The 67,093-nt window shown below is 36.4% G+C and overlaps 1 protein-coding gene across 1 annotated transcript; it reads left to right on the top strand.

Annotated features, from left to right (window-relative positions):
* Positions 1-21,554: 21,554 nt before the first annotated feature.
* On the top strand, positions 21,555-39,294 carry LOC107545931 (butyrophilin subfamily 1 member A1-like). The gene is made up of 7 exons (XM_087813703.1): positions 21,555-21,630; positions 24,058-24,078; positions 33,196-33,216; positions 33,973-33,993; positions 35,486-35,506; positions 37,351-37,377; positions 38,520-39,294. The coding sequence occupies exons 3-7, from the start codon at positions 33,204-33,206 to the stop codon at positions 39,050-39,052; spliced, it is 615 nt and encodes a 204-aa protein (XP_087669829.1). The 5' UTR covers positions 21,555-21,630; positions 24,058-24,078; positions 33,196-33,203; the 3' UTR covers positions 39,053-39,294.
* The last annotated feature ends 27,799 nt before the right edge of the window (positions 39,295-67,093 follow it).

Below are 67,093 nucleotides of genomic sequence, written 5' to 3'. Positions count from 1 at the left end.
GTTTAGTAATTGTCTTTTTCATTCAAATTAATATTTTCCTGTTTCTCCCATCTATGAAGAGTGATTTTCTATAGTATGCTGGACATTTTGTGTGTTATGTTATGCGATTATGGATTTTCTTTAAATTATCTGTTTTTTTCAAGCCTCAAATGGTTTGATGAATGGAAGAAATATAGCATCACCTCATTAATGTTAAATGGAGGTGGAAGTATAAGTTACTCACTCTGCATTTATTAACACTCTAGAAGGATGGAGGCACTTTACTACTGCTGGGTAAAGCTGAAGTGAAAGTTTGCAACTACTCGCCTCTGTGATTATACTGAAAAAGCAGCTATAGACCACATGCATGTGAATGAGCGTAGCTGAGTTTGATGGTCAGTAAAATTAGATTTTACACTATTTTGTGTTACAAGTAATATTCTATTTTTTTCATTTTTTCAATGATTAAAATTGCGAAACCCATTTTGAAATCATAGCCTTCTAAGAATACATATCAGAGTTCATTTGGTTTGTGGGCCTTAGTTTACCAATCTCTGCCCTATACCAGATTTGGCTTCGTAAGGAATAGCAAAGCGATGAAGGCAGACCTGGGACTTGGCAGAGATTCCCCCATTTACTGTGAGCTGTCCACACTCAGAAATCCTTCAGAATCATGAAGTACCTCCCTAACCTTTGGCCTATCCTGAGATATTCCCTCCTAGACTATCCTCTGAGGGGCTGCTCCAGTTAGTTCATCCATTGCTCTGGTACTTAGGACTGATGGGATCCTTCAGCTCTGTCTATGAAGAGTGAAAAGTGGTCACAGACTCACAAGATAGATGAAATATAGAATAATAATTATGTTATAAAAACAGCAATAAGGTTGCTCTGGATAGTACTAAGGAAGTTCTCTGGCATTCCTTTTTCAGGTTTCTACCATGAAGTAGATGCTGTACACACCACCACTGAAGCTTCTACTTCTCTACTCTACTGGCTTGTGTTTTGCTTTATTTTTCATATATTCCAGAATAAAGGTCACATAAGTGGTAAGTTAGTAAGTATATAAAGTGATGATATCTTAAGGGAAGTATCCTCTACTCTGGCCGATTTTGACATGGCTCCTGAATGGTGATTATGACCAGGATCTGACTTTCCCAGTGTAAAAGCAAAATTAGAGGCAAGAGATGTGACTGTCTCACTCTATTGTTTACTTTTCATTTTGATTAGAACTCATTTATTTTGTTCTGGGCACCACAGTTTAAGAGAGATTTTGACAAACCACAATTCATAAAGTGTATCATTCCCCAAATTGTAAATGGTCTAGAAATGCGTCTTTAATATTGACAGTATAAATAAGTATATTTAACAGGGAAAAGCACATTTTAAAACACATAAAATTTAACAACAAAATGGAAAAATATCCAGTGCTGGTGAGGATACAAAGAAACTAAATTTCTAACATTGCTGATAGAATGTAAAGTGGTAGAGCCACTCTATTAAAATGTGGGCATTTTCTTAAAAAATAAATATGCAATTAGTATATGCATCAACAATCATACCCTTACACATTTATTCTAAAGAAATAAAAAATTATGTTCACACAAAATATTTTATGCAGATATGTATAACAACTTTACAAATTTTAACAGAAAAACATGGAAACAAAAAAAAAATCCTTCCATGGAAGAATGCTTTAAATTAACTGTGGTATACTCATACAGTTAAATGCTATTCTGTAATGAAATTGAATAGACTAATAATTCATACAACAAACTTGATGGAATTCAATGACATTATGCTTAGAGAAAAAAATCTATCTGTATGATTGTATAACATTTGGAAAATGACAAAACTATAGAGATAGTATATAGATTAGTGGTTGCCAAGGGCAGGAGAAGAACAGGGGTGTGGAGTGGGAATATAAGAGGACTGCGCAAGAGATTTTCTTTGTGATTTTGGAATAGCTCTGTATTTTGATTGTGGTGATAGTTACTTGTATATATATGAGGGGAAATTTCATAAACACACACACACATGCCAATGTGTGGAAAAATGGTGTAGGCTAAATGAGTATGTTGCATAATTAACAATAATGCACCCATGCCAATTACTTGTCTTTGAAATTTTGCTACAATTATAGAAGGTGTTATTATCATTAAGAAAATCTGGGTGAAGGATACACATGGCTTTATATGCAAGTTTTCAAAAAAGAAGAAAACACTATGATTGTTGTGCTACATCAATTAAAGTAAAAGTCACCTGAAATAGAAGGAATAAAAATTCACAGCAGGGATACTCAAAAGAAATAGCTAAATCAAAATGTTAGAACTACAAACTACAATATCTGAAATGTAAATATTACTGTATTGGCTCAAGAGCAGAATTTAGATGTCCAAGTAAAAAAACCAGAAACTGAAAGACAAATCGCAGAATCTTTCTTATTTGAAGAACAGAGAGGACAAAAATATAAGCTACGAACAGAGAGCTCTGGGGGAACTGTGAGATGATATCAAAAGGTTTAACACAAAAATCATGAGATTTCCAGAGGGGAGGAAATGGATTGGGGCACAAAACATATTTGAAAAAGAATGCCATGTTTTTCTCAAACTCGGTGAAAGACCTAAATTTAAAGTTGCAAAATGCTTGGAAAAATACAAGGAGAGTAAACTCAAATAATACCAAATGCGTAGGTATATCACGATCATAATTTTTGAAAACCAAAGATAAAGAAATAACTCTTGAAAGCATATAAAAGAAAACAACAGAGGAGAAATTATGCAAAACCAGGTGATTTCGCACAAAAAATTATGGGAACAAGAACACAGTGAAGGAACATTATTTTTTAAATCCTGTCGGGGGGAAAAAAGAAAGTCTGACCACACAGTAGTGTATGTATCCAGTGAAAACAGCCAACAATAGTGACAAAAATAAAGATACCCATGCATGGAAGAAAGAAAGTCAAGGAATTAGTTGCCAGAACATTTGTTTAATAAAAAATGCAAAAGGAAGTTCTGCCACCTTAAGGGAGTAAATAATAAGAGGACAAAGTGAGTACAAATCAGATGAGGGTTTATCCATTTTTAAAATCAAATTTTTCTTCTTTTTTTAGAAAACGTGGAGGAAAAGTGCTTTATCTTCATCCATATACAAAAGGTGTAATTAATTAATAACCTAATTAATTTGAAGCTCTTTTAATTCATGTGTAAGTTGTATCAGTGTATTTAAAATAAATGAATTTGTCTAGTGTTTATTCAGAGAAAAGAAGGAAGAAAGGGGAAGCAATCTCCTCCAAAACAGAAAACATGAAGGAAGGAAAACCAGTCCTGGCTTACATGAAAGCAACGCTCTCAGTACCTCGGCTATGTAGAAACAGAGTTTTGTCCCTAAAAGAACTACTATTTGATCACCTGCTAATTTATTTACAAATTACTGTAATTATTTTATTTAATCAATATTCTATTTTTTGTTTGCAGAAAGATTAATATAAAATTGTGAGATTCAAATCCTGATCTCTCACAAAGGGTAAAATGTGGTAAACCCAGATTTAGACAGTAACAAGAAAGGGTTTCAGCATCTTCCCATTATGTAGAATAAAACACTTGCCTATTACACTGACCTATTTGAAACACTGAACTATTACTTCATTTGAAATTTGCTTTAATTTAATCTGTAATATTTTTTTTCCTTTTGGTTTTTACAAATTGTCCAAATTTTTGTCTACTCTTTTTCATAAATGATGAAGAAAGAAAATAAGAAAGACCACCGTGGGTCTTTTACTTTTAAATAAATACAAATTATGTAACTAAAGCAATGCCAGCCCTTGACTCCATGAGAGCAACACTATGGGTATCTTGGGATTTTGTTGAACCAAGGGCTTTGCCGATGAGCAAACTAATTGATTTGACCCTCTGTTACTTTATCTATAATTTGTTTCTATTGATTTATTTTTTACTATTATGGAGGTAAAATTCATATGACGTTAAATTAACCATCTTGAAATGTGTAATTCAGTGGCCTTTAGTGCATTCTCAATACTGTGTAACTATCACCTCCATCTATTTCCAAAAGAATTTTACCTGCCCATACCCGTTAGGAAGTCCCTTCTCAATCCCCCATCCCTTAGCCTCTGGCAACCACTAGTCTGCTTTTGTTCTTTGTGAATTTACCTATTTCCTATGATCTCATTTCCATGGAATTATACAATATGCGAGTTTTGTGTCTGCCTTCCTTCACTAACAAAGTTTCCCAGGTTCATTCATATTGCAGCGTGTACCAGCACTTCATTCCTTTCTATGGCTGAGTAAATACTTCCTTGTATGGCTATACCACGTTTTCCTTGTCCATAAATCCACTGATGAACACTTGGGCTTGGGCTACATCATGCTATTGTGAATAGAGCTACTGTGAATTCTCTCGTACAAATATTCAGACCTAGGATTCGAATTGCTGGGTCATAAGTATACTATGCTTAGCTTTTTGAGGATATGCCAAACTGTTTCCTACAGAGATGGCGCCATTGTCCATTACAACTAGCAATATATTAGAGTTCAGGTTTTTCTACTTCCTCACCAACACTTGTTATTTTTTATTTATTTATTTTTTAATTATACCCTTACTAGTGCCTGTAAAGTGGAATTTCCTTGTGGTTTTGATTTGAATCTCCCTTCTCCCTGACAAAAGAAGTTGAACATCTTTTTATTTATTTATTTATTTATTTATTTATTTATTTATTTATTTATTTGTTTAATATATTTTTTAACCCTCACTGGAGGAGTGAGGATATTTTTTTCCATTGATTTTAGAGAGAGTAGAAGGGAGGCAGGAAGGGGAGAGAGAGAAAAGCATCAATAGGACAAAGACTCAATCGATTGGTTGCCTCCCCCACACGCAGGGTAGGGTTAAGACCTGCAACCCAGGTTTGCACCCTTGCCCAGGAATCAAACTGCGACCCTAGAGTGTGCTGGCCGATGCTCTAACCTCTCACACGCCAGCCAGGGCTTGAGCATCTTTTTAAATGTCCTCTTAGTCGTATAGCGTTGGAGAAATGTCTTCAAGTCTTCTGCTCATTTTTTATTTTTATTTTTTAAAAAATATATCTTTATTGATTTCAGAGAAAGGAAAGGAGAGGGAGAGAGAGAGAGAAACATCAATGATGAGAGAGTCATTGATCGGCTGCCTCCTGCACACCACCTGCTGGGGATCGAGCCTGCAACCCGGGCCTGTGCCCTGACCGGGAATCGAACCCCGATCACCTGGATCCTAGGTCGAAGCTCAACCGCTGAGCCACGCCCCGGCCGGGCGCTTCTGCTCATTTTTAAAATCGGTTGTTTTCCTTTTTGTTACTGAGTTGGAAAAGTTTTGTTTCTTTTTATTCTTCATACTAGGTCTTTAAAAATATATAATTTGCAAAGATTTTCTCCCATTCTATATATTGTCTCTTCACATTTTTATCTTTTGATGCACAGAAGTTTTCAATTTTTTGTTTTGTGTATTTTTCCCTTTTGTTGCTTCTGTGTTGTCATTTCTAAGAATCCATTCTCAAACCCATGGTTGTGAAGGTGTTTTCTTCTAACAGTTTTTTAGTTTTAAACTCTAGCATTTATGCCTTTGATACATTTTAAGTAAATGCTATACATGCAGCAGAACTTTAAAAAATGAATGAGAGACTGTCTATATGATTTAATGGTTGGGGGGTTTTGCAGACCCTTTTCAGAGCACTTTAAGTGTCTAACAGAAAACAAACAAACATCATGTTAAATCACTCATTGGATTTTCAAATAAAGTGGTTGAAATGAAAATGTATGTAATACACTATGTTTAACTTTTTGAGGGTCTACCAAAATCTTTCCACACCCTTGGTAAGTGTTACATAGTATTGCATAGCACTGCATTAGGAGAGTGCAACTTTACACTGGTGCTTTGACTTCTACTGAAAATATTTTTCCCTAATAACAAATTACACAGGCTAATTTATGCCATATTTTCTCTCTTTTATCACATAGAAGGTTAAATTAAAAATATATTTTATTATAAATCATTGGAGTAACTTGGTTAAAAATACAACTAACAACTGAAATCTTCTCTACCAGAGAGACCTGCTAATGTGAAAATTATATTATAAAGAAGGTCAAAACAAACACTTGCAAAGGGAATGAGGCTGAGGTCAGAAGCAGACAAAATAGTTCTAAAATTTGTAGGAAACAGGAAATGGATGGGATATTAGTACATATCGGAGTGACCGCACAGAGCCATAGACCAGAAGGGGCAGTCTACTCTCCCATATAAGCCCTTAAGAGGCTGCAGACAGACATATTAGTGCCAAGGCCATGAAGGATTACAGCGCACTGGGGAGTTGAAAATAAGAAGTGAATGGAAATATGAATCTTATCTGAATCTTCCCAGTATGACTTCTATTGCTATGTGCGCTTGGTGATCTAGGAATCCACACATCACACAGAGCAAAAGACAGTTAATGTTTTACCTTTTGAGAACTGAATTTTTCTGAAGAAAAAAATCTTCATAATCTGTCACTTTGATGTTCTCCAGAATAATGGCTGGATCTATATCTTATCAACCTAAAGTGAAGCTCACTTTTTATCAAACCATATCCAGGGACAGAGGGTATCCAAAGTGGCTTTACCTTGGAATATGAATTCATTACTAAGGTTCACCCATCATTTAGCATGTTCAACACAGAAGATGAAAAGCTACTTTTTCAATAATGTTGGAGGGCATAGAGTTAGTAGAGAAAACAGAACAGATTATTTTATTGGATAAAACCATTAAATTTAATGTCATACTTTGGATAAAATTCAAACTCTGAAATAAGGTACTGTGGGGACTCAGTAAGGAATATATTGCTATAATCTCATGTTGCTCTTCTGCATAAGTGTAATAATTTAATTTGGGAGTAATTTGATAATAAAATATGATGCTGCTCACACAAAACATGGATCACAGAGCCTGGTACGGAGAAAGCCCTCAAAGAATGTTAATGGTAATGCTGGCCGTGGTGGTGGGAGTGATGATGATGGTGATGCTGCTGATGATAATGATGATATCATGTCTCAAAAAACACTTCAGGAAATAATTTGGGGGATTTTAAGTTCAGTCATATTAAATTTAAAATTTTTAATCTATTTTACCATTGAACTTAAATCAATGAAGACCCCATTAGATTTTTCAGTAAAACACCTAGAAAATAAGTGTAAGTTTTTCCCCTGAAATGGCTAACCTATTATATGTAGAATAGGTGAAAAGTTTTTTTTTCTGTTTGGTTAGTTTCTGTTTCACAGTGATTCTTATATTACTCTTTTTATTTTTCAGATCAACCTGGCAAACACAATGGTAAAGTTAATGACTCTTTACAAGATATGATCTTCCTATTGTCTGTTTCATAGTGATTCTTATGTTAATATTTTTACTTTTTAGATCAGCTTATGAAAGACAATGCTAACATTTAACGACAAGATATTACCTTCTATAGTGCTTTGGCTGGCTTCCTCCTTTTTCTTCATTCCTGCTACTTTCTCTGTATAATTTTCTCCTTTGTGGTTGTCATTCCTTTTACTGTATTACAACTTCTCTTACCTATTTCTCTCTTTGTTCTTTCCCCTTAGTTAACTCATTTCCCCATTCACCCTTCTCTTTATCTAATATATAATTTTTTAGCTACCTCTATGATGCTAACGAGACCTCCTTCTTGAGGCTCTGAGATGAGTGAAATTCTTATAGAATGTATTTGAAGGAACTGTCATGGTGCTTGCTGTGCCCACAATCTGATTCAAAGAAAAACTCTTCTATGTAACAAGACACTCTTTAAAAAAAAGGAGGGGGCAACAGCTGGTTCCTTGTAGAGGATGTCACCGTCCTCACCCTGTGATTGAAGCCTCAGGTGGCTGGATCAGGAGTGGAGGGTTATGACGTCCTAATTAGGAGTCTTCATTTTGCAGTTTAACATACCTCGGCTCAAATAATTGATCTGCCCATTTACCAATAGCAACCCTGTTGTGATATTGACCTCTTTGATTCTCCGATCATTTTTCCATAAACCAATAAACTGCTTAGTAGTTATTTTCCTAGCATTCAATTGACTAATTACATGAAGACGTTAGCAAATACCTAATTCATTGGAAGCAATGAAGAAGTTGTAGTTTCTAGTGTACAGATGTTGTATCCATGACAACATTGCTGATGATATTCATTAGTATGAATATAAATTAGTTGAAAAAGAATAATTCACTGGGAAATTTATAATTTCCTTCTTGAATTTCAACTGTAAAATTATTTATGTAAACATGTGATATGTTTTCTTTGTTTTTTAATAAGTGTCCCAGAAGGAAAAGGTGAGGGTTTTTTAACCCTTAATAAGCTAGTTTACATCATTGTCTGTAATCCTTCCAAACAAGCTTAATTTTTCTCTTCTCTATGACATTAAAATAGGGTTTTCACTTTTGTTTTCAGAAAAATTGCAAAAGGAAATTGGTAATTGTATTCTAATAGTTAAAATATGTGCAAGATTATATCATCCTGCGGTGATTCTTTGCTTCGCTGCATCCTTTCCCCCACTTTTACATTTCTCTGTCGCCTCTCTGTATTGCAATGATCGTGCAATTTACATGCTTGTCTTGATCAAGTCCTTAAAATTGTGTGATGCAACTTTATTTCATTCATGAGGCACAGTTTCAGAGCAGAGCGCTGGCTTGGCTAATGTGGTAGCAGTGATTATGGAAAATCTCTGAGGTGAATGCTGGCCTTTTGTTCTGCACCTCGATTTCTGTGAGTGCCCTGCCCCAGTTTATGAGTTCATCTCCTTTCAGGTGAGAGGAAAGCTCGATTTAGGAATGATAAGTATCTCAGAAGTTTATTCATGGGTCATATTCCACAAAGAATAAGACACCTAACCCTTCTCTACATCCCATTTCCAGAATGTCCTGCATATGCACCCTTGCCTGTGTACAAATGGAAGAGATCTGTAACAGCTGATTAACTCACCACCCCCCACCACCACCACCAATTTGAAATACCCTTTTACTGAGAAGGGAAAGAAAAAAATATAATTGTCTTAATGAATATTTCCTGAGCTTTTCTTTATTTCTCTTTTCTTATGACTTTCTCCCCTGTTTCACTCTCCCTCTGAATCCTTTATTCCTTCACTCTGTCCTGAATTCCCCTCTTCCTTCCATCTTTCATCTTTTTTTTACTATCTTTATTTCTAAGTTATCTTCCTTTCTGTCCATCATTTCTTTATTTTCTATCTTCTTCATTTTCTTTCTTCTCTTGCTTTTAGCTTGTCTTTTCTTCTGACTTTACATTTTTCCACACATACTCAAACCCAACCATTTTTAAGTTCAGGAAAAGAATGGCCACACGTTTTTTTAGGTAAGGAAGGGACAGAGAGATGTATATGCAATTGAAGACTTAGGGAATGACGGTGATGAGAAGAGAGGAAAAGATAGAGAAGGTCCAGAAAAGGGGAACAATATTTCCTCATTTTTTCCCTTGCAGGCTTGCTGAAGACATCATTGTACCATGGTGAGTACATTTTCTTGAGCATGACAATTCTCCCGGATTCTAAGATACATAATTAAGCTCTTAAAGTAAGTAAACCATCATGCTACTAAGTATCACATGATAGAGAAAAATATATAGTTCATAATTTCTATTTCATAGAAAACTAAGGAAGAATGATAACTTTTGGTTTTTTACTTAGGAAGGCACTCATGTTGGCCGAAGTTTTATTTTTTAAAATTTTTATTAAATTTATTGGAATGATATTGGTTAATAGAATTATATAGGTTTCAAGTGTACATTTCTATAATACAAGATCTGTATATTGAACTGTGTGTCTACCACCCAAAATCAAACCACATTTTATCACCGTATATTTGTCCCCTCACCCCCAATAGCCCCATACGCCATTTCATCTTGTAACGTTAACCGCGGCCTATGTCCATGAGTTTCATTTTATGACCCAAATCTGAGTGAAAGAATATGGTTCTTAGATTTTTCTACCTGACATATTTCACTTAAAATAATATTCTCATGGTCCACTCATGTTATTGCAAATGGCAGGAGCTTGTCTTTCTTATGGCCGAGTAGTATTCCACTGTGTACATGTCCGACTTCTTCTTTATCTGATTCTCCATCGAAGGACACTTTGGATGACTCCGTGACTTGGCCACTGTGAATAGTGCCGCAATGAACATTAAGGGTGTATATATCTTTGTGAATACATGTTTTTGGGTTTTCGAATAGATACCCAGGAGATTGGTTGCTGTTTCATATGATAACTCTATTTTAAATTTTTTGAGGACCAGACAGGCTGTTTTCCATAGTGGTTGTGCCAGTCTACATTCCCACCAGCAGTGAATGAGGGTTCCCTATTCTCCACAACCTCTCCAACACTTGTTATTACTTCTCTTGCTCCTAATAGCCATTCTAACAGGTGTGAGATGGTATCTCATTGTAGTTTGGATTTGTATTTTCCTAATAGCTAGTGAAGTTGAACATATTTTCATTGATCTATTGGCCATTTATATGCATTTTTAGGAGAGGTGTCTGTTCAGGTCCTCTGCCCATTTTTTATTTGGATTGTTTGATGTTGAGTTTTATGAGTTTTTTTTTATACTTTGGGCATTAACCCCTTGTCTGAGTTGTTTTTTGCAAATATCATCTCCAATTCAGTCAGCTCCCTTTTTGGCTTTTTTGTGTGTCTTTTGTAATGTTTGTTGTTGTTGTTTAGTTTTTTGGTTTTTTTAATAGTTGACAGTATTAGAGGTGCCTGCCATTTTCTCACTATCTGCCACACTCCGCCCAACCCTTGCCCCACCCCAGGTCTTCCTCATACCATTGTCTGTATCCATAGGTTATGCATATATGCATATATGTACTTTGGTTAACCTGATTCCTGTTCCCTCCAACCCCAACCATTGAGATCTATTATTCTGTTCTATGCATCCATATCTTTGGACCTATCTTGTTAGTTTATTTGTCAATTAGATTCCACATATAAGTGAGATCATATGATATTTTTCTTTCTCTAATTGGCTTATTCTGACTGGCATAATAATCTCCAGGTCCATCCATATTGTCTGAATAGGTAAGAGCTCCTTCTTTCTTATAACCATATACTATTCCATTGTGTAAATATACCATGGCTTTTTAATCCACTCATCCACTGATATGCCCTTGGACAGTTTAGATCTTAACTGTTGTAAATAGTGCCCCTATGAACAAAACGGTGCATATATTTCCAGAGGTGGGATCACTGGGTCAAAAGACAGTTCCACTTTTAATTTTTTGAGGAACTTTTACACTGTTTTCCGTAGTGGCTATACCAGTCTGCATTCCCACTAGCAGTGTACTAGGGTTCCCTATTCTCCACATCCTTGCTAGGACTTGTTTGTTGAGTTATTGATGGCAGCCATTCAGGCAGGTGTGAGGTGAAACCTCACTTTAGTTGTAATTTGCATCTCTCTGATGATTAGTGATGTTAGCATTTTTTCATATATCTATTTTCCATTTGTATGTCCTCTTTGGAGAAGTGCCTATTCCGATCCTTTGCCCATTTTTAAATTGGATTATTTGTTTCCCTGGTATTGCGTTCTGTGAGTTCTTTGTGTATTTTGGAAATTAACCCCTTACAATTTGCCAGGTGTATCATAGGCAAATATGTTTTCTTATACAGTAGGTTACCATTTCATTTTGCTGATGGTTTCTTTTGCTGTGCAGGAGATTGTAGTTTGACATAGTCCCATTTGTTAATATTTTTCTTTGATACCCTTGTCCTAAGTGCCTTACCCATGAAAATACTGCTACCAGAGATGTCTGAGATTTTTCTTCTAGGATTTTTTTGGTTTTGTGACTTACATTTAAGTCTTTTATCAGTTTTGAGATTATTCTTGTGTATGGAGTAAGTTGGTGATCTTGCTTCACTTTTTTTGTATGTACCTGTCCAATTTTCTCTACACCATTTATTGAAGAGACTATCATTCCTCCATTGTATACTTTTAACTCCTTTGTCAAATATTTCTTGACCATATTTATCTGGGGTCTCTGTTCTATTCTATTGGTCTATATGTCTGCCCTTCTGCCAGTACCAAGCTGTTTTGATTACAATGGCTTTGCAGTATAGTTTGATATCTGGTATTGTGATCTCTCCAACTTTGCTTTTCTTTCTGAAGGTTCCTGTGGCTGTTCGGGGTATTTTTTTTTTCTTCTATACATAATTTTGGAATATTTGTTCCTAATCTGTGAAATATGCCATTGGTATTTCAATAGGGATTCCATTGAATCTGTAGATTGCTTTGGGAAGTGTGGACATTTTAGTTCTGTTAATTCTTCCAATCCCTGAACATGGTATGTACTTTCACTTGTTTCTCTCTCCCTCTCTTTTTTTTTCAATGATCTACTTTTCTGAGTACAGGTCTTTTACCTCCTTGGTTAAGTTTATTCCCTGGTATCTTCTTTTGTTGTTGTTGTTGCAATGGGAAATGAGATTGTTTTTGTTACTTTCTCTTTCTGAGAGTTCATTATTGGTTTATAAAAATGCTATCGCTTTATGGGTGTTAATTTTGCATCCTTCTACACTGCTGAAATTATTTATTAAATCTAGCAGTTACTTGGCAGAGTCTATAGGGTTTTCTATGTACATTATCACGTCCCCTGCAAACAATGCCAATTCTACTTCGTCATTTCCAATTGGATGCCTTTTATTTCTTCTTGTCTGATCACTGTGGCTAGGATTTCCACCCCTATGTTAAATAAGAGTGGTGACACCCTTGTCTTGTTTCTGATCTTAAGAGAAATGGTTTTAGTTTTTGCCCATTGAGTATGATGTTGGCTGTACATTCATCATATATGGCCTTTATTATGTTGAGGTATGATCTTTCTATTCCCATACTGCTGAGAGTTTTTATCATAAATGGTGTTGGATTTTGTCAAATGCTACTTCTGCATCTATTGATATTGTCACATGATTTTTATCCTTCATTTGTTTATGTGGTATATCATGTTTTTTGATTTGAGAATATTGAACCATCCTTGCATCCCCAGAAAAAAATCCCAGTTGGTCATGGTGTCTGATACTTTAAATGTATTGTTGTATACTATTTACTAATATTTTGTTGAGAATCTATGTTCTTCTGGGATACTTAACTATAATTCTCTTCTTTTGTAGGGCCTTTACCTGCTTTTGGAATTAGGATAATGCTGGCCCCTATAAAAGAGTTTGGAAGTGTTCCTTCTTCTGGGACTTTTTGGAAAAGTTTGAGGAGGATAGGTGTTAATTTTTCTTTGAATATTTGGTAAAACTTCCCTGTGAACCATCCAGACCAGAACTTTTGTTTTCTTGGAGTTTTTTGATTACTGCTTAAATTTCATTAGTTGTTTTTGGCCTTTTCAGGTTTTCCAATCCTTCCTGATTCAGTTTTGGAAGATTATATATTTCTAGGGATATGCCTGTTTTGAGCAGTTTGTCCAATTTGTTGTCATATAGATGTTCAATGTGTTTCTTACACTCCTTTGTATTTCTGGGATGTCAGTTATTTTGTCTCTTTCATTTCTGATTTTATTTATTTGGGATGTCTCTCTTTTTTTTTTTTCTTGATAAACTTGGCTAAAGGTTCATCAGTCTTGGTTATCTTTTCAAAGAAACAGCTCTTGGTTTCTCTGAGATTTTGTTGGTTTTATTTTTGTTTTTTTTTGTTTTTTTTTAGTCTCCATATCATTTATTTTCTTTCTGATATTTAGTATTTTCTTCCTTCCACTTACTCTGGGCTTTTTTGTTGTTTTCTTTCTAATTCACTTAGTTGTAGAGTTAGTTGTTTATTTGAGCTTTCTTTTCTTTATTGAGGTAGGCCTGTAATGCTATGAACTTCCCTCTCAAGAGTGCTTTTGCTGTGTTACAGATTTTGGGTTGTTGTGTGTCAATTTTCATTTGTTTCCAGGAAGTGTTTTGTTTTCTCTTTTTGTATGTCTTTGTTGATTTCAGAGAGAGAAAGGGAAAGAGAGGGAGAAAGACATAGAAACATCAATAATGAGTCATTGATGGGTTGCCTTCTGCACGTCCCCTACTGGGGATTGAGCTCATAACCTGAGCATATGCCCCTACCAGGGATTGAACTGTGATCTCCTGATCACAGGTTGACTCTAAAGCACTGAGCCATGCCAGACAGGCTCCAGAAAGTGTTGTATTTCTGCCTTGATTTCATTGGTAATCCATTCATTGTTTAATAAGAAGCTATTTAGTTCTCCATGTGTTTAATGTTTTTGATTTTTTTTATTGGAGCTGATTTCTATTTTCATGCCATTGTAATCTGAGAAGATGCTTGATAGGATTTCCATCTTCTTGAATTTATTAAGGCTTATATTGCATCCTAACATGTGGTCTACCTTTGAGAATGTTCCATGTGCACTTGAGAAGAATGTGTATTTTGTGGCTGTGGGATGAAATGTTATGTCAATGTCAATTAAATCCACCTGATCTGGTGTGTTAAGAATACTGTTTCCTTGTTGTTTTTTGTCTGGAAGATCTATCCAGTAATGTCAGTGGGATGTTAAAATCTCCTACTATGACTGCATTGCTATCAATCTCTCCCTTAAATTCTCCCAAGAATTTTTAAAATATGTTTTTAGGTGCTTCCATATTGGGTGCATATATGTTTACCAGGCTTATATCTTCTTGTTGTATTATGTAGTTGTGTTATATAGTGTCCTTCATTTTCTCTTCCTATAGCCTTTCTTTTGAGGTATGTTTTGGCAGATATGAGTATTGCTACTCCAGGTTTTTTTTCATTTCCATTTGCATGGAATATTTTTTTTCAATTCCTTCACTTTCAGTGTGTGTGAATCTTTTGTTCTGAGGTGGGTCTCTGGTAGACAGCAAATATATGGGTCACATTTTCTTATCCATTTAGCTACCCTATGTCTTTTGGTTTAGCACCTAGTCCATTTATATTTAGATTATTATTGATAAGCATTATTTATTGTGATTTTTATTCCTTATACTTGTGTTCCTATCTCTCTTGATTTCTTCTTCTTCTTAAGCATTTTTGAAATGCTGGCTTGGTGGTACTGTACTCCTTTGCCTTTTACATTTATCTGTGAATCCCTTTATTTTTCCTTCATTTTTAAATGACAGCCTTGCTGAACAGAGTAGTTTTGGACTCAGGTCCTTGCTTTTCATTACTTTGAATACTTTGTGCCAATCTCTCTGGCCTAAAGTATCTCTGTTGTGAAATCAGCTGGCATTCTAATGAGTACGTCCTCATAAGTCACTTTCTGTCTCTCTATTTCTGCCTTTAATATTCTTTCCTTTTCTTGAACATTTGTCATTTTAATTATGATGTGACTTGAAGTGCCTGTCTTTGGGTTCATCTTGATTGGAACTTTCTTTTCTTCCTGAGCTTGTGTGTCTGTTTTCTTCACAAGGTTAGACAAGTTTTCTGTCATTATTTCTTTAAACAGATTCTCTATTCCTTGATCACTTTATTCTTCTTCTGGAACCCCTGTGATGCAGGTGCTGTTACATTTCATGTTTTCCCAATATTCCCTTAAAATATCCTCCCACTTCTTAATTCTTTTTCTTTTTGCTGCTCTAATTGAGTGGGTTTTTTTCCTACCTTGTCTTCCAAATCGCGGATTCCACATACCTCATTCAATCTACTTTTAAATCCTTCCAGTGTAATATTGATGTCAGATATGTTATTCTTCATTTCTGTCTGGATTGTGTTCATGGTTTCTTTTTCCTCTTTTGTTGTGTTTTAGTTCGCACTCAATTTCTTGTAATTCTCACTAAGTTCCTGGAGCATCCTTATAACCATTACTTTGAACTCTCCATCTTATAAATTGCTTGCTTCCATTTTGTTCTGTTCTTTTTCTCAAGTTTCCTCCTTTTCATTCACTTGGGTGTTGTTTCTTTGTCTCCCCATTTTTGCTGCCCCTTTGTGCTTGTTCCTATGTAACTGATCAAACTGCTATGCCTCCCAGTCTTTGTGTGGTGGGCTTATATAGTAAGTTTCTTGGGGACCCAGTGGTGCATTCTTTTGATCTCCTGAGCTGGGTGCTCTAAGAATGTCCCTTGTGTGTGCTATTTGGGCTCTTCTGTGGTAATCGGGATTTGACTATAGTTGTCCAGTTTGTGGGTGTGATCTCTTCTCAGGCTGGTTGACTATGAGGCTCAGTCCTGGCCACGTTGTGTGAGCCGTTGTGCAGGTGCTGACTTACTAAACTAAACTAAACTAAACTAAACTAAACTAAACTAAACTAAACTAAACAAGAAACAAAGCAAAAACAAACAAAAGACCCCTACAACAACAAAAGCAAACACAGAAAGAAAGAGAATTAAGAAAGTGAACAGAGAATAAGAATAATAACAGAAAAGAAAAAATATATCAGAAAGAATAAGAGGGGGAAGAAAAGGGAATATGAAAGGTCACAAGGGAAAAAAGAAAATGAGAATGGAGAATAGGGGCTGGAAAACAGTATAAAAGAAAAGAGGAAGAAAATTATGAAAAGGAAAAAAGAAGAGAAAGAAGAAAGACAAAAAATAAGAAAAGGAAAAAAGAATATAAAGCAAGAGAAAGAAAAATTGGAATAATAAAATGAAGGAAAAATTAGAAATATAAAAGAAAAAAGATTGAAACAATAACTAAGAAGAAACATAAAGAAGATAATGCAAAAAACAAAAAAGCGAAGTTGTGTTCATCTCAGCAGAGTTTTGTGCCTCCTGAGGATTCCCTTTGGATCCTGCTCTTCTGGTGACTGAAGCTGACGGTCTTGTTTGCCATCCTGGGCCTCTCTAGAGGCACTTTGGTGCTAGCCACTGTCAGAAGCTGTCCACGTTTGTTTCTCAGCAACCTGTTAGAAGCTTCAGATGATGCGGTTTTTGTCTGTGTCCACAGGCCTCCGCTGTGAGTGGGAGGTCAGTTGTCCAGTTTGTGGGTGTGATCTCCTCTCAGGCTGGTTGACTCTCAGGCCAGTTAGTTAGCAGCAAGGGGCTCAGGGATGGGTCAGCAAACTTCCCCAGGCTCCCTGGGCTCCAGCTCTACCCACCTTCACCTGCCTGCCAACTGTCATCCTTAATCACTGAAAAGGCTGCTTCTGAAAGGATTTGGCAGAATCTGGAGTATAGACCTCTGGGCTCCTGTGAGATGGAGGTGCCCTTCAGGTTTCAGGGAAAATGATGAATGTGTTTCCTCACATCTGAAAGCCACTCCTCTGAAAGTGCCTCAGAATATTTCCCTGTCCTCAGCTGGGCAGAGATCTTCCCATGCAGCCCAGTGGGATCTGCTGGGAACTGGGAGTTCCTATCAATTCTCCCGTGAAGGTGGGGTGCACCAGTCAAGTTCCCAGGTCAGTGGGGTGGATAGCCCCACTCCCAGGCCAGTCCCTGATGCTTCCTTAGACTGTTCAAACCTGTAGGTCTGTCTTCTGCTTCTGTTTCCTCTGCAGGGCTCAAGATGCAGGCTGTGGAGGGCAGGGTTCTTGAGGGTGGGGCAAGCTGTATCCTCTAGGGGAGGGTATTTGCTTTGTCCGTCAGCTGTGGCTTTAGGGAGGGCCTGTGCCTCTTAGAATAAATGCCCACTTTGGTTTGGGGGCAGGGTATGCAGGTTTCCAACTGCTGCTTTTCCATGGTCTCCCCAATGCTTCCCAGCCCAGCCTCTCCTCAAGCAGCTCCAGTCTGCATTGCCCTCCCTCCACCGAATCCTCGGGTGAGTGGCTGCAAACAAAAATCTTGTGCTCTGGGTTTAAAAAACAAAACGAAGCTGTGGCTTTATCTCCAACCAGCTAGGGTCTCTTGGGTGGCCAGAAGCCCTGCCAACTTTCATGGCTGGATGTTACAGGGGCTGCTGTTCTTGGCTCTGGTGCTCTAGAATGGGGATCCCAGCCTGGAGTCTGGGCCTGAGCCTCTCAGAAAAAGTTCTCCCCCACCCTCACAGCCAAGAGATCCCTGCTCACTCTCAACTGGCCCCTTCGGAAGCTGGGACAGCCCCTTTCATGACCTCATTTTTCCTACCCGTCTCCAGGTGGTTTCTACTCTTCCTCGTTATTAGTCTCTTCCTCAGCTGGACCGCTCATTTGGTAACCACAGGTGAATGTTCCCAATTTAGCCCTATTTCCAGTCTGGCCCTGGGAGGATGTGAAAGAAAGTCTGCCTACACCACCGCCATCTTCTCCTCTTCCAATTTTTGCTTTGTCAGTTTTGATTGCTGTGCAGAAGCTTTTTAGTTTGATATAATCCCATTCATTTATTTTTGCCTTTACTTTCCTTGCCTTTGGGGTCAAGTTCATAAAATGTTCTCTGTGACCAAGGTCAATAAGTTTAATACTTATATTTTCTTCTATGTAATTTATTGTGTCAGATCTTATATTTACATCTTTGACATAATTCAGCTGCTCTTTCAAACAAACAAAAAACCATAGTAGGTTAGCATTTTGATTTAATTTTTGTACTTGGGGAAAAACTGAAATATAGTTTCATTCTTTTGCATGCGACTTTCCAAATTCCCCAGCACATTTGTTGAAGAGGCATTTTTTATTCCATTGCTTTTGGCTTCTTTGTCAAAAATTATGTGCCCATATACACATGGTTGTACTTCTGGGCTCTCAACTCTGTTTCATTGTGTCTGTTTTTGTGCCAGTACCATGCTGTTTTCATTATCATAGCTCTGTAGTATAATTTGAAGTCAGGTTTTGTGATACCTCTTGCTTTGTTCTTTTATCTCAGAATTGCTTTGGCTATTTGGAGTCCTTTGTGGTTTTGTACAAATCTGGTGATGTTTTTGTTCTATTTATATTAAAAAAGGGCATTGGTATTTTGATGGGAATTGCATTGAATTTGTATATTGTTTTGGGTAACATGGCCACTTTACCTGTTGATTCCTCTAATCCATGAAAACAGAATACTTTTCCATTTTCCTTTCCTACATACTAACAAAAAAACTTCATAAGAAACAATTCCTTTTGCAATTGAGATGTAAAGAATTAGATACCTAGGAATAAACTTAACAAAGGATGTGAAAGACCTATATACTGAAACCTACAAAGTATTATTAAAAGAGATTGAAAAAGACACAAGAATGATAACTTTTAAAGTACATTTCTTTTGATCTTTTCCTCACCTGTGTCTCACATGACACAAGTTAATTAAGGTAGATATGAAGAAATGATAATAGAGTATCTTTTCAGTGTAATGAAATTACGTTTTCCTTTTTCATGAATCCAAGGAAGTTTTATATTTATATAATTAATTTTAGCTGCCTTTTCAAACAAACACGAACCATAGTAGGCTTGCAAGCTAGAGTGTTTTGTTTTGTTTTTAAATTATTACAGAGATGGAAATGAAAATTACAATGAGGTATCACACCTGTCAGAATGTCTACCATCAATAATTCAACAAACTATAGGTGCTAGCAAGGGTGTGGAACCCTTGTACACTGTTGGTGGGAATGCAGGATGGTGCAACCATTGTGTAAATAAGTATGGAGTCTCCTAAAAAAATTTAAAAATGGAATTGCTATTTCACCCATTGATCCCACTTCTAAGACTACATCCTGAGAATCTGAAACACCAATGAGAAAGAATATATACATCCCTATGTTTATAGCAGCATTATTTAAATAGCCACGATCTGAAAACAGCCCAAGTGTTCATCAGCAGATGAGTATGTAAAACAGCCATGGTACATCTACACAATGGACTGCTAGGCAGCTGTAAAAAAGAAGAAACACTTTAGCAACAGCATGAATGGACCTGGAGAGTATTATGCCAAATGAAACAAGCCAGTCAGAAAAAGAAAAATACCATAAGATCTCACTAATATGTAGAATCTAAAGAACAAAATAAACTTAGCAACAAAATGGAACTGAAACAGACTGGCCAGTGCCTAAGAGGAGAAGGGTGGTGGTGACTGGGTAAAGAAGGTGAAGGGATTAGCTAAAAAGCATACATGGATAGCCAATGAATATGGACAATATTTTGGTTAAGGCCAAGGCAGGGGCAGACAGGGGTGTGGGGGAGGAAAGGGTGAGGAAAAGGGGGACACCTGCAATTACGTCAATATTAAAAAAAATTTAATTAAAAAAACAAACATGATTTTCAGAAAAAAATAAAGAAAGTGTGTGACTCCAGCAGCCCTCTCTCAGCTGGACTGTGTCTCTCCTGCTTTTCACAGCCAGATGTTGTAGAAACTCCTCTGCCCTACATTCCTGCCCTGGGCTTGGAGGCCAGTGTGGGCCTGGGCCTCCTACCTCTTCAGTGGGACCTCTGTAGCCAAAATATCCTCCCAATTCTTAACCACCACACACGGGTGCAGCACCAGTGCATTTAGTAATCCACCCCTACTACCAGTCTCACTGTGGCTTTTTTGGGATCATTACTTATAGAAGTTCTGTTTAGCTAGTCTTCAGATGGTTCTCAAGGGTAGTTGTTATATCATTTAGTGCAATTAAGATGTAGTTGTGGTTGGAGGTACACACAGCGTCTACCTACTCTGTTATCTTGACTGGAATTCTACAAAAGTTTTTAAATTGATAAAGTACAAATTGTCAGTTTTTTTCTTTTATCACTTGAACTTTGGTGTCATGTCTCAGAACTCCTTGCATAAGGTTACAGAGATTTTCTGAACTTTTTCCGAATGAACGACATACACTTGTAGCTCACCCTTAGGTCAATGACACATATTAATTATTTTCTGTGGAGTTTGGGAAAGATCTAAGCATCTTTTTGCATGTGGGTATTAATTGGGCCAACACCAACTCATGAAAAGACTATAATTTTTCCCACTGAATTGCCTGTGAACCTTTTGAAAAAAATGAATTGGTCATATGCTTATTCCTGTTCTACTCATCTAGTTGCATACCCTTATGTCAACAACACATGTTCTTCATTACTACAGCTTCATAGTATCTTTTGAAGTTAAAAACTCTAAGTATTCTTATTTTAACAAATAAATTTTAGTACAGACAGGGGCAAATGTAGGTTAAATGCATGAGTATACAAACCACAGGATAAATACAATAATTTATTCTTGCATTATTTATTTATTATATTATTTAATGAACTACGGTAAATTTACTTTTGTTCCACCCTACATTATATTTAGTACTAAAAAATTTGCCCAGCCGGGTGTTGCTCAGTGGTTAAAGCATCGACCTAGGATCCAGGCGATCAGGGTTCGATTCCTGGTCAGGGCACATGCCCGGGTTGCGGGCTGCAGTCGATCAATGACTCTCTCATCATTGATGTTTCTGTCTCTCTCTCTCCCTCTCCTTTCCTCTCTCTGAAATCAATAAAGATATATTAAAAAAAAATTGTTAAAGCTAACAACCCCCAAAAATATTATAAAAATGTCAAAATAAATTAAGAATATTTTTATAAGGTAACTAAGAGAACACTATCCCTAATTTTTCTTTCTTAAATCGCTATATTCCCACCTTTTCTCCCTTTTCATTTTGGAACAATCGTCTCTCAGCACATGAGAGCTTTCAGCCACTGTTCCTGAGGGTCTGTTGCGTGTTCAGCTGCATCTTGATAGGTTTAACTTTGCATGAGTATTTTACAATAAATTTGAGTTTTATTAATATTTTTCCCATGATATTTACAATTACTTTCCATTTTATTTTTCAGAAAATCATCAGGAAAAATACGGTAAATTAATTCTTACAATCCTTTATTTCCTTACCTTAAAATTAGCTTTTTACTTGATGTCTTTACATTGTCTGTCTTTCCCCATACACCACATTCATCGGCTCACTTTTCTTTTGGATGGCTGATCCTCTGTCCTCAATTATTTTGTTTATATAATTCTTACGTATTAAGTTCCATCTTTTACTTTTTCCAACTTCCATCCTTCCCAGGGTACTCCTTTTTGCACTTCGTACATGTCCTTCCCTATGTGTTCTCTCCTTTTCTGCTTTCCAGGGACTTGACTTATTTTCACTATGAATCTTGGGAGGTGAAGAGAATTCAGTTAATAGGCACATGATTCCACTCTATTTATACTGTCTGTAAAATATCCATTAAATTACTGCCTCTGCCGTTTTTTCCAAGTTCAAGGGGCCATTTTGTGCAAACATTGAGTGATGAGAGAAGATTCGCACTCCTTCTCGGCGTCTACCATTCTAACCCGGAGTATTGGTTACGATCCTCTCACACATTCCTCTCTCCACTGTGCTCTAAGGCCAGTGTGACCTCCGGTATCATTGATTGGTCAACGTAAACTTGAAGGTCATTGTTCTTTTCCCCTGAGCATGTTACTTAAATGCTACCAAGTATAAAAAGATTTCATCTGATTTTTAAAAATTTTATTTTTAATGATTGTAGTTTTACTACATTAAAATAAATTATTGACACATTAATCAACTTGTCATACTGCAATTCGTTAATACCTGTAGAAGGGATTTCTATCTTAAGTTAATTTTGGGGATCATATATCTCTGAATTCTGGTTTATATTAACCCTCTTCTGAGGACGTGCTTAGAGAGAGGAAGGGAGAGAGAGAGAGAGAGTGAGAGATAAAGAGGCATCTGTGTTAGTTAGAATCATAGGTGGACTTCCCTCCGTTCATGCCCTGAGCTGGGATCTAACCCTCCACCCAAGTATGTGCCCTGATAGGGAACTGGAAACCTTGCTGTGAACAGGAAGATGCTCAACTAAGTGAGCCTACTCTGGCTGGGCTCAATTCTGAATCTTTTAATGTGAGTGACACAAGAAGGTATTGTCCTTAATGTTTTCTAAAGATTTTTAAAACTGTTTTAGAGAGAGGAAGGGAGAGGGGCACAGAGATAGAAACAGCAGTGAGAGACAAACACCCGTTGGCTGCCTCCTGCATGCCCCCTGCTGGGGATCAGGCCCTCAACAAGGGCACATGCCTGACCTGGAATCGAACCCGTGATCCCTTGGTTCATGGGTTGAACCAAGAGCCACACTCCACCACTGAGCCACACTTACCTGGCCCAAAAAGATTTTTTTCATAAAACACTAATATAATGATTAAAAGTTTAATGTCCTCACCCTGGCTAGTGCTGCTCAATGATTAGAGTGTCTGCCCAGGCCCCAGGTTCATGGATTCAATCCCTGGCCAGGCACCCATGCTTGGACTGCAGGCTCACTCCTTGCCCCTGGTCGCTGTGGGTGCAGGAGGCAGCAAACCCAAATGCCTCTCTCACACCGATGTCTCTCTCTCCCTCTCCTCCTCCCTCCCTTCCACTCTCTAAAAATCAATGAAAAACATGTCCTCAGGTGAGGATTAACAAAACAAACAAACAAAAAAATGTTAGGTACCTTCTTTTTATAAAGACTTTTTGCTCTCAGTTCTATTTTTGTCCTCAGAGGGAATGGAACTCAGAAATATACCTTGTTAGTGCATGCAGCAGTGTTCATATCACTACTGTTACAGGCACAGGTTTGCACAAATGGGTGCCTTCCTCTGTGCCCCTCATCTCTTTTTAATAAATCTCATGTATGGAAGTGTGTTTGCATTTTCTTCTGAGAAGAGACTGAGATAATATGAGCTTCGCTTTGGTGTGAGTCAAAACAGAAACTCACAGTAAACAAGGTTAAGTATTTATTGCTTGACAAAAATGAGAATAAAGACACCAGGAACCAAATCCTGTGTTTTTTCTAGAAATTATGATTCAGTGTTTGCTAACTTAAGTTTGTGATTACCTTATATAACATAGCTACCACAATGATGAGAATTGATGATGTATGTTTAGCAGCAGCAAAAAATATACTAAATCTAAGCAAATGAATAATAAAAGCCTCAGTAATGTCAAAGGGATCAAAAACATTTTTATAAAGTAACAACCAGAACTTATATTCCTGCAATGGTTCTCAATTTAGTAGATTCATTCTTTTTTTTCCTTTAAATTTTTGAACAATATTCTCAGGACAAAAGGTAGGTTTCATTTACTTTTGGTGCATGTGTGTGAGTCTGCCCATTTGTGTGTGTATGTGTGTTTGTCTGCATTTGGGTACATTTACCATTGCATGTGAACTTTTCCACTAATTTAAATTTTCCTTCTGTTTTTGTTTCATGATGTTTACATAGATTTTTTCCATTTTATTTTTCAGATGAGATCTTGAAAAGAATTGGTAAATTTCTCTGACAATCTTTTACTTCAATAACCCTTTAAATGCTCACTTTCTTGGTGTCTTTTAACCTTCTCTGTTTTATTTTTCTTTGTTTCTTATCTATATGCCATCTGTTGGCTTGCCTCTCTCCTGGACGTCTACTTTTCCCTCCCCAACTTGTTTGCTTATGAACTCCTCTACACTTCTGTTTCCTACCTTCCATTTTTTCCCATCCCTATCTTTTTTCATGTTATATGTTACGTACTTATAAAAATTGTCTTCTTTTATCATCCAGAATCTTAACAGAGTTTCATTATGAATTTTGTAAGATAAGGCAGATAGGGATTATGGGTACATGGTTTACATTCTATATTTATTTTCTGGAAACTGTCCTCTGAGTGAGTATCTTATGAAGTAAGCCACCAAACTTGATGAATAAAATTTTTCCATTTATAGTTCTTTCAAAGACTCTGTAAATTCAGATATCACTCATTGATATGGTTTTGAAGTTAGGCTCACTCTTCCATTGTCCATGATCATATTACCCAAGTGTTCCCAAGTACACGCATATTTTGGAAAAAATTTTCTAGGTTTATATTCTTTAATACCATAGTCATTGTTGTGTTTTCTTTTTGCATTTTCATCAATGTGATTATTAATCTAGCAACTGCAATTCTTTTTAAATGTTTGTAGAAAAACTTAGTAGATTAAGAAAAGGTCACTTATAATGTATTTCTCAATTTTGAAATTTATGTGAATGATATAAGAAGCTATAATCTTAAGATACTACTAAAATATTTTTCATATAATGCTAATACAATCATAAAAGTTTAACATCTCTCTTTTAATAATAATAGTTTTTAATTTGATTTTTGTTTACCATTTAAATGAAATTTAGCAACATATCTCTTTAGTGTATGGTGCAGGCTTTATATATTTCTCCAGTTACAGTTTTAGATAGGAGCTTTCACTCTATGCTTCCTCATGACTTGAGTACCTATCTCATGTACTCAGGCATGTTTGCATTTTATTCTGAAAAAAAGAGAAGAGCTAATGAAAAACAAATGAGTAATACAATACGGTTTTTCCTAGAGGAAATCCTTAATGTGCTATGTCCTGAATTTGTTTCTTTTCCACCAAGATGTGGAAGAGATAATCCAACACTGTCTCTAATTGGTGAGGTATCCTTTGAAACCATATGTCTCCAATTCTCAAAAATATTGGTCAATTTGAACCATGGAGTAAACTATGAAAGGGTTTCAGAGTGACATCAGAGGAATAAAGGCATGAGAGGTCCTTTTGGTCTCTCCCCTTTAAATTTCAACAATATGAACAGCTGTAATTCAACAAATGACTCCCTGCTCAACATGCAAACACATCTGAAAGATTGGCGCATTGAAACATCTGAAGGTAGGACAGTGGAAATAAACCAGGGAGGAAGGAAGGGAGAAGACCTGAGACTGAGCTCACAGCGAGTCTCAGGAGAGGGGAGGAATCAGATTGCTGCTGGCATTCCCTTCACCCAAGATGGAGCAGAGAGACAGAGTGAACATTCCTGCTGGAGTGGTCTGTACATGCTGTGGCTGAACCCAGTGACCAGTGCAGGAACTAAGCATAGAGATGCGAGCTTGGTTGTCTGGCACTTTTCATGACAGGAAGAAAAACAAAGCACAGAGCCTAGCTACCTCCTCTCACCCTCCCATAGCTAGCAACAGGTCCCAGAAGAATCTGTAGCAGTTAGTGCTGGGGCTAGAGAGCACATTATCTGCAAACTTGATAACCAGAGCTACAGAAACATTTCTTTTCCTGAGCCACATGCTCAGACTGTGTCTAATCTTAGGTATAGGTGGAGATACAGAGGGGGTACACTGAGGTCTGCCAGCCACCACTAATGGAGAACCAAGCCAGAAAGTCACCAGCTATCACCCCCTGGCTCATTGTACCCTGACCCATCACAGCTGCACTGCTGCCAGTGTCTGGCTATAGAAGACAACACTGTGATTTCAAAGATTAGGAAAAACATCACCCATTCTTTTCCCCTGTGGGGTTGGTGTCCTGAGATCAAGGCATCCTGATCACAGAGGAGATCTTTACCTCACCAAGGAACACAGACTATATTCCACCACCCTGCAGAGATCAAACAATTCAGAGCAGTGCAAGAGAAACTAAAAATCCTGAGCTTCTAAAGCATCCACTACTAAACAATAGAAAGACTTCTCCTCCTGCGTAGGATCCTAGATAGAGAAGAAATGCATCAAATAAACAAGATAACAACACAGCTCAGAAAAAAAAAAAAAAAAAATCTCCAGAAAAAATTTCAAAGATATGGAAATATGTGATTTAAATGAGAGATTCAAGGTTGCAGTTATAAAAATCCTTAAATAGATACAAGGAATTACAGATAGTTTAATCAACTCAGAAATAAAATCAATGAACAAAATGAGTACTTCACCAAAAAGATTGAAACTTTAAAAATAACCAAATAGAAATTCTGGAGATGAAGAGCTCAATGAAATCTCAATAAGAGAGATAAAGAGTGAATTAGTGATCTTAGGAAATAGAGCTGACCAGATTGAGGAAAGAATTAGTGATATTGAAGATAGAAATCTAGAAATAACACAGATGGAATAAGAGACTTGAGAGTAAAAAAAAAAAGAAAAGAACCTTGGGAGAGCTATTGGACATCAGAAAGAATAATATAAGAATAATAAGCATGCCAGAATAAGAAGAGAGGGAGAAGGTAACAAAGAACCTATTCAAACAAATTACTGAAGAGAACTTCCCAAACCTAAGGAAAGAACAAGATCCTCGAATCCAAAAACACATTGTATTAAAATTGTCAAAAATTAACAACAAAGAAAAATTCTCAAGGCAGCCAGAAAAAAGACAATAATTTATAAAGAAAATTCCATTAGATTATCATCAGATTTCTAAGCAGAAACTCTACAAGCATAGAAAGAGTGGAATCAAATATTCAAATTACTGAAAAAGAAACTACAATCCAAGAATAATATAACCAGCAAAGTTATCCCGTAGAAATGAAGAGGAAATAAAGACTTTTCCAAATATACAGAAGCTGAGGGAATTTACCAACCCAAGACCTCTAATGCAGATAATACTCAAGGGGAATATTCTACCTGAAACAAAAAACAAAACTATAAGAAAGTTCACCAACAGACAGACAGAAAAAGGCTCTTTCATTCCTTTTGCAGAATAGGCTACTATACACTTAAATAGCAGTTAAAGGTTAAAGGAGGTAAACTATTTTTTAAAAGGAAGGCAATAGCTATTGCAATTCAAAAATAAACAGCATTAATAAGGATACTTTCTAACAACAACAACAACAACAACAACAAAAAAGGGCAGGGAGTAAAGTTCTGAATACACAAAGGGAATGGAGATAAGATGCATTCAGAAGAAAAAGCACTACAGCATATAAGAAGCTTCCTTTTGCATAATCCTCCCAGTAAACATAGTATCCACATACTAAAAATCCAAAACTAAGACTCATAACTTAAAAATATAGGAAACAGAGGTAAAAACATAGAATACCACCAAACTAAAACAACCGAAGGGAACTGAGACAATGGAGGCACAGAGTTACCAAAAAATAAAAGATAAAATGGTTATAAGAAATACTCATTTATGAATAATCACCCTAAATGCAAATAAACTGAACTCACCAATTAAAAGGCACAGATAAGCAGATTGGATCAACAAACAAAGCCCAAACGTTTGCTGTCTTGAGGAGACACATCTCAGCTGCAAAGACAAATATAGACTCATAGTGAAAGTGTGGGAAATGTCCAAGCAAGTGGCCTTTACAGAAAATCAAGTGTGGCCATATATATATATTTAAGATAAAACAAGGTAAGAAGGAACAAAAATGGACATTTTATACTGACAAAAGAGACATTGCATCAAGAAGACATAACACTCAATCAGGGAGCATCAAAATATATAAAGCAACTACAAACAGAAGTAAAGGGAGAAACTGGCAGACACACAATAATAGTAGGGGACTTATTATGCCATTGACAGCTATGGATAAATCATTCCAACCAAAAGCTCTATAAAGAAATGTTAGCCTTCAATGACATATTGGACCAACTGGACATAATTCACGTTCCCAGAACCTTTCATCCCAGAACAACAGATTATTAAAGCTTCTCTAATGTGCATAGAACATTTTCAAGGACAGATCATGTGTTAGGACACAAAACTAGCCTCAACAAAATTAAAGGGATTGAAATAATTCCAAGCATATTCTTTGACCACAATGCTTTGAAATTAGAAATCAACTGCCAAAAGAAAGCAGAAAAACAAATATGTGAAGATTAAACATTATGCTACTAAAAATGATCCGGATATAGAAGAAATAAACAGAGAGATCAAATGATACATACAGTCAAATGAGAATGACAATAAGATATGTCAAAATCTGGGTGATACAACAAAAGCAGTAATAAGAGAGAAGTTTATGTTATTACATTCCTATGTCAAGAAACAATAAAATTCCCAAGTAAACAAGCTAACATTACAACTGTAAAAACGTGGGAAAAAAGCAGCCAGGAGTTAGCAGAAGAAAGGAAATAAATAAAAACTAGAGCAGAATTGAATGAAATAGAAGCAAAAGACTATACAAAAAATTAATGGAACAAAGAACTGGTTCCTTGAAAAGATTAATAAAATTGATAAACCACTGGAAAGACTCGCTAAGGAAAAAAGAGAAAAAAACTTAAAATCGGAAATGAAAGAGAAGTTACCACAGACTCCACTTTAATACAAAAGATCATATAAGCCTACTATGAGAGACTATATGGCACCACATTCAATAACCTAGAAGAAATGAGTAAGCTACTAGAAACATGAAACCTGCTAGACTGATTCAAGAAGAACTGAAAAATCTAAATAAACCTGTCAACAGTGAGGAACTTAATACAACCATCAAAACCTTCCCCAAAAGTCAAAGTCCAGCACAAGATGGTTTACTAGTGAATTCCACCAAACATTCAAAGAAGATTTAATACTTATGCTTCTCAAACTCCTCCAAAAAACTGAAAAAGAGGCAATACTTCCTAACACATTTTGTGAGGCCGGCATAACCCTGATACCAAAACCTGGCAGGGTAACACAGAAAATAAAACTACAGATCAATGTGCTTGATGAATACTGAGGCAAAACTCCTAAAACAAATACTAGCAGTTTGAATTTAAAAAAAGTGCATTAAAAAATAGTACATTACAATCAAGTGGGGTTCATTCCAGGGGCACAAGGATGGTTCAACATATGAAAATCAATCAATGTAATACACTCCATTAAAAAAATGAAGGGTAAATATTATATGATCATATCAATAGATGCAACAAAAGCATTTGATGCCAAAATATATGGCTTGTATATATTAATGAATTTTATTGCAACTTCTTAGATACCAGAAAGGAGGTCATCCACTCCAAGTTCTTTAATTCGTAGAATATGAAACTGATTGCTAGAGATTAATTGCTTAGAAGAACCAGTAATCAATTGTTAAACTAAATTAGATTCTAATTCTCTTATTTTTTCCCAACCTCATGATCAGACTACAGCATTTTCTTGAATTACTTCTGCTTACTTACATTTAGTTTTATATTATTGTAATCTGCTTATTTTTCATTGCTAATATAATTAAAATACAAATGTTATTTCAAAAATTTATTTTAAAATATTAATTTTATGTAGAATATGTAAAATATACTTAAGTATTATCCCATTTTTATGTTTGTCAGTTTTTCAGTTTTGAGTTAGAAGTATTTTACATATTATTTTGAGGGAAAATGAACAAAGGGCCCACCTTTGTGTCTTAATACTGTACTTAGATAAATATTTAATACATGGTAATGTATTAAATACATAATACATGGTAATATGCCTATTGCCATGAGCCTATATGAAAAAAAAAAAAGCATTTGACAGGATACAGCATCCGTTTATGACTAAAAAAATATATAAAACGGATATAGAAGGAAAGTACTTCAATATAATAAAGGCCATAGATGACAAACCCTCAGTTAATATCATACTCCTAGTGAAAAATTGAAAGCTTTTCCTTTAAGATCAAGAGCAAGACAAGGATATCCTCGATCACCACTCTTATTTAACATAGTTCTGGAAGATCTAGCCAGAGCAAACATTCAGAGAAAGAAATAAAAGGCATCCAAATTGGAAAGGAAGAATGAAAATTGTCACTTTTTGCAGATGACATGATTCTTTATACAGAAAACTCAAAAGACTTCACACACACACACACAACAACAACAACCACAACAACCATTAAAAGCAATAAACAAATACAGTAAAATTGCAAGATACAAAATCAATACACACAAATCCATTGCATTCCTAAATAAAATTTCAGGAAAAAAGCATGGGAAGACAATTCCTTTTGCAATTGCAACAAGAAGAATAAAATATCAAGGAATAAACTCACCAAAGATGTGAAAGACCTACATACTGAAAAGTACAAAGCGTCATTGAAAGAGAAAGAAAGTGGAAAGAGATCCCATGTTCGTGAAATTAAAAAATCAACATATTTAAAATAACTATATTACCAATAGCAATAGATAAAGTAATGCAATCCCTATCTCAATTCCAGTGGCATTTTGTAAAGATATGGAATAAAAAAAAATCATGAAGTTTGTATGGAACTACAAAAGATGCCAAATAGTGAAAGCAATCCTGAGAAAAATTAATGAAGCCAGAGATATCACACTACTTCACTTCAGATTATACTATAAATCCACAATAATCAAAACAGTATTGTATTGGCAGAAAAACAGACACACAGAATAATGGAACATAAATAAAACCACATATATATGAGCATATAAATTTCAATAAAGGAACCGAAAGCCTGCATTAAAAGAAAGCCTCTTCAAAAAACAGAGCTGGGAAAATAGGAAAGACACGTGCAAAAAAAGAGGAAGAAAAAGAAAGGAAAGAAAGAAAGAGAGAGAGAGAGAGAGAGAGAGAGAGAGAGAGAAAAGGAAGAAACTTGACTACTCTCCGTCCACATACACAAAAATTAACTCAGATGGATCAAAGACCTAAATATAATGCCTGAAACAATGAATTACATAAAGAAAGCATAGGTGCTAAATTTGTGAACCTTGGTCTTCTAAAAGATTTTATGAATTTTGCTCCAAAGGCAAAGGAAGTAAAAGACAATATAAGTGAATAATATAAAACTAAAAGCTTCTGCACAGCAAAAGAAACCACCAACAAAATGATAAGCAACAGAGTCAACAGAGTCTGAAAAGCTGTTCAGATCCAAATAATATAAGAAACACATACAACTCAACAAAAAACAAAAAACTCAATTGAAAAATGGGCGGAAGACCTGAACATACACTTCCCCAATAAGAAATAAAAACGGTCAGCAGATAAATGAAAAGATGCTCAACTTTGCTAGTTAATAGGGAACTGCAAATAAAAGCTAAAATAAGATACCACCTCGCAACTGTTAGAATGGTTACTATCAGTGAGAGTAGTGATAACAAGTGCTGGGCAGGCTGTGGAGGAAAAGGAACCCTCATTCACTGCTGGTGGGAATTTACACTGGTGCAGCCACTGTGGAAAACAGTTCCTCAAAATGTAAGCATATGACCCAGCAGCCCCTCACCTGGATATCGACCAGCAAATTAAGAAAGCATTTATTTGCTAAAGTATATGCACCCCTGTGCTCATGGCAGCATTATTCACAGTGGCCAAGACATAGAAACAACTGAAGTGTACTTGGGTACATGATTGGATAAAGAAGACGAGGTGCATACATGCAGTGGGATATTACTCAGCCCCAAGGAAAGATGCTGCCATTTGACACAACATGGATGAATATTAACAGTACCAAGCTAAATGAAATAAGTCAGTCAGACAAAGAGAGTGAAGTACCATATGATTTCACTCATAAATAAAATATAAAACTCAAAACAGCACTGAACAAACAGAAAAAAACAAACAGAAACAGACAACAGAATAGTGGTTACCAGAAGGAAGGATGGTGACAGGTAAGTGAAGGGTAGGATAAATATGTGGTGATGAAAGGAAAATTCATTTTGAGTGGTGAGCATACAATTCAATATTCAGATGGTATCATAGAAACGTACACTTGAAACCTGTATAATTTTATTAACCAACTTTTACCCCAAAACGTAAATATAAGATTAAAGAAGAAGATTTGACAAGATTTGGTTTGACAAATGTGTTGTGAATAGAGCTCACAGGAACCTAACACAGATTTACACTAGAAGCAGTGGGTCCATGTCATTCGAGTCTATTTTTGTAGCAAGTACAATATACAACATGGGTATTGCACACATAAGACATAAGTAGAGGGCAGGGGCAAAAGTGAGTTTACAGTTATGAATTCAAAAAGAAATGTATAATTGTGTTACTATTAATTTATTAATTATTGTGTTATTTAATGAATGACTAAATTTACTTTGACAAAACCATGGATATATATTACGAAAAAGAGAATTTGTTAAAACTAGCATATAAATAATAATAATATGAAGATACTACAAAAAGTCAACTGAAATTAAAAAAATTTTGAAGTAAATAACACAATTGTATTGCTAATATTTTAATTTCAATTCACTATTTTTATACTGCTAATCCTGTTTAGATTTCAACAGTCCTCTGTAACTTAATGAAAGCTTTCCACTACTGTTCTTAAGGATGTGGGGTGTGTTCACCTGCATGCAGATAGGTTTAATTTTGTAGGAGTATTTTATGATAAATTTGAATTTTTTTTACATTTGTTGCCCACGATATTTACAATAATGTCAGGAGGAAACAAGATGTTGCATAAGATCATGGCCAGGACGACTCTTCTTGTAATAGTCTCAGTGCATCAAGTTCATTCGTTTCTTTCCCCGTCAGTGTCCTCAAAAGGGAGCTCTCAGCCACGGTGTGGGTTCATGCCTGTGAGGATGAATTTGGGTCTGGGTGAGCGAGTGTGTGTGTGTTCACCGGCTCCTGCGTGTGGCTTATCTGGAACCTAGGTATCATTGTACATACAGTGTTTGTAATACTTTGGAAATTTCTTTGCATTTCGTTGTCATAAAATTTATTTCATTTTTCCATCTCCTTTTTCAGAAGAACTTATGAAGAAGTTTGGTAAGTGAACTGAGATGGCCTTTACTCCCAGTCCCTTTAAAATGACTGCTTTCCTGTTGTCCCTCACATTTCCTGCCTTTGTGTTGATGTGTAATTCATTGCTTCACACTTCTACACGTCTTCTAAGCCATGCAGGGTTTCCTGTAGAATCAGTTGCTTACCCTTATCCAAATATGTTCTTATTGAGACCATAATGTACAGCGTAGCTACGGCAAGCGTGAGACATGAGTAGAGATTAGGGCAAAGGGAGGTTTTCACTTGTGATTACAGGAAGCACAGTTCTTCCTTGTATTATTACAGATTAATTAAATTTTTGTATTAATTAAAATTTTGTATTACTTAACAAACAACTGTAAATGTACTTTTGCCCCACCCTGTAGGCACAGTTAGTAGCACAGGGCTTGTGAAATCTATTGAACCACAAGTAAAGCTAATCAACACACAATCTGAAGAAAAGTCAAAAGAATTTGAGAGTATTTTTATAAGTGAACGGGACTCTATTCCTTTTTTTTTTTCTGAATATACTACATTTCGACATTTCCCCCCTTTTAATTTTGCAAAAATAGTCTTTGAGCAAACCAGAGCTTGCCACCTCTGTCTCTGCATGTGCTTGTGCCTGGGCAGGTGTGTGTGTGCGTCCTGTGTCCATCTGCATGCAGACAGGTTTAATTTTGTACGACTATGTATGATAAATTTGGATCTTTTTTACATTTGTTGCCCAGGATATTTACAATTTCTTTTCATTCTATTTTTCAGAAATCCTTCAGGGAAAATTGGGTAAGTTATTCCAGACAACGCTTTATTCCAGTCAGTTTAAAAATATTATTCTTGACTTGATGCCTCTGCATTGTCTGATTTTTCCCTTCATGACATCGATCGGCTCGCCTGGCTTTTGGATCCCTGCTCCTCCTTTGGCAATTTCTGTGTTTATAGACTTCTCACACATGAGGTTGTGTCCCGTTGCTCTTCCTCGCTCCCATGCCTGCCAGTTTCTTCCTTTCTCCATCTCACACCTGCCCTTCCCTAGGAACTAGCGTTTTCCCTGCTCCCCGGAGACTTGCCCCATTTCCAGTGTGAATCCTGTGAGATGCAGACGATGAGGCTCAGAGGCACGGGATTTCCACTCTACACACACTGTCCATAAACGGCCCTCCCTGAGGACCTCCGCCAATGCTTCCCAAGTTCCAGGGGCCATTTTCTGCACATTCTGAGGGATGAGAGCAGATTCCCAGGGTGAGGATCAGGGCACTTCCTCCTTTTTCCTGTCAAACACGAGAGTAAATCCCGTCAGGCTCTGGTATAGTGTCACCTCGAGTCTCACTCTTTCACCCACCCTGTAGGCTCAATCTTGTCCTTCAGTTACATTTTATTAATGATATAACTTTGAAGTTTTGGTATTTTTAAAATTTTTGCATATGTTTTTTAGAACAAATACTTAGGTTATTTGATTTTAACTCTCACCATTTGTACACTTCCATTCCTTTCAAGCGGTTTTGTTTACATTAGCTCATTTCAGCATAAATTATAATAGAAATCCAAATAGTGTTAGGATTTGTTACATAGGTGGACAAAAGTGTTGTTAATAGATATGCCTGAAAACCAACCCTGCATTTTCTCAGTACCAGTGATTCATTATTCTCTAATTTGGTGCTTTAAGCAACTTTTCATCACTACAGTGCTGCAATAATAAAAGTAATCTAATCAAAAAAAAAAATTCTAAGTATGTAGAGTTATTAAGGGATTAAGAACAGTTTTAAAAGTAGTCATCATTGCAATATTACTTTTTTTCTCATTTTAATAAATATTCTCGCCCGGCCGGGCTTGGCTCAGCGGTTGAGCGTTGACCTAGGATCCAGGCGATCGGGGTTGAATTCCCGGTCAGGGCATATGCCTGGGTTGCGGGCTCGATCAATGACTCTCTCATCATTGATGTTTCTATCTCTCTCTCTCTCCCTCTCCCTTCCTCTCTCTGAAATCAATAAAGATATATTTAAAAATAAATAAATAAATAAAATAAATAAATATTCTCCTTTTATTCCTTCTTATAATTTTTGTAGACTATTTTCTGGATAAATATGAGCTCTCAGTTAGGGTTTGTGTGTGTGTGTGTGTGTATTTGTGTGTGTGCCCGCGTCCGTTTCCATGAAAAGTGTGTTGTGTTTATCTGCATCCTAACTTTAATTTTACATACAAATTTGTCAAGAAATTTAAATTTCATTTGTGTTCCTTTTTCAAGATACTTACATTGGTTTTCCATTTTTCTTTTCAGAAGTGTTGCAGAAAAATATTGGTAAATTTTCTGACAACTCATTACTCCCAGACCCCTTTAAAATGACTCTTAGTGTCTTACATGTCCTGTCTTTTAAATATATGTCATCTGTTGGTTTTTCTTTCTCCTGATGTCTACACTCCCTGCCCAAGTTTTGTATATGGACTTCTCCTAAATTAAGTTCTCCCCATGTGTTTCATTCTTTCTAATTTTTCTTTTTTTATTCCATACCATTTCTCCTTTAAAAACATTGGCTTCTTTTGTCTCCAGTGGCTTGTTATAATTTCACTAAGTGGTGAGATAAAGAGCATTAGATTGATATACCCATGGTTTCTATTTCATATATATTTCTGGAAAACATCTCAACTCTCTATTTCTGTCATGTGGTTGGGCCTATTTCTTTGCAATTGATACTTCGCCAAACCCTAAGAGATGAAAGTAGTCAAAAAACTTGCTGAGTAGGTTTCTCCATCCGTTGTTCTATGAAAGATATGTAAATTCTGTTGTCATTTTTTGGAAACTGTAACATGAGGCTCAATCTTCCAATGACCTTTATCATATTACCTAAGGCTTCACAAGTATACAAATATATTTATTTCCTTTTCATTGAATTTATTGGGGTGACACTGTTTAACAAAAGTACACAGGTATCAGGTGCAAAATTCCACAACACATCATCTGTACATTGTATTATGTGTTCAGCACCACAAGTCAAGTCACCACCCAACACCGTTTGTCTCCTCTATATGCTCCTCCCCCATGTCTCACCCCAAAAATCACCATATTATTGGAGGGATTGAGCAAAACAGAAAGAAAAAAAAAGTAAACAAATATTTTGCACAACTTTTCCTGGCTTTTTAACACAACTGTAGTATTTATTCTTTTCATTTCTGCATTTTATTGGCATAGTAGTTAATTCTACAAAATGAAATCATTTTATGTATCCAGAAGAAATTTATATTTTTAAAAAGTTCAATGATTTTATATATATAATATGAAAATTTATATATATATAAATTCTAATTTTTTTCTGTAATGACTCTAGAAGCTAATATGCTAGGGTGTTTCTGAAAGTATAATAGCCCCCACTTCTAATAATATTTTTGATTATACTTTTGTTTTTATATTGAATGGCATTTGGGCATATATCTCTTTAATGTAGGTGGCAGGCTACATCTGACTCCTGCTGCAGATGCACTTTTGGCCAGATGGGCGCCTTTACAGTATTCTCCTCATCACTTTTTAAAATACCTGTCCTGTGTTTGCATTTTATTCTTAAAGAGGTTATAAGGTTAAATGAAAGACAAATGATTGATATTGTTTACACTAGAGGAAGTCATATCAACTTTATCTCATGATGTCATTTCCTAGCTTAAGTAATTTTTCTCCAATGTGTGGGTGATGAGAGGAAGGCTCAGTTCAAGCCTTATGAGTTATGCCTCCAATCTTCTGTCTCTCTTAGAATAGGATCGGATAAGATACAGTAATACAATAAAATATACTTTAGTAAGCAAAGAAGCATTTAAAACATTATCTTTCTAACATTCAATAAATTTTCTCTGACATTCAAGCCACAAGTTCTCCCTCATCTCCTTCCTTCTTGTCTTTATTTTATGCACACTCCTTCCACTCTTCCTCTGTTCCTCCCTCCTTTTGTTGATTTCCTATTTTTCTAGCCTTCACTCAACAGTTTGATCAATATGTTTGAAAAATGGAATATAAAGATATAGCATAGAAAGAGAATGTCCAATGATTCAGAAGGAGACACATGACAAAGCAGAGATAAATGGAAAATACAATGAGAGAAAACATGAAACAAAAACAAACAAAAAAAAGGAATCATTTTCTGTTTTGTTTTTTTGCAGGCAGGACTAGATCATTATTTTATGCCGGTGAGTGACATGGACTTTGACAAAGAATATTCTATTATTGAAAACATCTCAAATGAACACATAATGTGTGTAATAGTATATATTGAAAATAAAAGAAACTACAAAACATATATTTCATGAAATCAATAGATTACCCAATATTTTAACAGATAATGTGTTTGAAATACTAAATTTTAGCAGTTTTTAAACTTTATTTTTATTGTTGACACTACTACAGATGTCCTCCCCCCTTCAACCACCTCCACCCACCCCCTCCCCAGCTTTCCTCTGGCCATCACCTCTTTGTCGCCTGTGTCTGTGGGTTATGCATACATGTCCTTTGACTAATCCCTTCACCTTCTTTCATCCAGTCCCCCCTCTCCCCTCAGACAGCTGTCACTGTGCTTCTCGTATCCATGCCTCTGTTTCTACTTTGTTTGTCAGCTTAGTTTGTTCATTAGATTCCTCATAGAAGTGAGAGCATATGGCATTTGTGGAATATATACAACCATAAAAAAAGGAATTCTTACCTCTGGGACAGCATGGATGGATCTGGAGATTATTATGCTAAGTCAAATAAGCCCGTCAGAGAAAGAAAACCAGCACTTATTTAAAATATTGTATCTCACATCATACTTTGAGGGTAGGTAAAGGAAAAGGAAACCATAGGAATAAAAAGTTATTTGGTTAGACATATAATATTCCTTATTTACCATTCCAACATCCTCAGTAGGTCATAGACGATCTCCACATGGAGACGTTAGATGGAGAACCTAAGGATGAGGCAGCTCTTCAGTCAGACTGACTTTAGCAACTGCAAAAAGAGGTGACAGCACATGGACAAATGTTTTTCTCTGGTTCCTTCATTCCTGAATTAGTGCTTCCCAGATATTCTGGGATGACAGGCAGCTTTGTGTTTCAGGTGGTAGGTTTTCATGTTTATTTGTTCCTTGCAGATTGGAAGAAAGAAGAATAGAAAGTTAGTGAGTGTAAGGTGGTAGTGAGTGTAAGGACCCTGATCCTTCTGAAGTAGCCTCGGGGGAAGACGGGTGGAGGTGAGCTGGGTCTACCCAGGACCAGAGAAGCCCTCACAGAATGGAGGCCCTCTGGCCCAGGCAACTGAGCCTTTTCCAGGAAACATGATGGTCCACTTGTCTTTGCAGTAAATGTGACCCTGGATGCAGACACTGCCCACCCTGCCCTCCTGCTGTCTGAAGGTGGGAAACGAGTAACATGGCAAGAAACTTGTCAAGACCCACCCAGCTCCACAAAGAGATTCGACTACCTTCCCTGTGTGCTGGGTCGGCAGGACATCAGCTCAGGGAAATATTACTGGGAGGTGGAGGTTGGGGACAGCCATTCCTGGGACCTGGGAATCTGTAGGGATAATGTAAAAAGGAAGGGGAGGGTCACTATGTCCCCACAGAATGGTTTCTGGGCCATCAGGCTCTATGACGGGGAATACTGGGCTCTCACCTCCCCAGAAACTCGTCTTACTCTAAGAGAAAGACCCCTTCATGTGGGGATATTCCTGGATTATGAGGCTGGAAATGTATCTTTCTGTAACATGCCAGATGGATCCCCTATTTTCACCTTCCCCCAGGACACATTTAGTGGTGTCCTAAGACCACTTTTCAGACTTTGGTCCTCTGGCTCAGGCCCCTTGACCATAGTCCACGTGGAGGAGAAGAGGTGATGGAATTCATATGCCTACCCTTCCCTGAGCAATGATGACGTTGGACCCCGGAGATGATCACAGTTCTCCCCACCAGCCACAAGTTGATTTTTTTCTACCTTCTTGGTTCATTCTCAGAATGAAGCTCTGCTCACAGACTGCCTGTTGGGCCCCATATCATTTTTCCTCCTTCCTTGGTTACAGGCTCCTCTTATTATTATTATGCCCTATGACAGCCTCGCATAAAAATTATATTTTCTAGCCTCCCTTGCTGAATGTGACTAAATAATGACCAATGCATTAGGAGCTGAATTGTTCTGTGTGGCTTCCGGGATGTGTCCTGAAAGGAAAATTGTGTGTCTTCTTGTTGGCTTTGCTTAAGATGTCCTTAGAGTTCATCTCTGGCCATGTCAATGATAGGATGGCCGAGAGCTTGAGAAAGGGACATCTGTAATATTTTACACAAAAATAAAATTTAAAAACTAAAAAAAAGAAAGAACTCATGGACACAGACAACAGTGTGGTGATTGTGAGGGAGGAATGGGTGGAGGTCGAAGAGGGTAGAGGCTGGGTACGTGGTGATGGAAAAAATAAAGTAAAATACAGAAAAATATAGATCTTAAAAAAAACCCAAAACTACACTATTGCTCAATCCCTGAATTCTTTTCAGTGAGAAATAAACTTTTACTCTTTAAGCCGTTTCTATGTTGGATATTTGTCCCTTGTGGTTGAATCTAATTCTAACTGGCGCACCCTCCCGTTGTGAATGGGAGCACATGGCGTCCGGGCTGAGTAATCAGGTGAAGCAGGAGCTGGAAGTCCTGTGCTTGGTGACTTAGCTGCCCCTGCTCCTCCAGTGTGTCGGTCTCTTTGGGGTTCTCAGTTTCTCCTGATTCATCATCACTGCTGACTCACTTCCTGCCCTTTCTATTTAGGTACCATGGTTAACAATTATAAGTTTTCTCTAGCAAATCCGTGAAAACCTCTGCCTTCATTGTCCTCTTTCATATAGACGTGACAAAGCCCCAGATACAGATGAATCTTATCATCCATTTCTCATTCTGTCCACTAAACATGTTCTAGAAATTCTCACACATGAGCAAATGGCTTCCTCTGTACACAGGCAGCCACCTGTCACACCTTGGACACCAGCACTATCTGGTCATCCTACTGAGACTCTCCAGGCGGCTGCATTTCTTTATTTTTGCACAGTCAATTTCATTAAAAAAGTCTCCTTACTTTAAATCTACAGCTTGTCTTCCACTAATTCTGTTCCCACTTTGAAGAAAATAATAGTAATAAGAATCAATTAGAAGGAAATAGCCTCATCTTTGCAATAATAAATATAACAAGCCTACCTAACTCTGCACTCTCCATGACTCCTCCCTCGTTATGCTGGATGGGGCAAAAGTAGGTTTATGGTGGTGAGTACAGGAAAGGCAGCTTATCCTTGTATTATTTATTAATTATGGTTTTATTTAATAAACAGTTGTAAACCTACTGTTGTCAAACTTGTATTAAGAGAAGTATTTCTCTTCCTTTACAAAGAGCAACCCACCTGTTCCCTACTCCTACTGCCCCCTCTGGTCCTGGGACACGCCCCTTACTCCTCTCAGCCTTTCTATTAGTTCTTTCCCATGAACCTTAAAATTTTCAAAATTTACCCATCTAAAAATCAAAACAATGCACGTATTCAACCATCTCCGTATCCCCTTAAGCATTCTTCTGTCTTTTATAATCAACCCTCTCAAAATAATTATCTAAAAACCTGATTCTCATTTCCTTCTCAGTACACTCTAGGTGAGGGGTTGAACTGTCTCCCTCACCAACACCCAAAAATCATGTGCTGAGGTCCTGACCCTTAGTGACCCAGAATGTGACCTTATTTGGAAACAGGGTCTTTGCAGATGTAACTAATTAAGATGGAGTAGAGTGGGTCCCTAATCCAACAGGACTCAAGTCTTTATAAAAAGGGAAATTTGGACACAGACATGCACACAGGGAGATGCATGTGAAGATTGGAGTTTTGCTGCTATAAATTAAGGAACATCCAAGATTACTGGCAAACCACCAAAAGTTAGGATTGAGGCCTGGAGCAGATCTTTCCCTAGCACCTTCAGAGCAAGCATGGCCCTGTCAACACTTTGATCTCAGACTTCTGGATTCCACAATTATAATACAATAAATTGCTGTTGTTTATGCTACTCCTTTTGTGATACTTTGTTAGAGTATAGTAGCAGAACTTGCAAATTAATACTTTTTTTTGAAATGCAATCTGATTATTTTCTTAAAAATAATGCAAAACTAATATATCAAACTAAAAATCTTTTGCACAGCAAAAGAAACCTTTTCTAAAATCAGAGAAACCCCACTTGTTTCTGTGTGTGGGAAGCCTCAGGGGCTTCCTTAAGTCTCATAAACCTACCCTTCCTGGTCCCAGCCCTAGAGCTTGGTTAGGGTTGGACAAGTCAGACTGGAAAGGCCCAGAGAAACCAGACACTAGAGAGGATGGTGGAGGTGAGCCAGATACTAGGCCGCAGTCCAGCAACTGGAAGAAGCAGTTTGGTACAGCAAGGAGACCTTAAGTAACATAAGAGCAGGGATAGTTGGGCAGGTGGTCAACTTCAAGGAGGGAGGGCCTGTCTAAAGGGAAAGCAGAAAAACCTACATAGAGTTTGTGAGCATGCCCAGGAATCAGAAAACTAGCAGGTAGGCAGTGGGATAGGAAGGACAGGTGTTTGTCCTTGGCAAGTAGAGATCCAGTATTGGGCTGCGTCTAGAATTAGCCACCTGGGTGAGGCTGGGGTTAGCACTGCCAAAGCAGAAACAAGAGGCAGCTGTAAACAGGAGAGGACAGGCAAAATCTCAGCAGGGACTATGGGATCCAAGCTCTTGGAACTGAATGGAAGTAAAGTGGCTGAGCTACTAGGCATCCAGACAATGACTGTGATAAAGTAGCATCAATGCCTATGGATTGAGATCAGAATTTTTCCAGTTTTATGTGAGTGAAAAGACATTTTCCCAGATGAAATACATAAAATCTCATTACCAATAGACAGAGATGAGCATTTGTAATCAATTTGGAGACAGCAAACAATAATTTTGAACCTCAATTAAACAAAATGTTATCACCCAGCCCTGAAACAAAAAGAGTTCCATTCTTATTACTAGACCTGTTATCAAAAAGTACTTTATTATTACATTTTTAATTTTGTCAAAAAATATGAAAAAAATTTCCTATCTTATTATATAGATATATATACCTTCAATTTTGTACACATGCTTATAAATACCTGCATTATCTTTGGTTTTCCCTCTTGTCCTAAAGGCTTAAATAGTTACAATCTGGCCCAAGGCAGTACTGCTGATCTGTGATCTACACATTAATTCTTTCAAGTTTCAAAGGCTACATTTTTTTACTGAAATATGATTGACACATAATATTGTATTATTTTTAAGTGTATAATATAATGATTGATATCTGTATATACTGCAAAATAATTACCACAATAAGTTTAGTTAATCTCCATTACCACACTTAGCTACAATTATTTTATGAGATTTTAAGATATACTCTTGTAGCAACTTGCAAGTGTACCATACACTATTGTTAACTACAGTCACCAAATGTGTTATAGCCCCAGAGCTTATTTATCTTAGAATTGGAAGTTCATATCTTTTGGCCACCTTTACCCTTTCGCTCCCCTCCCCCCAAACTTCCCCTTTGATAACCAATAATCAATTTTGTGTATGTATAACTTCAGAGAGAGTCATTAGTAGGCTGCCTCCTGCACCGCCCCCGCTGAGAGATCGAGCCCAAAACCTGGGCGGGTGCCCTGACTGGGAATGGAACCGTGACCTCCTGGACCATAGGTCAATGCTCAGTCACTGAGCCATGCCGGCCGGGCAGGATGTCCTTTTTTATAGCTTAATTATACAGATAATGTTTTCTTTATACATTCATCCATCAATGGCCACTTAGGTTGTTTTCATATTGTGGCATTGTAAATAAGTCGGCATGAACATGGGGGTCAGATATCTCTTTGAGATAGTGATTTTTCTATTTTTTCAATGAGTCTCCAGACGTGGAATTGATGGGTCATATGATTTTTCTATTTTTAATTGTTTTGTGGACCCCAAAACTATTAACTCCTGTGCCTGCACCAATTTACCTTCCCATCAACAGTGCACAATGGATCCCTTTTCTCCCTGTCCTCACAAACATTTGTAAGTGTTCTTTTTTGTGCTTTTAATAATAGCCATTCTAATAGATGTGAAGGAATGTCTCATTGGAGTTTTCATTTCCATTTGCCTGCTTAGTGATGTTGAGCATCTTTTCATGTAACCCTTCGCCATTGGTGTGTTTTCTCTGAAAAACTGTTCAGCTTTTCTGCCCATTTTTAAAAAGATTGTCTTAAATTTATAAATTGCTTTGGGTAGTACAGACATTTTGATGATATTAATTCTTCCAATCCATGAGCATGGTATTTTCTTCCACTAGTTTAAATCTTCCTCTATTTCTTTTTTCAGTATCAAGTAGTTTTCTGAGCACAGGTCTTTTACATCCTTGGTTAAGTTTATTCCTATGTATCTTATTTTTTTAGTTGCAATGGTAAATGGTATTGCTTTTTTAGCTTCTCTCTCTGAAAGTTCATTGTTGGTGTATAAGAATGCCATTGATTTCCGGATGTTGATTTTGTATCCAGCTACCTTGCCAAATTCATTTATCAAATCTAGTAGTATTTTGATGGAGTCTTTAGGATTTTCATGTCATCTGCAAATAATGACAGTTTTACTTCCTCCTTTCCAATTTGGATACCTTTCATGTTTTCTTCCTGCCTGATGGCTATGGCGAGGACTTCCAGTACTATGTTGAATAAGAGTGGAGAAAGTGGACATCCCTGTCTTGTTCCGGTTTTTAATGGAAATGGTTTTAGTTTTTGCCCATTGAGTATGATGTCCACTGCTGGTGGGAATGCAGACTGGTGCAACCACTATGGAAAACAGTATGGAGGTTCCTCAAAAAATTAAAAATGGAACTGCCTTTTGACCCAGTGATTCCACTCCTAGGAATGTATCCTAAGAATCCTGAGACATTCATCAGAAAGAATATATGCACCCCGATGTTCATAGCAGCACAGTTTACAACAGCTAAGATCTGGAAACAGCCCAAGTGCCCATCAGTAGCTGAGTGGATAAAAAGCTGTGGGACATTTACACCATGGAATACTACGCAGCTGTAAAGAAGAATCTTGTACCCTTTGGGACAGTAGGGATGGACCTGGAGATCTTATGCTAAGTGAAATAAGCCAGGTAGAGAAAGACAAATATCACATGATCTCACTTATACATGGAATCTAAAGAACTTGATGAACAGAATAGATTCAATGACATGGAAGCATAGATGGGACTGATGAATGTCAGAGGGATGGAGGAGGGCGGGTGGGTGGAGGGGGAGAGAGTAACCAAATAATTTATATGCATATATACACAATCCAAGGACATGGACGATGGTGGGGAGAGGGACTGGAGAAGGGGAAGGAACAGGGTGGAACGGGTCATTGGGGAGAAAAAGGGACACCTGTAATATTTTAAACAATAATAAAATTTTTTAAAAAAGATTGTCATTCCTTTCTATTGTGTTTTATGAGTTTTTTGTTTGTTTGTTTGTTTTTTTAATCCTCAACTGAGGATATTTTTTCCATTGATTTCTAGAGAGAGTGGAAAGGAGGGGTAGAGGGGAAGAAAGAGAGAGAAACATCCGTGTGCCCCAACGTGGGCCTCGGATTGAGCCTGCAACCCAGGTATGTGCCCTAGACTGGGAATCATCCCAAGACCCTTTGGTCCATAACTGGGAATCATCCCGAGAGCCTTTGGTCCGTGGGCCTACGCTCTAACCAGAGCCACACCAGCCAGGGCATACATTTAGGATGTTCATCCCTTACAAGATATATGCATTTTTATATACATTTGGGATATTCATCCCTTACCAGATATATGATTGGCAAATATTTTCTCACATTTGGTAGGCTATATTTTTGAAGCTTTATTGCTGTCATTTTACTTGTTTATTTTTGCTTTTGTTCCTTTTGCTTTTGGTGCCAAGTCTAAAAAACCATTGTGCACACCAAGGTCAAGGAACTTACCACCTAAGATTTTATTGGAGAATTATGGCTTCAGGTATTATGTTCAACTCTTTAATGCATTTTGACTGGGTTTTTGTGTGTGGTGTGAGATGGTGGTCCAGTTTCATTCTTTTGCCATGTGACTGTCCAGTTTTCTCCACACAATCTATCGAAGAGGCTATACTTTCCTTATAGTATGTTCTTTGATTGCCATACGTTAATTAGCCATGCAGGGGTTAATTTCTGGGCTTTTAATTCTGTGACACTGATTTCTGTGTCTGTTTTAATGCTGATATCATACTGTTTTCATTACTATAGTTTTATAATATAGTTGAAAGCAGGAAATATGATGCCTCCACTTTGTTCCTCTTTTTCAAGTTTGCTTTGGCTATTTGTGGTCTTTGTGGTAACTTAACAACTTTAGAATTGCCTGCTCCATTTCTCTGAAAATTGAAATTTTAATAGGGATTGCATTGACTCTGTAGATAGCTTTGGGTAGTATGGGCATTTCATCAATATTAATTCCACCAATCTATGAGCAGGAAATATCTTTCCACATATGTGTATCTTCAGACTTTCATCAATGTTGTACAGTTTTCAATGTGAAGGCTTCAACTTCCTGAGTAAAATTTATTCATAAGTATTTTATTCCTTTTTGCTGCAGGATTATTCTCTTAATTATTTTTTCTGTTAGTTTATTATTAGGGTATAGAAACACAACTAATTTTGTATATTATTTTGTATCTTCAAATTTACTAAATTAATTTATTAGTGTGAAGAGTGTTTTGATGGAGTTTTTAGGAATATATATATATATATACACACACACACACACACATCTGTCACAGGGATATCATGTCATCATGAAATTAAGACAGTTTTATTTTTTTTCTTTTCTGATTAGTATAACTTCTGTTTTCTTTTCTTGACTCATTGCTCTGGCTAGGGCTTCCTGAACTATATTGAATAAAAGTGGTGAGGTGGGCATCACCATGTTTCTGATCTTAGAGGAAAAGCTTTCAACTTTTTACTGTAGACTCTGGTGTTAGCTGTGGGCTTGTCATATGTGGCCTCCAATAGGCTGAGGCAGGCTGCCTCTATACCCAGTTTGTTGAGAGTTTTTATTATGAATATATATTGAATATTGTCAAATGCTTTTCCTTCATCTATTGAAATGATCATATGATATTTATCCTTCATTTTGCTAATGTGGTGTACCATATTGATTGATTTGAGGGTATTGGGCCATCCTTGCATTTGTGGAATAAATCTTATAGTCCATGATATATGCTATTTTAAATGTACTGTTGAATCCAGTTTGCTAATATTATGTTGAAGATTTTTGCATCTCTGTTTGTCAAGGAAATTGGGCTAGAGTTTTCACTATTATAGTGTCCTTGTCTGGTTTTGGTACATAGTAGTTCTGGTCTCATAAAGTAAGTTTGAAAGTATTCCCTGGTCTTCTATATTTTGGAAGAATTTGAGAATGATTGGTATTAATTCTTCTTTAAGTGTTGTTACATTTCACAAGTAAATCCATCTGGTCCTGGACTTTTGTGGTTTGGGCATTTCTTGATTAATGATTAATCTCCTTACTAGTAATTGACTTGCTCAGATTTTCTATTTCTAAATAATTTATACTAGGAAGATTTTAATGTCTCTAGGAATTTATTTGTTTTTAAGGTTAACCTTTATGTTTCCTGTCATGGATGACACCTACTCAGAGATAGAAAAATTTGCATAAATATGTTTGCATAAAAATCTTCAGAGAAATTTCCCATGATCTTTTGTGTTTCCATGGTAACATTAGCTGTGATGACTCTTATTTTGTTTTTGTTTCATTTATCTGAATATTCTTTCATTTTTCTTGGGTGAGTCAAACCAAAGTTTCACCTATTGTGTTATATGTGTGTATGTTTTATATATATATATGTTTTATATATATTTAATATACATATAAAAAATATAAATATGCATTGATTTCAGAGAGAGGAAAGGAGAGGGAGAGAGAGAGAGATAGAAACATCAATGACGGAAGAATCATTGATGGGCTGCCTTCTGCACTCCCCGGCTGGGGATTGAGCCCACAACCTGGGTATGTGCCCTGACTGGGAATAGAACCTCGATATCCTGGATCCTAGGTTGATGCTCAATCGCTGAGCCATGCCCTGCCAGGCATATTTTTAATATAATTTCATTAACGAATGTAACCCAAATAAATTTAATAAATTATTTAAAAATAAGAAAATTAATAAGTAAAATCCAGATCTTAGCTTCATTCATCTTTTTTATTTTCTTTTTACACTATATTTCATTTATTTCCGCCCTTGTCATTTTTGCTTCCTTCCTTCTACTAACCTTAGTTTTACTTTGTTCTTCATTTTCTAGTTCTTTGAGGTGTAGAGCTAGACAATTTGAGGTCTTTTTGTTTCTTTTTCTTATTGTTGACTGTATTACAGATGTCCCCCATATTACTACCCCCTCTTTGCCTCTCCACCCTGCTCCCACCCCTGCTGAGGCTCTGCTATATTCTTGTCTGCGTCCATGGCTATGCATATTTGCATCGATATTCTTTAGTCGAACTCTTCCTGTCTTCTGCTGTTGTTCAGTAGCATGTCATTTAATATCCTCATATTTGCGGATTTTCCACATTTATCTTGTATTTGATTTCTAGTTTAATATCACAGGGATCAGAAAAGATGCTTGGTATAATTTCAATCCTGTTAAATTTATTAAGACATTTTTTTGCCTAACATACGATCTTTCCTCAAGAATGTTCTTTGTGCACTTGAGAAGAATGTGTATTTTTCTGCTTTTGGAAGGGATATTCTGAAATTTCTGTTAAGTCCATCCAGTGTAATGTGCAGTTTAAGTCCAATGTTTTCATACTGGTTGTCTGTCCGGATGCTTCCTTTTATGAAAGTGGCATGTTGATGTTCCCTATTGTTGTGGTCTCTCTCACCATTTATGTCAGTTAAAGTTTGCCTTATATTTTTTAAGTCCTTCCATGTGGGATGAGTAAATATCTACGAACGCTATATCCTCTTATAGAATTAACTTATTCATCAATATATAATGACTTTCTTTGTATCTTATTATACTCATCTGATTTGAATGATGTTCGATAGCTATCCCGTCTTTCTCTTTGTTTCCATCTACATGGAATATTAATTTCAGTCTATGTGTACCTTACACCTGAAGTGAGTTTCTCCCAGTCAGCACATATTTGGGTCTTTAATTTTGTTTTTTTAATCTATTCAGCCACTCTTTGTCTTTTGACTGGAAAATGTAGTTCATTTATATTTAAATTAATTACTGAAAGGGATGGACTTATTTTTACCATTTGTAAATCATTTTCTGGCTGATTCATAATAGTTTTGTTTCTTCCTTTCTCTTGCTCATTTCCTTTATGAATTCAGGGGTATGCTTAGAACAATTTATCTTTATCTTTTGTGTGTATACTACAGTTTTTATTTTTTTGTGGATATCCTGGGGCTTACGTTAGTTATCTTAGAATCATAACTGTCTACTTGAAGCCGATAACAACTTAAGTACCAATACATTCTAAGGCTCTATATTTTCACTTTCATTTCCCTTTTTTTTTGTTTTTGATGTCACATTTTATATCTTTTTACCTTGTGTTTCTATTAACAAATTACTGTAGTCATAATTAATTTTATTAATTTGTTTAACTTTTACACTAAATTTGTAGATGATAAAACCACCACCATTACACCATAACGTTATTCTGAATTTAACTCTATGTTTAGTTTAGGCAGTGAGGTTTATAACATGTAATTTTTTCTTATTACAATTTGGCACCATTTCATTTCAGCTTAAAGAAGTCCCTCTAATATTTATTATAAAACCTGTCTAGTGGTGATGAATTCCTTCAGCTTTAGCTTGTCTGGTGAACTGTTTACTTCTCTCTCAATTTTGAAGGACAACTTTTTGCAAGAGAGAGTATTCTTGGTTGGTAAATTGTTTTCTTCCAGCACTTTGAATACATCATGCCACTCCCTTCTGGATTGCAAACTTTTTTGCTGAAAAATTAGCTAATAAACTTAAGGGAGGGTTTCTTGTATGTTACAAGATGGGTTTCTCTTGCAGCTTTAAGATTCTCCCATCTTTAACTTTTGACCTTTTAATTGTACAGTGGTACCTTGGTTTTCTAATGTAATCCATTCCGGAAGACTGTTCAAGTTCCAAAATGTTCAAAAACCGAGGACTCAACAGCCAACAGCTAGGCCTCAGGCTCTTGAACTCAGCGGAAGCTGTGAGGCATGTTCAATTTCCGAGATGTGTTCAAAAACTGAAGCATTTATGTCTGCTTTACGGTGTTCCTAAACCAAAATGTACATCAACAGAGACGTTTGAAAACTGAAGTACCACTGTAATTTGGTTTTGTGTGAGCCTTTTTGGATTCATCCCCTTTAGAACCCTGAGTTTCCTGAAACCAGATGTCTGTTTCCTTTTCCAGACTAGGAACATTTTCAGCCATTATTTTTAAAAATAATTTTTCTGCCCTTTTAATCTATTTTGTCCTTCTGGGCTTATTATAATGCAAATATTGGTCCACTTGATGTTGTTTCAAATTACCTTGAGCTATTTTTACTAAACTTTGGGGATTTTCCCCCCTTTTTTCTGCTCTGATTGGATAAATTCCACTGTGCTGTCTTCTTATTTCTTGATAACTTATTTTGATTCATTTACTGCCATTAGTTATTACATGTCTATTTGATAATAGCCGTTGTAACAGGCATGAGGTCATATTGCATTGTGGTTTTGACTTGCATTTCCCTAATGATTCATGATATTGAACACCTTTTTATGTACCTGTGGGTTGGTCATGTACCTTCTTTGGAAAATGCCTTCAAATCTGTTGCCCATTTTCTATTGGTTTATTTGGGTTGTTTTTGGCATTGAGTTGTATAAGTTCTTTATATATCTTACACAGTGACCCCTTAATCATTGACTTTGTGAGCTGTGGGCTTCTCGTATATGGTCTTTTTTATGTTGAGGTATGTTCATTCTCTATGTAATTGGTTAAAATATTTTATTATGTATGGATCTTAAATTATGCCAGATGACTTTTTTGCATCTGTGAAAACAATCATCATCATACTTTTTTATTATTCTATTGATGTGATTAGTGTATGGGGAATCATACATGCTTCCCAGATATGAATCCCATTTTATCATGATTCATGATCCTTCTCATGTACTGCTGCATTACATATGGTGGTAGTTGTTTTTTCTGGATAGTTTTTAAATCTTTATTTATCAGGGTTATTAGCTTACAAGTATTTTTTCTAATAGTGTTCTTTTCTGACTTTGGTATCAGGGTAATGCTGAACACAGCCAATGAGCTTGTAAGGTTTCCACCTCTTCAATTTTTGGAAAGGTTTGAGAAGAATTGGTGTTAATTCTTCTTTAAATATTTAGTAAAATTCACCAGTGAAGCTCTGGTGCTGATAAATCTTTGTGAGAGTTTTATAATTATTGATTTTATCTCCTTATTTGTACAGTAATTGGCATGTTCAGATTTTCTATTCTTCCTTATTTAACTTTGGGTACTGGAATGTTTACTAGAATGTTCCAGTTTCTTTTAGGTTTTCCAGTTTGTTGGTATAATGGTTGTTCACAGTAGCCTCTTGTGGTATTTTGTATTTCTGTGGTAGTTGTTGTAATATTTTCTTAATATTTATAATTTTGTTGATTTGGGTGATCTTTGTTTTTCTTGGTTATCGTACATAAAGTTTTGTCAATTTTGTTTATCTTTCCAAAGAACTAACTTTTGTTAATCCCTTTAAAAAAAATTTTTTTTTCTCTATTTTATTTCTGCTCTGATTTTCCTTCTTTAACTTTGCATTCAGTTTGTTCTTATTTTTCTTGTTTAAATCTTGTCAGTTTTTTTTTTTTTTTTATTTGATATCTTTCTTGTTTTTAAATGTAAGGATTTATTACTATGAAATTCACTCTTAGAACTGACTTTGCTGCATCCTATATTTTTGGTATGTCTCAAGATAACTTTGAATCTTCCTTTTAAATTTTTTAATTGATTGTTCACAAAAGCTTTGTTTAACTTCCCTGGATTTATAAATTTACGGCTGTCCTCTTGTTACTCATTCTTAGTTTTATATCATGGAGTTCAGAGAAGATACTTGATATGATTTCAACCTTCATGAATATGCTGAGTTATTTTGTAACCTAACATATGGTCTACCATGGAAAATGTTCCAGGCGCGCTTGAGGAAAAATATGTATTTTGCTGTTGGGTAGAATGTTCTGTAAATGTCTGTTAGGTCCACCAGTCTGCCCTTTCACGTCTGCTTTTTTTTAATTGATTCCTTGTCTCAATGATCTATCCATTCTTCAGAGTGTGGTAAGAAAGTCCATAGCCACTGCATTGATGTTTATTTTTACTTCAGCTCTGTGAGTTTTGCTTTATATATATAGGTGCTCTGTTGTAGGATGCATAAATATTTATAACTGATATTGTATCTTGATGAATTTACCCTTTTATATAATATAATTACTTTTTTTGTCTTTTTTACTATATTTGGTTTAAAGACTGCTCATCTGATAGTATATCTACTCCTGCTTTCTTGTTTGGTTATGATCTGCATGAAGTACCTTTTGCAATCCCTTCACTCTCATCCTATGTGTGTCTTTTTTATTTTATTTTATTTTATTTTATTTTTTTATTTTGTCTTTATTGATTTCAGAGAGAGGAAGGGAGAAGAAGAGGAAGAGATAGAAACATCAATGATGAGAGAGTAATTGATTGGCTGCCTCTTACATGCCCCTTACTGGGGATCGAGCATACAACAAAGGCATGTGCCCTGACAAGGAATCAAACTGCAATCACCTGGATCATAGGTCAGTGCTCAACTGCTGAGTTATGCTTGCCAGGCTCTATGTGTGTCTTGAAGGCTAAAGTGAAACAGAGACATTAAATGACACACTTGCTCGAATGGATTTAACTGGTATTTACAGAACATTTCAACCTATAGCAGCAGAATACACCTTCTTCTCAAGTGCACATCAGAACTTTTCAAAAATACACCACATGTTAGGGCACAAAACAAGTCTCTACAAGTTCAAGGGAATTAAAATCATAACAAGCATCTTCTTTGGTCAAAATGGTATGACAGTAGAAATCAGCCACTACAAAAACACACACACACATACACACAAACTCAAAAATATTCAAACACAATGGAAGCTAAATAACATTTATTAAATAATTAATGGGTTACTAATGAGATCAAAGAAGAAATCAAAAACTTCATGGATAAAAATTAAAATGAACAGAAAACGACAAATAACACACAATCTATGGGACACAGTAAAAGCAGTCCTGAGAGGAAAATTCATAGCATTACAGGCCTATCTCAAGAAACAAGAAAAAGATCTAATGAACCATCTAACACAACAACTAAAAGAACTAGAATGAGAACAGCAAGAAAAGCCTTGAGGAAATACGAGGAAGGAAATCATAAAGATCAGAGCAGAAATTAATGACATAGAGACTGAAAAAACAATACAAAAGAAAATGAAACCAAGAGCTGGTTCTTTGAAAAGATAAATAAGATTAGTGAACTTATAGCCAGACTCACTAAGAAACAAAGAGAAAGAGCTCAAATAAATAAAATCAGAAATGAAGGAGGTGATATAACAACTGACCCAAAGGAAAATCAAGGGATCATAAGAAAATACAATGACCAACTATATGCCAACAAACTGGAAAACATGGGTGAAATGGACAAATTCCTAGAAACATACAACCTTCCAAAGCTGAATCAAGAAGCAGCAGAAAACCTGAATAAGCTGATAACAACTAATGAAATTGAAGCAGTCATCAAAAAATTCCCAGCAAACAAAAGTCCTGGAACAGATGGATTTCCAAGCGAGTTTTACCAAACATTCAAAGAAGAATTAACACCTATTCTATTCCAGAAAGTTCAAGAAAGGGAAAACTCCCACACTCTTTTTATGAGGTCAGCAGCATCCCAATCTCAAAACCAGATAAAGACACTACAAAAAAGAGGATTACAGGCCAATATCCCTGATGAACACAGATGTCAAAATCCTCAACAAAATACTAGCAAAGTGGATCCAACAATACATTAAAAAGATCATACACCACAACAAAGTGAGATTTATTCCAGGGATGCAAGGCTGTTGTAATATTTGCAAATCAATAAATGTGATACATCACATATACAAAATGAAAGACAAAAATCATATGATCATGTTAATAGATGCAGAAAAAGCATTCAGTAAATTCCAGCACCCATTTTAAATAAAAACTCTCAGCAATGTATAAGGAGAGGGAACATACCTCAACATAATAAAGGCCATATATGACAACATCATACCCACTGGTCAAAAATTAAAACCATTTCTCTTAAAAACAAGAACAAAGCAGAGTTGTCTGCTTTCCCCACTTTTATTCCACATAGTACTGGAAGTCTGAGCCACAGCCATCAGACAGGAAGAAAACATAAAAGGGTTCTAAATTGGAAGGAGCCAATAAAACTGTCATTATATGCAGATGACATGATATTGCATATAGAAAACCCTAAAGACTCCACCAAAGTACTACTAGATTTGATAAATGAATTTAGCAAGGTAGTTGGATACCAAACTAACATCAGGAAATTGGTGGCATTTTTATACACCAACAATGCACTCTCAGAAAGAGAAACTAAAAAACAATACCATTTACCATTGCAACTAAAAAAAATAAGATACTTACGAATAAATTTAACCAAGGATGTAAAAGACCTGTACGCAGAAAACTACAGGACACTGAAAATAGAAATAGAGGTAGATATAAACAAATAGGAGAATATTCCATATTCATTGATTGGAAGAATTCATATCATATCATTACAACGTCCATACTACCCAAAGCAATCGATAGTGTCAATGCAATTCTTATTAAAATACCAACAGCATATTTCATTGAGATAGAACAAGTATTCCAAAAGTTTTTATGGAATCCAAAAGACCCTGAATAACCACAGCCATCTTGCAGTGGAATTTTCACTGATATATCTCCTCGGACAAGAGAAAAAGGAAAAAAAACCACAAAAACATATGGGACTACATCAAACTAAAAAGCTTCTGCACAGCAAAAGAAATCTGTCTCAAAATACAAAGGAACCACAAAGTATAGGATATATATTTGCCAATGATGCATCTGATAAGGGGCTAATTTCCAAAGTATGCAAAGAAATAAAACTCAATAAGAGGAAGACAAAAAATCCATTAAAAAAAAATGGTCAAAGGACCTGAATAGACATTTCTCCAAACAGGACATACAGATGGCCAAGGGACATATGAAAATATGCTTAATGTCACTAATCATTAGAGAGATGCAAATTAAACCACAATAAGGTATCACTCCACACCTGTCAGAGTGGCTACCATCAACGTATCAATAAATGACATGTGCTGGTGAGGGTGCGGAGAAAGGGGAACCCTAGTACACAGCTGGTGGGAATGCAGACTGGTGCAGTCACTATGGAAAACAGTATGAAGGTTCCTCAAAATTTAAAAATGGAGCTGCCGTTTGACCCAGTGATCCCACATCAACCTATGATCCAGGAGATCACAGTTCGACTCCTGGTCAGTGCACATGCTTGGGCTGGGGGTTCGATCCCCAGTAGGGGGCATGAGGGAGGCAGCCAATCAATGACTCATCATTACAGTTTCTCTCTCTCTCCCTCTCCCTTCCTCTCTCTGAAATCAATAAAAAATATATTTTTAAAAAACCTAACATTAAGGTTTTTTCCACAATGTCAAATTGACATTATACTAAGTTTCATGCACAGTATCTCATTAAATCTTGCAATACTTTGTGAATTTGGTATTATTCCCATTTTATAGATGAGGAAAGTGAGACAAGGTGGATGAACTGGAAAATGCTAAGTTTAGATTTCAAACCCCAGCCTGTTCAGCTCCAGCACCTACTATGTCTACAGAGACAGTTAGGAACACAGGTGTGCAAGTGCACTTCAGGGAAGCATCCTTTGGCCTTTGCCATGTCAAAGCCCTTACACCAAATCCTCTTCACGGGGGCTCACTCAGGACCAGCTGTCACACTGACCCTCTCTCACACTCACACATTGTTACAGACTATTAAATATACAATGAAACAAAACAAGAACCACAAGACATCACCTGTTATTAAGGCTACACTTGTGGTTTTGGAAAACCCACAGAGGATAATATCAAGCCCTTTGTTCTGAAGATTTTAAAAATGTCACCAAATCCAATACCTTAAAGCATCAGATTGGAGACATTACTCTCCTGGCTGAAAAGTTAAAAGAACTTCTCTGGTTTTCATGAAATTCCTCCATGAGCTCTTAGACTGACACCCAAGGGATGTCTAAAATGTTCAGCAGACTGTACTTTATACCACAACATACCCACTTGGCCAAGAGTAGTCCACAGTGGGGAAAGCCCAACCTTGAAAATCCCAGAATTTTGACATGGAGATGAAATTTTAATAGTGATCAATAAATCTAAGATCATGAAGAGGTTTGCCAAAATGTTACAATTTGAGATAAAAAATTAGATACACCAACATACTGAGCTTTTCAGAGTAATTCAAGGTGGAAATAATGAAGATTATAGAAAGATTTATTGAAATCCAGTAAGATAGAGGGCTCTGGCCAGAGAGTTCTACAGAATTGATTGATAAACTCACATGTTAGAATGACAGGTAGACCTCACCATCCTCTACCTAAAACAACAGAAAAAATGAAATAGACTTGTTTGTGTAACAGATGTAAGGAACTCCGGGCTGGCTTCTCTACATTTATAGTATGTTTACCAGTTTTATTTGGTGTAATCACAGAATAATGACCTTCAATTTGTTCACAAGCAAACTTTTGTTTTTATAATCTCATTTCAAAGATCACTTCATATATTCTTTGAAGTCAGAGTAGAAAATAAGGAAAATGAAGGACATGTTCAGATGGAATCGCAAGACTCTGCCAGACCTTTACTCAGAGAGCAACCTCACTCTGACTGCCCTCATGGCGCTAGTGGCACAGAGCAAGGCTTATGGGTGAGGCACCGCAGTATCTTTACAGCCATGACGATGGTGATATGGATCATGAACCCTCAGTTAATTGTGGGTGAAACTTTTAATGAGAAGAACAGAGTTCAGAATATTTCCTGCCTTCCCTCTGAGGCTGGTGTGATAAGAAGGTCCTTGAATAACTCACTCCCGTCCACCTCACCTGCCTGAAGGCTCAGCATGACTGATAGATATGGAGTAGGAGGCATGGAGCTGGCAGCCTGGGCCTGTGCTCCTTAATCCTGGGTCAAGTATAACCACTTGAGAACATTTTTTAATGACTGGTTCACAGCCTGCCTCCCCTTCCTCCACAGCATCCATTTGTAATGCTCTTGTGCAGCCTTTCTCAGCTGAGGTTCCACAAAGGAATTAAGCTCTAGAGCAGCAACTTTCAACCGTTCCATCTCATGGCACACATAAACGAATTACTAAATTTCTGTGGCACACCCAAAAATGTATTTTTTGCTGATCTGACAAGAAAAATAGGTATAATTTTGATTCATTCACACTGGAGAGCTAATGTTGAGTTGGCTGCTGTTGTCATTTTTTAATTTGACAATCTAAGAAAAAGAGGTCAGGTATTGCATGTTTCAGAAATTCTTGACACACACCAGTGTACCTGCCACAGCACACAGGTTGAAAATCTGCTCTAGAGAAAGTTATTTGTGTCTATCCTGTCAATTCTCAAAGGAAGATAAATCACTGTAACATTTTAGATACACAGGAGGAAAGCTAAGCAGCTTAATTTTCTCTTAGAGTTCTGGTTGAGCAGGGCTGCTCTGGAGAGAGAAAATAACTGACAAGGATGTTGAGTGTCATGAACAACAAGGCAGGTTTAGATTTCAGAGATTAGATGCCCACTTATAAGACTATAAATCAAAGTAGTGATGGGGAGAAACCTGTTCCAGGCCGTCATTGAGATCTTAGCAATAAATTGGTCTGGGAAAATATAAGCTCTTATAGATCAGGGTTTCTCAGCATCAGGAGTATTGACATTTTGGTCTGGATAATTCTTTGTTGTGGGAGCCTGTCCTGTATGTTGTAGGATGCTCAGGAACATCCCAGGCTGGCCTCGACCTGCCAACAGCAACTCCCCAAGTAGTAACAAACAAAAATGTCTGCAGACATGAATAATTGTCCCCTAGGGTCATTCACAGTCATCGAGAACCACCGTTAGAGTTGACTGCTTCAAGGAGTTTGAATAATAGATGTAAGGATAGGATAAAAGATTTAAAGAAACATACGGTTATGGTGCCATGCGCTCCAGCTTCATAATTATTCGTAATGCTCGCATTTTTACTTTTAATGTAATGTGCCCGGATGATGAAATGTGTGGTAGGACTACCTATGATAGAAATGTTAATATTTCCTGTTTCTGCTGATTTTGACTTTTACGCGGGGTCAGTTTCTTATTAAGAAGGGAGAAGTAATACTTTTATAGGAAGAAAGAAGAGTAAATAGAAAATGGAAAAATATGAAGGAGTGGAAAAGTGATAAAGCAAATTTATTAAGAGGTTGAAGGAAATAAGATTTTTAATCAAGAGAGGAAAAGAAAAGGAACAGGCAGAACAGTTCTTTCTCTGTGGAGGGGATGCGATCAGACAAAAACAGGATTTTGACAGAAAGGCAGAATGTTTGAGAATTTTCTTCTTGATTTCTGATATTTCCTCTGTGTAAAAGAAATTGGTGAACATATTAAGAGGGTAAACGTTGGACAGTGTATAACTTAATAACTTTATTAAGTTTTTAAAGGTGTTATTGAAAGTGTGCAATAACTGCGGGGGGCAGAAAGGACACTGAAAAATTGTGTGGCTGAGTTCTGAACGCCACGTTAAAGCTCAAGGCAGTAAATTCGTCGGTTTCCCAATCCTCCACACCCCAATAGTTTCACACAACCTTGGTGTAGGAGAGGTAAACAATTGTTCCTGGAGAAAAGTTACATAGGTTACAATCTTTGATTTTTAAAAGTACATCAGGATGTGTGCAAAAAATGTTGTAATATTCAAAGTAGATAGAAGCATAAATAAAAACACAGAATCAGAGATCTTTGTGACTTTGTGACCTTCTATCAGACTCTTCTATAAAAACTGCAAAAAACTCAGGAACATTACAAAATGAATATCTGAGACTCTAAAAGGGTTTTAAAAAGCAGAGTAATTTTAGAAATTATATTCATAAAATTATAATGAAAAAATGTATCATAAAAATATGTATACACATATATACGTACAAATATATATGCATGTATGCATATAGAGTAGAACATTAGCTCCGGCAACACCATGTAAAATAAATATAAATATTGAAAATCCCTACAGTAAACATTAAAATAATTAAGATTGCTAAAAAATAAGCACATTAAAATGGAATTCTAAACAGTACTCAAATAATCTTTATAAGGCAGACAAAGAGGAATCAAAGAACTAAGCATAGAGGGAACATATAGAAATAAATAAAACAGAAGGTTCAAGGCTTACCGTATTAACAGTTGCATCAATGGTCTAAACAATTAATTAAAAAGCAGAGATTGTCAGAGTGGATAAAAATGTAAAACTAATGTACTTATTGCCTACAACAGACAAACATTAATTATATAGGCTCAGATACATTGAAATTAAATAAATATTAAATTTCTATATTAAAAAGTGTAATTTTAAGAAGACTTCAGGCCTTAATGCAAGAACTTCACAAAGATATTACAATAAAGAAAACTACAGAAAAATATTTCTCATAAACATAAACAAAACAACACTTGCAGAATACTAGCAAATCAAATCATCAATATTTATAAAGGTAATACGTTATGACCAAGAAGCATGTGTCCCGATGATGCAAGTTTGGTTTAATATTTGAAGTCAAACAATCTAATTTACCATATTAAAGAATAAAATAAATATAAACTTTGCAACAGATACACATAAAAAGCAGCAAATGAACACTTATTCAGGTTAAAATTCTCTCAGAAAACTGGGAATAGAAAGAAATTCCTTAATCTATAAAAATACATTTAGAGAAACCTACTGTAACTATACTTTTCCTATATGGTGGGAGATAAAACAAAAGTTTCCACTTTTATCAATTCTTTTCAACATTGTATTGGATACCTTAGCCAGTGCAATAAGAAAAAATAGAACACTTAAAAATCTAAAATAAAGAAGTATCATTGCCTCTTTATTGGGATTAAATGATTGTGAATAATATCCTGAGAAATCAACAATACAACTATTAGGACTAAAAAATGAATTTAGCAATATAGCAGAATATGAGGTAAAAATAAAATAATAAATTAAACTTCTATACATAAAAAACAAATATCATGAAATAAAATTATAAAACACTTTAACAATATGATATGTGGTAGATTGAATAATCTCCTCCCCTAAAATGTTCATACCACAGATCATCCTGAACTTTCTGGGCAAGCTAGATACAATCATAAGAGTCCTTATAAGAAGGAAACATGAGGTCAGAGTCAGTAGTGCAAGACGTAATGAAAGAGCCATCAACTGTGCCCATAATAGACAACTAACTTAATTGATAAATGTGTGTGTTCTGACTCCTCCACTATTTGGTCATTCCCCCATCTCTCACCTTCTCCTCAGCCTCCCTGTTCCCTGAGTAACAATAATACTGAAATTAGGCCAGTTAGTCACCTTACAATGGCCTCTAAGTGTTCAGGCGAAAGAAGGAGATGCAGGACTCCCACTTTAAATCAAAATATAGATCTGATTAAGCTTACTGAGGAAGGCATTTAGAAAGAAGTTTGACATAAGCCAGAAGTTTTTTTTCACTAATTAACCAAGTTGTGAATGCAAAGGAAAAGTAATTAAAGGAAATTAGAAGTGCAACTCCATTCAACTCTTCAGTAATAGAAAGCAAAACAGACTTATTGCTAATATGGAGAAAGTTTTAGTGGTCTGTATAGAAGACCAGATCAGCCACAAAATTCCCTTAAGCAAAAGCTTAATCCAGAGCAAGGCCCCAACTCTCTTCAATTCTACAAAGCTGAGGAAGCTACAGAAGAAACATGTGGAGCTAGCAGAGGTGGGCCTGTGATGCTTAAGGAAAGAAGCCGTCTCTAACATGAAAGTGCAAAGTGAAGAAGCATGTGCTCAAGTAGAATCTGCAGGAAGTAATCCAGAAGATCTAACTGCTCAGATTGTGAATGACTGTGGCTACGCTAAGCAGTAGATTTTCAATGTAGACAAAAGTCTCATTTAGGAAGAAGATGCCATCTAGGACTTTCATAACTACAGAGAAGAAGTCAATCCCTGGCTTCAAAGCCTCAAAAGGAGGCTGATTCTGCTGTTGGGGCTTAATTCAGGTGGTGAGTTTCAGTTGAAGCCAATACTCAGTTACTATTACAAAAATCCTACAGCCCTTAAGCCCTATGCTAAATCTACTCTGCCTGAGTTCTATAAATCAAATAACAGAGCTAGATGACACAGCACATCTGTTTACGGCATAGTTTACTGAATATTATAAACCCATTACCGAGACCTACCGCTCAGAGAAAAAGGTTTCTTCCATATTACTGCTCATTGACACTTCACCAGGTCACCCGAGAGCTCTGATGGAGATGTACAATAAGATTAATTTTGTAAGTAAGTGGTCTAGTTGCATTTCTTTCATGTGCCTGTCCAATTTTTCCAAAACCATTTATTGAGAAGACTGTCTTTACTACATTATAAGCTCTTGTCTACTTTGTCAAATATTAATTGACCCTATAGGCATGGTTGACATGTGCACTATTAGTTCCATTCCATTGATCTATATGCCTGTTCTTATGCCAATACCAGGTTATTTTGATTATAATGGCCTTGTAGTGTAGTTTGATATTAGGTAGTGTGATACCTTCAACTTTGTTCTTCTTTCTCAAGATTGCTGAAGATATTCAGGGTATTTTTTGATCTCATATAAGTTTCTGGAATATTTGTTCTAGATATGTGAGCTATGCCATTGGTATTTTAATAGGAATTGCATTGAATCTGTAGATTGCTTTGGGAAGTTGGGACATTTTAATGATGTTAATTCTTCTAATCCATTTAGATGGTATATGCTTCCACTTGTTTGTATCTTCCTCAGTTTCTGTATTCAGTATCCTTTAATTTTCCAAGTACAGGGCTTTTAACTCCTTGGTTAAATTTATTCCTAAGCTCCTTTGTTGTTGTTGCAATAGCAAATGGGATTGTTTTCTTGATTTATCTTTCTGATAGTTCAATATAGATGTATAAAATGCTACCAATTTCTGAATATTAATTTTGTGTCCTGCTACTTTGATGAATTCATTTATTAAATCTAGTTGTTTTTTGTTGGAGTCTGTAGAGTTTTCTATGTGCAATATGATGTCATCTGCAAATAATGATAGTTTTACTTCTTCCTTTCCAATTTGGATGCCTTTTATTTCATCTTCTTGTCTGATCACTACGGCTAAGACTTTCAGTACTATGTTGAAAGAACACATCCCTGTCTTGTTTCTGATCTTACGGGAAAGACTTAGTTTTTGCCTTTTGAGTATGATGTTGGCTGTGGGTTTGTCATATATCAGTTTATTTTGTTGTGGTATGATCCTTGTATTCCCACTTTGCTGAGACATTTTATCCTAAATGGGTGCTGGATTTTATCAAATGCTTTTTCTGCATCCATTGATATAAGATTTTTATCCTTCATTTGATTAATGTGATGTATCACATTTATTGATTTTTGTATATTGTACAAGTCTTGCATCCCCACAATAAATTTCACTTGGTCATGGTGTATGATCCTTTTTTTTTTAATCCTCAACCAAGGATATATTTTCCAGTGCTTTCAGAGAGAGTGGAAGGGAGAGAGAGAAAGAGTGAGGGAGAGAGAGAGAGATGTTAATGTGAGACAGACACATTGATTGGTTGCCTTCCAACACTCACCCTGACCGGGGCGGGGGAGTAGGCCTTCAGCCTTAGCTGGAACTGAACCTGGGACTCTTCAGTCTGTGGGCTGATGTTAAAACCACTGAGCCAAACCAGCTAGGCAATGGTGTATGATCATTTTAATGTATTGCTGGATAAGGTTTGTTAATATTTTGTTGAGGATTTTAGCATCTGTGTTCATCAAGGATGTTGACGTATTGCTTCCTTTCTTTCTAATGTCTTTATCTGATTTTGGAATAGGATTATGCTGGCTTCAGAAAAAGCTTGGAATTCTTCCCTCCTCTTGAATATTTTGGAGTAGTTTAAGGATAGGTGTTAGTTCTTCTTAAAATGTTTGGTAAAATTTTCCCGTGAGGCCATCTGGTCCAGGACTTTTGTTTGCTGGGAGGGTTTTTGTTTGAGTGGTATTTTTATTACTCCATCAATTTTATCAGTTGTAATTGGTTTACTCATGTTTTCTGATTCTTCCTGATTTAGTTTTTGAAGATTGTCTGTTTCTAGGAATTTATCCATTTCTCCCAGGTTGTCCAGTTTGTTGGCATATACTTATTTATAGTATTTTCTTACAATCATTTGTGTTTCTTTGGTGTCAGTTGTTACTACTTTTCAATTCTGATTTCTTTCATTTGGGATCTCTCAGGGTTTTTTTTTTAGGTGTTTTATATATATATATGTATATATATATACATATATATATGTATATATACATATATATCTTAATTTATTTCAGAGAGAGGATGGGAGAGGGAGAGAGAGATAGAAACATCAATGATGAGAGAGTCATTGATCAGCTGCCTCCTGCAAGCCCCCTACTGGGGATTGAGCCCACAGCCCAGGCATGTGCCCTGACCGGGAATTGAACTGCCATCTCCTGGATCATGGGTCGATGTTCAATCACTGAGACACACTGGCCAGGCTGTCTTACTTTCTTGATGAGTCTGCTTAAAGTTTCATCATTCTTGTTTTTCTTTTCTGAGAATCAACTCTTGGTTTCATTGATTTTTTCAAAAATTTATCTTTATTGTTGAAAGCATAATAAATATCCCCCTTCCCCTCCCATCCATAGATCCCCTCTTCACAGTATTCACTCTCTGCACCCCCCCCGCCCCCAACCTTTTAGCCTCTGTCATTTATTTACTTCTGATCTTTATTGTTTCTTTTTTTCTACTTTGGGCTTTGTTGATCTTTTCTAGCTCTTTTAGGTGTATGGTTAGATTGCTTATTTGAGATTTTTCTTGTTTCTTGAGGTAGGCCTGTAATGCTATGAACTTCCCTCTCAGGACTGCTTTTGCAGTATCCCATAGATTTGGGATTATTTTATGTTCATTTTCATTTATTTCCAGGTACATTTTGATTTCTTTCTTGATCTCATTGTTAAACTATTTCCTGTTTAATATCTTGTTACTTAGCCTCCATGTGTTTGTATGTTTTTCAGGATTTTTTAAAAATTGTAATTGATTTCTACTTTTATACCACTGTGGTCAGAGAAGATGCTTGATATTATTTCAATCTTTTTGATTTAATTAAAACCTATTTTGTGTCCTAACATGTGGTGTATCTTTAAGAAAGCTTCATGTGTACTTGAAAAGAATGTACATTCTGCTGCTTTGGGGTTAAAAGTTCTGTAAATATCAATTAAGTTCATCAGATCCAGTGTGTCATTTAAGGTTGCTGTTTCTCTGATTTTTGTGTGTGTGGAAGATCTATCCATTGGTGTAAGTAAGGTGTTAAAATTCCCTACTATGACTGTATTGCTTTCAACAGCAATCCCTTAATGTCCACCACGATTTTCTTTATCTATTTAAGCACTCCTATGTTAGGTGTACAGGGATATATCCTCTTGCTGGATCAATCCCTTTAGTATTAAGTAGTGACATTTTTCATCTATTATTATTGCCTTAGTTTTGAAATCTATTTTTTCTGATATAAGTTTTACCCTACTGTTTTTAGGTTTTGTTTCCATTTGCATAATTTTTTTCCATCCCTTCCTTTTCAGTTTGTGTGTATCTTTGGTTCTGAAGTGAGTCTCTCAAAGACAACATATACATGTATCTTGTTTTCATATCTATTCATCTCCCTTATGTCTTATGATTGTAAAATTTAAACTGTTTACATTTAAGGATATTATTTATTGATAAGTACATAGTTATTGCCTTTTTATTCTTTATATCTATGTTACTCTCTCTCTCTCTCAATTTCTTTTTTCTTTCTCTTTTTAAAACACACCCTTTAATATTTCTTGCAGTACTCATTTGGTAGTAATGAACTCCTTATTCTTTATTTATTTATTTTTTTGGCTAAGAAAGCTCTTTATTTCACCTTCAATTTTAAATGATAGCCTTGTTGCATAGAATAGTCTTGGTTGTAAGACCTTGCTTTTCTTCACTTTGAATATTTCATGACAATCTCTTCTGTCCTGAAGTATTTCTGTTGAGAATCAACTGGAAGTCTCATGGGAGCTCCCTTGTAGGTAACTGTCCCTCCTTTGCTGCTTTTAAGATCCTCTCTTATCTTTGTCATTTTATTGATTCCTCAAAAAATTAAAAATGGAACTGCCTTTTGACCCAGTGATCCCACTTCTAGGAATAGATCTTAAGAAACCTGAAACCGCAATCAGCAAGAATATATGCACCTTTGTGTTCAAAGCAGTGCAATGTACAATAGGTAAGATCTGGAAAAAGCCCAGGTACACATCAGCAGATGAGTGGATAAAAAGGCTGTAGGAACATCTACACCATGGAATACTATGCAGCTGTAAAGAATGAGGATCTTATAACATTTGGGACAGCGTGTATGGACCTGGAGAATATTATGCTAAGTGAAATAAGCCAGGCAGAGAAAGACAAACATCACATGCTCTCATTTATATGTGGAAACTAAAGAACAAAATAGACTGATGCACAAAATAGATCCAATGACATAGAAGCATGGAACAGACTGACAAGTCTATTTGATGTTTTTATTAATCCTCACCTGAGGATATTTTTTCCATTGCTTTTCAGAGAGAGTGGAAGGAAGGGAAGAGGATAGAGAGCTAGAGAGAGAAACACTGATGTGAAAGAGACACATTGACTGATTGCCACTTGCATATATGCCCCAACTGGGGTCGAGGAGCAAATCTGCAACCAAGGTACATGCCCTTGATCTGGAATCAAACCCGCAACCCTTCAGTGCTCAGGCTGACACTCTAACCACTGAGCCACAATGGTCAGGGCAAATTTGTCGCTTTAATTATGATGTTTCTTGGTGTGGTTTTTTTTTTGGATTTATCTTGATTGGAACTCTCTTTCTTCCTGAATGAGTGTGATATTATCCTTGACCATATCTGGGAAGTTTGCAGCCATTAGTTCTTCAAGGAGGTCCTTTATTCCTTGCTCACTCTCTTCTCCTTCTGACACCCCTATAATGTGGATGTTGTTACACTTGATATTGTCCAAAAGGTCTTTAAAAGTTTCCTCTTTTTAAAAAATTCTCTTTGATAATTGATGTTCTGATTGGGTGCTTACTGTTGTCTTGTCCTCTAAATCTCTGATTCTGTCTTTTCCTTCATTTAACTTGCTGTTGATTCCTTCTAATGTATTCTTCATTTCAGATATTGTATTCTTTACTTCTGAATGGTTCTTTCTTATGGTTTCTATATCCTGTATAATGCTTACTATGTCTTTAAGTTCTCACTGCAATCATTCATTCTTCCTCTAAAGTCCTTGAGGATCCTTACAACTATTGTTTTAAACTCTGCATCTGGTATTTTAGTTGCTTCTATTTCATTTAATTATTTTTTCTGGGGATTTCACTTATTCTTTCATTTGGTACATATTTCTTTGTTTTTTATTTTGTCTGCCTTTTTATGTTTGTGTATTAAGTAGGTCTCCCATGACTCTTAAATTGGTTATGAGGGGTTTTTGATGTATTTGCCTGTGAGTCTCATTGTTGCAGTCTTCTCTAGATCACCAGAACTAGGTACTCTATAAATGATTCTTGTGTGGGTGATGTGCTCTCTCCTGTTATATTTCAGTCCTGAATGCCTCTGGTCAATTTGTGGGTAGAGTTAACTCTCAGTCCAGCTCACTATAAGGAGAGACCTTGTTCACCGTGTACAAGTCACTGTTCAGGAACTGCTCCCTGGGGCAGAGTTGTTTGCAGCAGGGTCTGATGTCTGCCAAAACTCTCCTTGGGCTGTGCTATTTGTGTGGCTAGCTGTTGGGAGTCGGTGACATGTCTGGACATGGTCCATGCCACCTGAGGGTCTAGAGTCAGGGACTGACCCTCCCCATAATCACCCTTGATATTGAGAGCCCGCTACATGTCTGGACATGGTCCACATACACTGAGGGCCTGAAGCCAAGGACTCAACCCTCCCACAAGTTTCTGTGAGGAGCTGAAATACAGATAATTACCAAGGTCTGGGCTCATGCAGGAGGCAGGATGTTTACTCTGAAAGTGTGTTTATGCAGCCTTGAAAGAACTACTTTGTATCACCTTCACCTCATTACCAGTTGTTTATGACTCACTATATAATAAAGGCGTTGAAGCCATTTGGGGCTGCACCTCATTGGGGGCGGCCCTCCTGATCCCATAACTTTGTTTGTCTCTTTAATTCCCACCACTCAGACTCAGGTTTTTTCATCTTTCAGCCTGGTTCCTGACAGCTAGCTGGGTTGAGCTCTGGTGTCTTTTGAAGCCCCACTCATTGTGTTTGTTCTGGGCCTCCAGTGCAGAAGGATATCAGATGTTGTGTGTAACCAGCGTTGGTCTACCTATCTGGAGCCATGATGCTAATTGCTGTTTGTGGCTGCATCTACTGGGCCTGGGTGTGTGGGGGAGGGGCCAAGCTGTATATCAGGGTTGGCTTGCTCAAGCTCTGAGCTGGGGACAAATCAATAAAAGTCCAAGTGTCCCTGAAGTTAGCATCCGTCAGCTGCTCAGCTAC

Source organism: Miniopterus natalensis (genome assembly GCF_054644295.1).
Source record: "Miniopterus natalensis isolate mMinNat1 chromosome 5 unlocalized genomic scaffold, mMinNat1.hap1 SUPER_5_unloc_2, whole genome shotgun sequence".
NCBI classification, from domain to species: Eukaryota; Metazoa; Chordata; class Mammalia; order Chiroptera; family Miniopteridae; genus Miniopterus; species Miniopterus natalensis.
Note: the sequence above shows the minus strand (reverse complement) of the source record. Positions and strands in the feature narration are given on the sequence as shown.

Excerpts from the sequence above, each read along its gene's own strand:
- LOC107545931 (XM_087813703.1), top strand. Across the intron at positions 33,994-35,485 it reads AATCCTTCAGGGAAAATTGG|AAGTGTTGCAGAAAAATATT; the intron begins GTAAGTTATTCC and ends TTTTCTTTTCAG. Across the intron at positions 37,378-38,519 it reads TAGATCATTATTTTATGCCG|TAAATGTGACCCTGGATGCA; the intron begins GTGAGTGACATG and ends TTGTCTTTGCAG.